General features: G+C 37.2%; 4 protein-coding genes across 6 annotated transcripts; 1 reads left to right on the forward strand and 3 right to left on the reverse strand.

The window, feature by feature from the left end:
• Positions 1-10052: 10052 nt before the first annotated feature.
• On the reverse strand, positions 10053-11144 carry LOC137732793 (uncharacterized). The gene has a single exon (XM_068472062.1). It carries the CDS (start codon positions 11142-11144, stop codon positions 10053-10055), a length of 1092 nt encoding a protein of 363 aa, XP_068328163.1.
• Positions 11145-15804: 4660 nt separating this feature from the next.
• On the forward strand, positions 15805-29022 carry LOC137730945 (cycloartenol synthase 2-like). Of its 2 annotated transcripts, XM_068469963.1 has the most exons (19): positions 15805-16002; positions 16119-16319; positions 18621-18713; positions 19293-19487; positions 23099-23183; positions 23355-23521; positions 24725-24913; positions 25125-25238; positions 25479-25601; positions 25746-25868; positions 26107-26205; positions 26547-26603; positions 26706-26752; positions 26845-26988; positions 27121-27298; positions 27599-27679; positions 27782-27865; positions 28083-28178; positions 28978-29022. In XM_068469963.1, the coding sequence occupies exons 1-19, from the start codon at positions 15805-15807 to the stop codon at positions 29020-29022; spliced, it is 2319 nt and encodes a 772-aa protein (XP_068326064.1). The 2 variants fall into 2 exon arrangements, with proteins under 2 accessions (XP_068326064.1, XP_068326065.1); XM_068469964.1 differs by lacking the exon at positions 28978-29022 and having other exon boundaries at positions 15805-16023; positions 16146-16319; positions 28083-28248.
• Positions 28368-37660, reverse strand: LOC137730944 (U3 small nucleolar RNA-associated protein 21 homolog). The gene is made up of 18 exons (XM_068469962.1): positions 37402-37660; positions 37253-37280; positions 36667-36767; positions 36177-36380; positions 35803-36046; positions 34744-34919; positions 33915-33997; positions 33472-33544; positions 33308-33373; positions 32200-32242; positions 31698-31837; positions 31252-31464; positions 30828-30912; positions 30432-30726; positions 29646-29907; positions 29294-29504; positions 28955-29169; positions 28368-28785 (listed from the first exon to the last, which is right to left on the reverse strand). Exons 1-18 carry the CDS (start codon positions 37525-37527, stop codon positions 28636-28638), a joined length of 2715 nt encoding a protein of 904 aa, XP_068326063.1. The 5' UTR covers positions 37528-37660; the 3' UTR covers positions 28368-28635.
• A 1051-nt stretch (positions 37661-38711) lies between these two features.
• Positions 38712-45468, reverse strand: LOC137731658 (26S proteasome regulatory subunit RPN13). Of its 2 annotated transcripts, none has more exons than XM_068470837.1 (14): positions 45205-45468; positions 44131-44190; positions 42961-43053; positions 42762-42821; positions 42403-42441; positions 42242-42316; positions 42097-42163; positions 41596-41677; positions 40877-40995; positions 40758-40781; positions 39726-39820; positions 39557-39634; positions 39400-39454; positions 38712-39011 (listed from the first exon to the last, which is right to left on the reverse strand). In XM_068470837.1, exons 2-14 carry the CDS (start codon positions 44167-44169, stop codon positions 38869-38871), a joined length of 969 nt encoding a protein of 322 aa, XP_068326938.1. In that variant the 5' UTR covers positions 44170-44190; positions 45205-45468; the 3' UTR covers positions 38712-38868. The 2 variants fall into 2 exon arrangements, with proteins under 2 accessions (XP_068326938.1, XP_068326937.1); XM_068470836.1 differs by having other exon boundaries at positions 41596-41680.
• Positions 45469-72089: the final 26621 nt, after the last annotated feature.

Here is a 72089-nt window from a genome sequence, read left to right on the forward strand (position 1 = left end):
ATTGAGCATTGCGTGGTACTTAATAAGAATCTTGTTTACACTAGCGAATTGGACTTAGTGGATTCCCCGAGTTTTTAACCCAGAGGTGGGTTTTTCCGGCCAAAAACTTTTTGCGTTCTTTGTCTCTTAAACTTGTCCACATATCTTTTTTACTTGCATATGTTTCATGCATCCTATGAATTGTTACTTGATATGTGTTAAAGACTAAGTTTACACTGCATATTATGAGCAATGAACTGAATTGTAGTTCACTAAGATAACTTGTAGTGAATCAAATTTGATTTGTAGATTTTCGTTTGATTAACTGATGAATCTGTACTTAGTTGACTAGTGAACTTGACTAGTCAATCCAACATACTTTAATTCATAATTGTTTTGTCATTGATGTCTACATAATGGATTTACATGTAAATGTGTTCAAAATTATTGTTGTGAAACTAATCTGGGCATATTATGATTAATTGATTGTATTGGTCAGTTAGGATTTGTTCTTGCAACTGCACTTTATATCAATGAGTAACTTGTAACTAGTTGACTATCTCATTTGACTAGTCTACTATGCAAAGTTAAATTTTTATTTGTAGGATATTCCGCCTAGTACTCAATTTCATTTAATATACCCAAAATCGGCGCATAATAATAAAAAAAAACATTAGTACATTACAAAATATCAAAAGTTCAAAGGATTTGCAAATGAAAGGAGTTACGTTTCAAGCTTGTGGAACCTTGCACGTTTGCTTACAATAAAACCCTTCAATTTTCATTAATCACCATGGGAAACAATATTTGAACTTGTGCTTGATATATTGAATTTTATTAATTTTGCACTCAAATAAAAAACACCGTTCATGAGGGTTTGGAGGGTTTTAAAAATCTAAACGACGATGTAAGTGTAACCATTGTCTACTTATGGAGGAAGGATGCAATCACGAGTGTTTATATATTCTTGCATACTATACTAGTTGATTTTAATTTTGGACAACAATGTCAAGTAAAATTTATCTTACTAATAATAATAAGAAACTCTCATAATAAAAATAAATAAATACATAAAACTTAATTTTTTTTTAACTTATATAGAATAATAATACAATAATACATATTTAATATACATTATACACATTATGGCAATTGTAATTTATAATAAGTTTTTTTAGTAGTTAAACTTTAACATTATCAAAACAATTTTTTTTCTTAACCGGTCGAAATAGGTTACTCACGTGTTATCTGCGTATATAACAGGTTCTTAACGGGGTCATCCAATAACAACGCTATTAGTTATCGGTTGACCCAAAACCTATTATTTTCTCTGGTGTTACTATGTTGTGTAAGAAATTGCCAAATCTACTTCCAATGACCCTTTCGTTGAGCAAAATTGCGTTTACCAATTTTTCTCGACCAACCATACATACCCAACCAAAATCTTCCATCGGGCAAAGTTTAAATTTACGAGAAAAGGATATTTAACCCGACGAAGCTTTATTAAAAAAAATATAAAAATCTTACCCGACGACGCCTTTCGTTGGGCAAACTGTTTTTTTAATATTTAAAAATAATAAAAATAATATTAAATTATGTATAATTTTAATTAATTAATTTCTATTATATTAATCTCACAAGATATCACAATATATAAAAAGAAAAAAATTATTTTATTATAAAATGCTTGTACAGTCATTATTATAATTGAAAAACAAATTTATTCTTGGTACGAAACTACTTTACTTGTCAAACTACTATACTCTGGAAAACGTACATCACTAAAAACTATAAATTCTGAAAATAATTGCAGAGCAGTGATGCTCGTCCAATCTATGCTCAAAACCATAGGGCGGATAGGTCAAAGCTTCATGATGAGTTTCTAAAGTCCTGTAGTGCATGTGCATATCATACATCTACTCCCTAAACCACGAAGTCCAAAACTGGGTTATGTAGTCGGACATATCCCGCATTTCTGGGCTCTAGAATTTGTTTTGAAATGTACAAAATTTTTTTGTTTTTTTTAGTTATGAAAATACACTAATTAAATAAGTAATTATCTAGAATAAATAAAATCAATAAAAATAATAAATTAAGAAAAAAAAAACACTTACCGAGAGTGTTGCCATCGTTGCCTCCTTCACTTCAGGAGATATATTCTTGCATTTAGAGGTTGCCATGAGGCACCTTATGCGGAAGATGGCTCCTGTAGCATGATTCAACCGCATACGGACTTCACGGTGCGCACGCATATGTTGTTGGTAGTATTCAACCTTCATTCTTCTGTCGTCCCTTATGTGGATTTTGGCAATCTTGGCTTCTTTGGAAAAAAAAAAATTGCAAACAATTTCTAAAAAATTCCTAAATTTCTAATATTTTGTACAAAGCTATAATATATCAACAATTTACAATATTTCCTAAATATTTCTAATGTATCGAAAAATTTAATCTCCTAAAGTTTCTAATATTTCCTCCGAATTTATAATATATCAAAAAATTCTAATAAATATTTCTTACATGTTGCAGTCCTATTAGATTAGGAATGGGATCGTGTAAATCCGATCATATTTAGGATATCCTTATGAGATTCTACCACATCTCTTATACTAGATATTATCCTATTAGAGTTGTAATCCTATTGGGGTAAGAAATTTACATTCTCTACTACTATAAATAAATGCACAATGATGGGAGATAACACACATCTCTCTCTTCTCTCACTATGCCGCTGCACCCCCTCTCTCTGGCCTCCATATTGTTTAGTAAATTATGCCTACAACACGTTATCAACACACTCTTGACTTTGCGCTAAAGAGATTTTTATCTTCAATCATGGGAGTATTACGTTTTAATCATTTTTTTTCTGATTATTTTATTATTTTATTAAATTGATCTACATGTTATTGATTCAATTTAATTTTTTTATTTGTTGAACGTGATACAACACATTGGAAATGCAATTCCGGCTTTTCGAGAAAGATCTTTTTACAAATTCAAAGACTTTTATTGTTTTCTGCCAATCAGGTACTTTTAAAATAAGATAGATATTTAAAACGACCATAAAGCATGAAAACATTCCCTATGATGCATGAAGCCCCTACATTTATATTTTCCTTCCGATATATACACACACACACGTTTCATGCATTACACAATTTTTTCTATGTGGAATTTGTGAGTCAAAGAATCGAAAGAAATTAGAAGCAACTAGGGTTTTTATTTAACCCTAGGATTTTTCAAAAAAGAAAAGAAAAGAAAAAAAAGGAAAAAAAAAAAAAAAAAAAAAAAGGAAAACTTAGTTGATCCGCGGCTTTCAGCCGCGCTGCCAAGTTAAGCCAAGCCAGCCGCCGGAGCCACACCCTTGCGCCAAGGTCAAGCCAATCCATTGAGGCAAGCTGGCTCTATCCCAGAACCCAGATGCACAGGTCGAACGACGCCGTTCGATACCTTCGCTTTGTGATTTGCCCAACGAGACCTTTGATCTTCGACTTCTCGAAGTCATTCATGGACATATTTTTTTTTTTTCACAAAAATCGACGACCCGCAGTCGTCTTTGTGGACAAAGTTTTGTCTTCAAACGAATTTGAGAGATTCCCGAAGAATCTCCGAGTTTTTTGGACCTATCCGACATCGCGATCATTTTTCCGTCGATGTTTCTGAGGATTCCAACCTCTGTCTAGGACTGATATTGTCACCGCCCATGGCGGCGCCACTTTCTTCTCCGGTAATTCCTCACCCAGCCCCGTTGGGCTTCTCTCAGGACACCGCAACCCTTTTGGGCTTGCTATCCATTCGGTCTTAATCCCAATTCACCTTTTTTTTTTATTTTTTTTTTATCCCTTTCTTTCATCTAGGCCGACGTGCCTCAGCCCACCAGCAAGCCAGCTGAGTGCTGGGCTCTTCCCATGCCTCGGTCCAATTTGCAGCAAGTCTGTAGCTTGCACTGCAGCAAACTGGGCTACTTTGCAACCACTTCACTGAGGCCCAATAGGCCTCCAACCTTGCTGCAGGCCCTTGTCCCATGTTCTACAGCCAACCACAAGTGTGTTGGGCTGCATTTTTTTTTTGACCCAATGCCATATTTTGGCATCCCCTACTTCTTAACCATACCCAAATATTTTTGGGACGTTTTTGGTTAACGCTAATAAAGCTATAATTCATTCGTCACTTGGCCCACTGCCAATTGAAGCTAATAAGACTAACATGTCATTATTTTGCTTCCACGATCGACCTCGTATGGTCCTAATTTATTGAATTAATTAAAAGTGACCAGCAGTTCATTAATATGACAAGACATCTAAAATTATTGGCTTGAAGCCCATTTTTGAACATTAACGATTCAATAATTTATTTCTCTTATTTGAACTGTTGACATCCTTTCATAATCCCGAGGCGCTCACACTTGAGTTCTCGAAGCAACTCAAATCCATTGAACTTAAATTAGTACCTTGTATTTTGTTTTCTTACATGAACCTCGCTTTTATGAACTAAACGTTCATAAACTAAATTGAGCTTGTAGTTTCGAATTTAGTGCCTTTGAAACCCAAAGTTTTCATAAAACAATATACCTATGAAAACTCGACGTTTTTCATGTAAAACCATGTCTTAGAACCCGAATGTTCTAAGTTTGATGCTTATGGATATTTTATTTTCCATAGCACGAATCACAATCTTGTTCCCTCCATTCAGTGGATTATCGAACCATAACAAGTTCGATTTCATTGATTTGGACGTTTCTTGACATAAACCACTTTATGTGGGTACAAGACGTAAATCTCCACTTGACTATCAATAAGCTAAGTAATCATTGAAGATAACAATGATATGGAAGAGCTGACTAAGCCTCCGTCATGATCTTTATTCGAAGACATATGCCTGAAGCATTACAAACAGAAAATACCTCCTGAACAAGGATTCCATGGCTCTTTGGCTCGCTCCTACGGAATGTATAATCATGAAAGATATTGCCTAAAGCACACCATGATTACGCCCATGAATGAGTACCATTCTGAAGTTTATAAATCCAATCGAATTTTGACTAGAGAATACTTTTCTCATCCTTCCATGTTTCTAACTCTCTCCTGAAGTAGCAGTGTAGAAAGCGGAAGTTTACCAAATTCTTGGATCTGATTACTACCATAAATGTGAGAAAACGGTATAGACTCAGCTTTAGCTGGAGTTTACCGAATGGTAGTGCCCTGTTTTGGCAGAAATGCACCGCATGGCATACTTTGCTTCCGCAGAGGTGTACCGAATGGTATTGCTTTGCTTTGGCAGATGCCTACTGAACAGACCCCTCTAGTTTTGGCCACTGTTCTAAAAAAAGGCCCTAGGCGCCTTGGAACCGAGGCAATTTTGTGCAAAACGGCTAGAAAAATCGGGGTGGCTCTAGGTGGCCGCCGAGGCGGTGCTAAGCGGTTGGGCGGTTTTTTTTTTTTTTTTTTTTTTTTAATTTGTTTTTTTGAAATTTGTTTAAAGTCTAAGTTCTAATTATACCTTGAAATTTTGTTAATTTTATAGAATAGGTGTGTTGTGTATCAACTTAAATTCCAGGATGCTAAAGATAAGTATCTTACATTACTAAATTTCTTATTTTCCTCCTATTTTCCATTTTATGTTGTTTTGAATTGTGAACTTGTTGTACATGTATCATCCTACAATACTCCTCATTATGGTTATACGGCATATATGCTTAATGTGTTTTTAAATTTTGGACTTGTTAGATACTTTTTTTGCATTTTATCATTCTTTTATTATTTTATCCATGGATTTCATACAAGTATAATCTTTTGTAAGTGTCAATATGCACTTATTTACAAGATATACAAGAAATTTACCTAAATTCGCCTATGCCGCCTAGGCGCTAGGAGCTAGCCCACCGCCCGACTAGCGCCTAACATTTTTTAGAACCTTGGTTTTGCCTGGAGCTTATCGAACCCCTGGGTCTGTCTTTCTCACAATCAAATTTCGAGTTTGTTTTTACAACATATGGCAAAATCAGGGTCTGCCAAGGTGTGGCATGACGCCCGAAGCGTGATCCTTGGCACCCAACTTCTAAAACTTCAATAATAAAGGATATTGTTCCCGCATCTCAACCCTGCAGCATCTACTTCTGTCTCGATGGAATAGATCATTGGTTATGCATCTATTTGTGCCCCTACCAATGTTGTTGAGGAGTACCACTCTAGTAGTCAATATGTGAGACTAATTTTGTTCCACCGAACATCGTTAGAAGAGCAGAATTTTGACATGAATGGCCTTGTTGGTCGAATCTCTTTAGTAACTTTGGTTTATTTTGTGAACATTTTTCTATGTTCTTGGATTCACATTTGGTGTTTGTTTTAGTTATGGATTATGTTATCGATACTGTCTTAAAAAATGAGTTAATTGAATCATGTGACCGAATTCAATTAAACACGTGATTACGTTCGAATATGGGAAAGTTAGTAGTCTGGATGAATGCGATACTACGCACACTAACTTTATACCTAAAATCACATCTCTAGCAACGACTTCAGGTCTATCCAACCTGATTAAGAGTGTTGGCACGCTCCTCGTTGTATGAATAATACTAAATTACCATTTAAGAGACCTTATATTCTCCCTGTTTCGGAAGAACGTCATTGAGTCTTAAGGATATTCGAGAAAACAATGATCATGACTGAAACCATTGAAGAAAATTGAGCGAAATATCTTTGCACCATCTCTAGAAATGAGCCTGAAGCTTTACTTTGGGGCCAATGGATTGTCTCCCAACTGGGAACATACCACATGTGGCTGACCTAGAGCCTGGTGATTGAGCAGTTTACTTACTTTGGCAAGACCATTTGGGACACTTAGGTAGAACAATGATGCTGCGACGCATTTCCTTACCCGAAGTAAAGATCTTATGCTTACAAGCACACTTTGCCAAGCTTGCTCGTTGGAGAAATTGATTTTCTATAACATCCTTAGCAAAGATACAAAACGACCTTCTTTTCACAATAGATTCAAAGGAATGTATGTGGACCAATCCAACCAAATTGCAGACCATATAAATACTTATGGTTTTGGTTAATGAATCGACAAATTGGTCACATGTTTGTCCACACACATTGCTGCTAAAGCTCCTGACTGATTTTAAAGGATCATCACCCTAATTATCCCATCAAGTCTGGAAGACTAGATAATGTCGGAGAGTTTATATCGAAAGTTTTCGATAAGTATTGCATTTCTTTTGGGTTTATAATTGGACATCGAATTCCCATGTTCATCCCAAAACAGCCTCGCATAGTGATCATAAAGAGCAATTTAATTGATCGCCCGAACCTTGGTGAACGCACCAAGCTTTCAGTTTACGCAGCTATGTTGGTCCTCATTGAGGCCCATTGCCACCCAAGCTATTTGACGTTACAGTTGGTTAGTGGGTAAGAACTTGACATTTCGTACTTACGCATTTTGGGTGTGCATTCCATATGCCTAGTTGCGTCGCCGCAACATACCAATATGCGTCCTTAAAGAAGGATATGAATCTTTGTTGATTACGATTCTCCTTCACATTAGCTCTCTTAGAGCCCTTGCATGCGATCTCTTTACCGCTCATTTGCGGATTGTCACTTCAATAAGATAGTCTTCCCGCCGTTAGGGAGAGATAAGAACATCAACGTTCTTGCAGAACGACGCGAATTTGTGTAGACGTTACCCATTATGTCTCATCTCAATCCATGTATCGCACAACTGTGATGTATTCTAGCTTTCAAAATGTTGCTCTAGACACATTTATCTAATTTAGCTAAAGTGACGAGATCATATACCAGCTAAACAAGCTTGCAAGGATAACCGTACTTAACAGATGTCGAGTCAACATCCCCGAAGGATATGCCGTCCCTGTTGGACGATTTTTCCACCCCTGTTGGACGGTCTAGTACATAGGTGGATAGCCAATCAATCTATCACGGCTTGAAGCACGATATATCACTCGGTTCATAGGATTCACTTCCCTAGAAAAGAAAGGTCATGGCATAAACATGAATCCATATTTGATCGTTGTCTCAAATTATTTCCATCTCATGAGATTAATCCGGATTACTTTTGAGACTTGTCTTGGTCCAGTATACTGGTTTGGATGAGATAATGGAATTGGAATGAGATTATCATCGATGATGTTTTCACTTATATGGTAGCTACCGACGTAAACGAAAAGCGACGATATCGAACTGTGATTCATTAATTAGTGACAACGTAGAACTAATTGGACAACGAAATCACAATCCATGTTAAATTCCTTACCAAAGTGTGTTTTGGACCTGTAGTTCCTACACTGCTCAAGGTAACTCTGTTGTTTTACAAGTCGGAAAGGAAGCATAATGAAATGAATGAAAGTGTGATATAATGCACGCCTTACAACGTAAGGTTTCTCTCAAATGCCTTGTGATTGACTGCAGCATTATGAAATGTGGTTAGTATTTCTCCATGGGGATATTAATGCGGAAATTGACATGTAAGTTTCCAAGGAATTACATGGATTGACTTAAATAGTTCCAAACCATGGAACACCCTCTCAACTAGTTTAAGGCGTTCACTTATGGATTAAAGCAATCCAGCAGATGTGGTATACCAGTTTAAGTGTTTATTTGATCAATTAGGGATATGAAATTATGCCCTTGCATGTTAAACTATGAAGTCTTATTCCGAATTGCTAGAGTTACAGTTTATGTCAATGACATGCATCTCACTAAGACTCTAGAAGAGTTTGAGAAAATTGTCTGGCATTTGAAGACGAAATTTGAGATGAAGGATCTTGGGAAAATTCATTTATACCTTGACCCGAAGTTCAAAGTGTTGTTTTGACACTACTTTAGTCTGCCGGTCGAACTACACCCCAACATGTTACCTTTTAGTATACATATTATCTTCCATAAGCTATATGCAAATGAGACCCCTGAAGAGGTTATAAAAATTGAAGTTCCATATCTGAGTTCAACTTTATGCTTTGTTGTACTTAGCTCATTGTATTAGACTGAACATCTCCTTAGCTGTTGATCTATTGGTAAAGATGCAGCACCGCGCCTACAAGCAACCACTGAATTGGTATTAAAGATATTTTCCGTTTCCTTGAAGGTACTACGGATTAGGCTAATCCTAACACATCCCGAACAGATATGACCCCCTTGATCCTTGGAATGATGCTTGCCTTGTTGTTATGCTAACGTTGGTTACTTATCAAACCCGCACAAGGCATGTCCCCGAATGGTTGTCTTTACATAAATGTATTAAAAGCGTGAGGCGTTGGCGAGGCATCTGAGGCAAAGCCTCATGGGATTAAATATATATATATATATATATGTTTTATATATTATACATATAATTGTATAAAAAATAATACTATGTAAAATAAACATCCATTCTCAATTTACCATTCAAATCCATAGTCATTCAAAAGATAATATCATCTAAATTCATCATTCAAAGGTAATATCATCCAAATTCATCATTCAAAAGGTAATACAAACAAAGAAAACAATGATTCATCCAAATCCTCTTTATATAAATCAAAATACAAACAAATATATCAATCATTCATCTAAATCCTCTTCATCTAAAGAAAAGGCAACATTATCCTCTTCCTTTTCTTACTTCTCTGTTGTAAAGCCAAATTGTACTTGACATAGGCTAAAACATTAAGCCTTTTGTGTTCAAGCCTATTCATTCTTTTTGTATGAATCTACAAATAAATCAATTCTATTAGACTATTATTCAAGTCTAATCATCTTAAGCAAAAATGACACTTAAGATACTAATAATATATTTACTTACCATTGAAAATGTGCTCCAATTCCTCTCACACCCCGACGCACTACAAGTAAGGCTTAGAACTCGGATAGCAAACTTCGTTAACTCGGGTGTTTTATGCCCAAAGTGCTCCCACCAAGGCGCTAAAAAAAGATAATATTAGTAAGGTAAGTAATTTAAGGGTTAATGATAAAAAGATATTAACAATTGACTAATTAAATCTTACTTGGTGTTCGCTTTTTCCTAGTTTGCATAGCCATAGAATCCACAAATGGACCAAGCCTACCATTATATAAATCCAATTAAACATCGGCCTCTTCACGTTCTTTCCCTTTCCCAAGCATCATATCCATGCAAGCAAACAACCCATTTCGCACATTCGTATTTGAGAAATTATCCTCATACTGAAATTTGGGGTTTAAGTAATAGCCCACCGCATGTAGTGGTTGATGAAGTCGATCGTCCCATCTACGATCTATCTTTCTCCAAATAAGCATATATTTTTTTTCCACTTTGTTAAGATTGCTTGCAATTTTCTCTTTTGCAGCATCCATCAACTCATATATAAAACCCATGGGGGGTCTCTCCTCTGAATGAACCTCTCTCAAAACACAAACAAGAAGAAGAACACCCTTAATGCAAAAGGAAGCTCGACCCCAAAACTTACGATCATGTAACACATGATGCTTAGCCAACTTTGCTTCATGGGATTTTGCATAGGTACTTTCCGACCATTCTTGAGAGGTAAACAAAGTAACAAGATTTTCCTTTTGCTTTTGTAAGCTTTGTAGTGTAAGGAAAGAAGTGGCAAACCTAATGACCGCTGGACAAAGAATTTCAGAATTGTTGGTGTACTTTCTCATCAAAGTTAGTACCCATTGATGCTTATATAGATACTTTGAAATTCTAGCACGTTTGAGTGTGTCATCAAACCATGCTATCTTAGAAATATCTTCTAGCATCAAATCAATGCAATGAGCCGCACATGGAGTCCACCACACCTTTTGTTTCCTCTCCATAAGTTTTGCCCCAGCATTCTTGCAGTTCGAAGCACTGTCGGATATAACTTGAACCACATTTTCCTCCCTAATTTCATGAATAACATCATCCAAATAGCCATACAAAAAATCTCCATTCTTAATAGAGGTCGATGCATCAACTGATTTCAAGAACCAAGTACTTTGTGGGCTATTGACAAGAAAGTTGATTAAACACCTAGTTTTTCCATCCGACCATCCATCCAACATAATAGTGCATCCATATCTCTTCCAAGCCTTTTGATGTTCTTTCATCATACTTTGTACATCCTTAACTTCTTCTTTGAGCATCCAAATTCTATATTCATGGCTTGTAGGAGCATCAAAGCTGGGACCAAAATTGGATACCAATTTCATTGCATTAACATAATATTCATTGTTTGCCACATTGAATGGAATGACACTAGTGTAGAACCATCGCGCAAGTGCTCGGGATGCTTGTCTTCTTTCCTCTTTTTTGAAAGGTGTATTAAATGTGGTTTGATGAGCTACCGATGTAACTTACCTATCAAGTGGTCCCCTTGACCTAGGTGGTAGAAAAGAACTGGTTTGTTGTGAATGTGTGGCACTCACACTCCCACTCCCACTACTTACATATGGTGTCCTTGTTGTGCCCATATCAACACTTTCACTTTCTTCTCCACCACCACGACACAACTTATGGCTAGCTTTCCTCTTTTCTATAGTTCCCATAGCATTAGTAAAACATTCGTCCTTCACATTGGGTGGGACTTTTTTACAACTTATCATTCCTCCCGAACTTACACCACCCAAGTGATGTTTGAATCTAGAAATTGAACCCGTGCATTTGTGGTTACAAAAAACACAATAGAAGTGCTTGGTGATAGGATCCAAATCTTTTGACCATTGCCAAGTAAAATCTTTCTTAGAAGAAGAAGCCATATTCTTCAATGCCTAAACAATAAACATTCGATGCATACAGTTAATGAACTAACAATTTATTAATTTATACACCAACAATGTCCAGGTATTTTGGAACAATTACTATGATTACCATACTCAATTTATTATCCTTCTAACCGAGAAACCATACAACAGGAAGTGGGCAAGCTTGTGCATACATAAACGGTAACTTAAAAGTTAAAATAGATACAACAATTTGACTTCATGTGTAATACCCTGTGCTGAAAGCTCAAAAGATTTTCAATATACAAGACACTTTTTATTATGCAACATTAAAAGAATGAAGTATTAAATACGTGGCATCGTTATTATAACCCTTGGATCGTTTTGGATGGTGTAATAGAAAAACATGCAGAGAATCCTCAACCAGCCCTTAATGGTCTACGTTGGAAATTAACAAGGGAAGTCAATTGAATGAGACCCTTTTTCTTCTTAATCCCTATGTTTATGTTCTGTGTGCTTACTTTCAAGCTTTAAATTAAACGGTTGGTTGGCCATTCCCTCCCTCTAACTCTTTGTGTTTAATGTTACATAATAAAATAAGAAGAAATTAGGAGTAAATTAAAGAAACTTCATACAAGACACTTGTACCTAAATTACTTTCAATATATAGTCCTTCAACTACTCTAGAAAAGCTTTATTGGATGCAGAGCTCACCTTCCTAAACCCTAATTATTTTCTTTTACTTGCCTTTTATTTCCTACCCTAGAAAAACTTCCCCAGTCCACTGATCCAGATTTATATCACACCCAACCCCTTATCCCAGAATGCTCCACAGTTCACACCAGTTTTTAAAAAAATAAAAATAAAAAAAAAATAAAAAATCAAATCCCTAACTTTTTCAAAATTTTAGAAACCTTAACCTTTGGGATTTGTGGGCTTGCTGACAGTGCTGGGGTGACCGTGACATGGCGACTGGTGCTGCTCCAAAGGACGGCTGTGTGTTCTGGTGCGCGGAAGAAGAAGGTGAAAAAGGCAAAGGAGAGGACGATCGAAGGTATGGTATACGGAATCTGAAATAAAATAAAAAACCCTTACCCAAACGACAACTTTTTGGGTTTGGATGGTTTTATTTTTTTATTTTTTTTAAAGGGAAAACAAGGTGCCTAGACTCCTTGAGGCGCGCCTCCATCACCTCGGGGTCTCCGACGAAGCCTTCCTCCCATTCCAGCAAAACCTCAGCGCCCAGCCTCAAAGGCGCGCCTCGAGGCTAGTTTTTTTAAAACATTGCTTTACCATTAGGGATATCGCAACATCTTGGAAGTCCACAATATGACCTTAGTTGCGAAATCTTCAACTCATTCCAAGACTTACCTAAATTCATTATGCCACATGTGAGACATGGTTGAGAGTTCTTGTTAAGCATATTCGAAGTACTTGCTGTTTTCATTAATCGTTGAGTCCCAACGACGATCCATGAAGATTATGCCGCATGTATCAACCCGACCAAGACATGATCCATCAACGAAGACAACGGCAAGACAGATTGTGTGTACATCTACATCAGCAAAACATCAGGAGATTGAAGTCATGCAAGCCGATCCTAGATAACCTTGTCGACCTTTACACGACATCACTGCCGAAGTCAACCTTCCAGAAGCTTTTCTGAGGAATTGATACGCCTAACTATTCATATGCAATGCTTGTAGTTCTCATTTGGAAGTTCTGTCAAACTCAGGGGGAGTATCCAAAAGTTTACTCATTTGATCTTAATATACTTTTTTTACCTACGATTAGGAGCATTTTTCCCACTGGATTTTTGCTACCTAACTAGGTTTTGACGAGGCACCTATCGTGGGTTGGTCATACCCTTGTGAGCTCTTCTCATTGCATCCAGAAGATGTATAGTTTTGACTTAATGCAACTTCTCATTTTTCTCTTTAGTCTATGGGTTTTACCATAGCGAGGTTTTGTGAGTTTTACCTTTTATGCATTCTTTCGTTGATTTGAGACTCGTATTCGCTCATTGTGCCGACAACTTCATCAACTGTACTTACTTCATCGCTGAAGACCTGATATGCTATTTGTTTGAGTATTTACACACTCAAGGGGGAGTGTTGCAGTCTTATTAGATTAGGAATGTGATTATGTAAATCCTATCATAACTGGGATATCCTTATGGGATTCTACCATATCTCTTAGACTAGATATTATCATATTAGAGTTGTAATCCTATTGGGGTAATGAATTTACCTTCCCTACTACTATAAATAAAGATACAATGGTGTGAGATAACACACATCTCACAATTACACATCTCTTTCTTCTCTCTCTATGCCGCCGCACCCCTTTCTCTGGCCTCCATAATTGTTCAGTAAATTATGTCTACAACCACTGTTCTAAAATCGACTTAAGCGCTGGGCGGTGGAGCCCTGCCCCGATTTTGGGCAAGGCGAAGAGTTAGGCAGCACCTAGGCAGTTTTTTTATTTTTTTTATTTTTATTATTTTTTTATCTTTTTTTATTAATTGTGTGCATTTTTCTTTTTTGGTTTCATGGTGGTATACTTATGGAAATGGTGTACCTAATTTGCATTTTATCATTATTTTATTATCCATACAAGCATAGTCTTTTTTTTAGGTGTAAATAAGCACTTATTTACAAGATATATTGTAAATTTACATAAATCCGCCTAGGCGCCCGCCTAGCCGCCTAGATACTAGACCCCTACCCGCCACCCGACTAGCGCCTAGCGATTTTTAAAACCTTGCCTACAACACTACAAACTTTATATATTTCCTAAAAGAACCGTGCCTATGTCATACCCCGCCTCCCACCACACCCACTCCCACACGTCTAATATTTCCTACAAAATTTAGACATATAAATCAATTGATTTCCACGTGATTCCCATAAATTTAGACATGTTGACACACATGTCAACGTTAATTAAATTTGGGTTCTCTTGGTGGAGTGGGAACCCAACTGTTTTTAGATAGTATAAGATCGATGTCAAGTGTGATTGACCATAGCTTTAAAAATAAAAAGGTACAATAATGTTGTGTTTAGCTCATGTACTTATGAGTTGGCAACAATTTTGTAATTGTAACTTTCTGAATGCTTGGCTTTCGGTTGTGGCATGGAAGCCTTGTTTCAAGAGAAGACATGGTGACTGCCCAACCAAAGTTGGAAGCAAGCAAATCTTGACTTTGTGTTTGTTTGCAGCCAATTGTGCATTTTTTATTTTTATGCATGAAATGGCAAATGGAGAAAAGTTGTACTCTATAGGCTAGGTATAGAAAAGGGTCTTGCCGTGTGAACTTAAGATTTTCTTGGTCTTGGTTGTTGGCATAATTATCGGTGCATGACTATAAGCAAAGGAAATAGTTATGCATTGAGAGAGCATCCGGAGGAGAACACAAAGGAGAGAAAATAGAGAGTGAGAATGAGAAACTCTTGGGGTAGAGTGAGGCTCTTGGAAAAATTCTGTGAGTGTACAAGGGATTGGGGTTTGAGTTATGTCGATTTAACTCAAATGTATCTTCTACTAGTTATTCTCATAGTGAAGAGCAATATCTCTCCGGGGACGTAGGTAGGATTTTGCTGAACTTCGTAATTCTCTCGGTGTCTTTATTTCTTGTATTTTAAATTGTTCAATTGTGGGTTTGTATTTTGGTGAGATAATCTGAATTTGGTTTTGCACTGACCGACCAGAGCACAACAAATACCATGTCGATGGGTACTTTGGTAATCATGTCATGTGTAAGATGTATATAAGGACGTTATTGTGACACACTAAGAAGATCACAAATTGAGCTATTTGACCAACTATACACTTTTCTCCAAACCCAAAACGTAAGTGCATTAGCTAAGGAAACCTTTCCTCTCCTCTTACACTTTCCTTTAATTCATGCTTATATATTGCACATGATCATTAGAAAGTTAATTTTCTTCATGGTACTTTTGTTTGTTGTAAAAATTTGTGCAATCTCACACGGAAAATCACATTCCCCTATTATTTACCCCCAGGTTCTACTCATCGTCATGTTTAGCTTTGATACAAATACACAAAGATGATTGTTTTGTTAATCATGGTACGTTTTCTCATGTATGCAGTGTGCTTAGTGTGTCTAATTATTAGCTAAAAGAATATAATGTGGAGGTTGAAGCTTTCAGAAGGCAGAGAGCCATGGCTTACAAGTGTGAACAATCACGTCGGAAGACAATATTGGGAGTTTGATCCAAACCTCGGAACACCGGAAGAGAGAGCTCAAGTGGACAAAGTTCGTCTTGAGTTTCACAAGAATCGTTTTCGCACAAAACATAGTTCCGATCTCCTAATGAGACTTCAGGTGAGACTCAGCTCACTGTACGTGCGTGAATGATTTCTTTCACAAGATCATTATTTGAAACTGATGATATGAAATAATATGAATTCTGGATATGTGTGCATATAATAAATACAAAGTTCGCAAAGGAAGCAAGTGAAAAGAAGCAAGTAGTATCAGATCAGGTGAAAGACAGAAGTGGTGACGAGGAGGAAGTAATAAGCGAGGAAGCAGTGGGAATCACGTTGAGGAGGGCCTTGAGATATTACTCAACTCTGCAGGCTGACGATGGTTTCTGGCCTGGTGACTATGGTGGACCTTTGTTTCTTCTACCTGGCTTGGTAAGATTTCAATATTTAACCCCTATTTAGCCCTAGCTATAAACTAGCTTTATCGCAAATGGAGCTCAAAAAACCATTCACGTTGTTCGAAAGTAAAATAAATAATAGCGTTCGTTGGATTAAACCAAAACGTCAAATAAAATAAGGGAGTTTTATTAGAAAGCCCCTTTTAGCATTTTTTTAATAAGAAAACTCTTAGCCAATTTTCTTTAATATATTGTTAAATATATGAAAAATTAATTTATTTAAAAATGTAATATATGCAACGTTGCTTCAAGATAATCTGAGAGATTTGGACAAAGTAAGATCTAGAGTTCTAGACTCTGCAACCTCACATATGTGATTTGGAACGATTTTCTCTAAACATATCTTTCTGTGTAAATAGTTGAATTAACCTAAGGATTTTCAGTGAGTTTTTCGGAATATATCACAACGCGTAAAGTGGCATATTTGACAAAACTGAACTTATGAGTGCATGTACTTGTATATGAAATTATAATCCAACTGTTATAAAGAGGAGCATAGCAAGCTTCATATATCCCTTTTCCACTCAATCTAGAAACAAGATCAGACGTTATTCCGGTTTGTCTCCATTTTTGTGAAACTATTCCTCAAGCAAGTCAACCGATAAGTCATGGAAGGTTTTGTGATATGGATAAACAATAGAGCTGATATTTCGTGGGCCTAAAGTATATATTAATGAATAAATTCATGTTCTAATATGATTTTATTGGTAACACTGAATGAAGATGTGATGATCACACTAAAGGTCCTCATATGATATGAGCCCTTGTAATAAAACTAATGAATGACTTTATATGCAGCCACATAACTTGTATAGACTTGACGAAAATGCCATTATTCATATCCAAATTATGAAGGTTTTCCATATATACAGCTTCTCAATTATCTTATCTTCTCTTTGATGGTGATGAGTGATAATTAAACACTACTGACTTCAGAAGGCGGTATAAATAGATGTATATATGCCTCGAAAATTCATGGAGTGTTCATACAAACATACTATATTGATTAATTCCTTTTCATTACATAAATGGTCCCCTTTTCTTCCACTTGTAGTTGTTCAAATAGAATTATAAAATATCACAAATAAGTGTATCATGATAATGAAACTGTCGACCCAATATATATACATATATATATATATAATTTGGTAGTAATTATTCCACTTAGTACTATAATTTAGTAGTATTTTTCAATTGTGAGAGAGATTTTTAAGTGCAAATTTCATTCATGGTGAAGTCGATACCAAATTATTTCCCTGACTACCCGGCCCCTTAGTGTAAACATTTCGTTGTATCAGAAAACTAATTATCACAAATTTTTAAGCAAAAATCTTTCTTTCATCCTTCTATAAAAAAACTTTTTATTATTGAACAAGTGATGAATTATGTTCAATCTCTCTTTATCATTAATGGTCCCCTCTTTTCCCTCTCATTCCCTCCAATTTGTTCCTAGTTTCCAACACAGAGACCAACACACACACACACACAGATATATATATATATATATATCATACAAATAATATACATTAATTCTATGTCGTAATCATATTTATTCATTTTATTATTGTAAATACATAGAATAGGATATACATCAATTATACCACCAAATAATAACGTTTGTATATACACAATAACTAGTATACAATTGTATGCAAAACAACTTTACAATAAAATCAAGCTGGCTCCTTCATTATTGATGGTCCACTATTTTCGCTTATTCGTTTCAATTTTAAATACTAAGAGACCGTTTGACCATCTGTTTATATATACACCTCTCGTCTTTTATTTGTTTTCCCCCTTTTTTTGTTGTTGTTTCTGCTGCATGTTAGTTTTCTGTATATTTAAATGTTTGTTAAAACCCTTAATTATTTATTTGTTTGTTTGGAATAGAAATAATCTTACACAAACAGGAGCTTTAAGCATGCATGCAATGATGTACTAGCTAATGAAGAACAAGAATAATCATATAAAGAACGATTAGCAACAATAAAATAATTGCAGACACAGTAACTCATGAACTCTAACTAGCTAGCTTCTTATTTTGCAATCGAGCATCTCTTATATCATGCACCAACGTTGCAAATCAATCATACAAATTAGTCAGTTTTAACTATCGTACAAGTCAACATTAGCATTACGGTTAATTGGTATTAATCTTTATTTATATGAATTTCATACCTTATTATACTGTTCACATCGTATGACTACACTAAATATGAGACTTGTCTTACTCTTATAACACACTAATTAACTTAAGCAATGAAATGTGTCGTAGGTTGTTGGCTTATATGTAACTGGGGCCCTTCATACAATCTTGCCGCATGACCAGCATCAACAGGAGATCTGCCGCTATCTGTATAACCACCAGGTATACTAATCAAGTATTTAATTTCTTTTCCTTTATGCTTTGCTACCTGTCAATTGACATGGCTGACTTGCCATCTATTAGGAATAGGAACCAATCAATTATCTTGATCTCAGAATTTAATTAACAAGATGGGGTTGACATAACTAAACCACTCAACTGATCCCTTGTCTTTGCATGGGTATATTATTAATAGATAAAATGATTCTTTGTATAATTCTGCACATCTCTATTAGATCTCTATTATTTGATGCGACTTTTAATAATTCTCGAGGCCCCAACTCCTATTTAAAATTTTCAAATTACAATTAATTGTGAAAAAATGTGTGACATTGAAACGTTAAGAAATCTTACAAAAGTTTATAAAAGTTTGGTTATTCATTCTATTTTCAATTAGTTTTGTGTTCGATCCTTAACTCTTTTTTTATGGTATAACAACAAATTAGCTCATGATGTGTGAAGATTAATCTTACTAGGATATTTATTTATATTAAATTGTGCTAGCATTTGGGTATGACTTACGAGAGAGTACGACTAACACTTTTCCTTTCCTGCAAACTAAATTGGATAAACAAAATGCAGAATATAGATGGAGGTTGGGGACTGCATATAGAAGGGCCCAGCACAATGTTTTGTACAGCTCTGTCCTATGTCACTTTGAGATTGCTTGGAGAGGAAATTGACGGTGGTGATGGAGCAATGGATAAGGCAAGAAAATGGATTCTTGATCGTGGTGGAGTTACCTTCATACCATCATGGGGAAAGATGTGGCTTTCAGTAAGCAATCCTTTTTCTTAACAAATTCTCTCAAATTGTTTTTCTTTTTCTTAACAAATTCTCTCAATTTGGTTTTAAGTGTTAATAGTTTCTCTATTTGGATAGTGTAGAAAATATTGTTTGTTAAAAAAAAATGTCAAGAGTATCTATTATGCATAAATCTTCAAAATGTAAAATCAAAGGAAAAAGTTAATATGCGCACAGATACAAAAATTAAATAAATAAATCTTCATTATTGATGTGGTCCTATATTAACCAATTAAAACAAAAATGTGGTCCTATATTGACCAAAAGAAATGTGGTCCTATTAGATAGATATTACATTTTAATGAAAAGTAAGGCTAGGACTTAAAGAAAAGAATAGTACTTGGATATTCGAGTAATACTTTGTACTCAAAATTATTCATGGTCTATTTTTAAAACTTCATGCTTATAACTTAAACCGGGTATATTATGAATCATTCTGTAAGGATGATTACTTTTGCAAAAAATCAATTAAATTAAAGTCGTTTAGTCAATCAATTGTAACAAATAAATAGACCGTTTATTTAGTCAATAGATTGTAGTATTATGAACCACATATCCATTTAATACAGTTGATGACCTTAGTCTTAATTTAGAGAGACTTTGGATGCAGTCCTTAACTATCAATGTTCTTTGACTGAAACATTTGTGATTTTCAGTTTTTTATTGAAGTCTCTGACATTAATGTAATAATGTATTTCTATGTAGTTATTATATTTTTAAATTAAAAATAAAATTTGTAGTTATTTATATTAATGAAATTTTAAATAAAACCCATAATTTATGGGATAAAAAAATATTAAAGATAAATTATACTCTCCAATATATTGTGTGCGTGTGTGTGTGTACACATATGGGTATGTTCGTCAATACTAACCAAAACATGGGTACATTTTTCAAAAAAAAAAAAAAAAAAATATATATATATATATATATATATATATATCTTAGGCTTAATAACATTATTAAATTTCTTCTATTAACTTGACATAGATACATTCTCAAATCAACGAAATAAAATGTACTCATATAAGTTAAAAAATGGATAAGAAAAAAGTTCGAATGAATTTTATACAAAACAAAAATGGTACATTTTATATTTAAAAAAGGTATTTTACATATAACAAATTGGTATATGAATGGGTACATATAAAATTAAAAATTTGAAATTGAAATTTTTTATTATAAAAAAAAAAAAAATCAAGGTTCTAAAAAACGCTAGGCGCTAGTCCGGCGGTGGGCTAGCGCCTAGGCGATCTAGGCGGATTTAGGTAAATTTCTTGTATATCTTATAAATAAGTACATATTGACACTTACTGTCACATCCCGGCCCGGGGCGGATCACTTCCCGGGCCCGCTCCACCACCGTAGCACGATATTGTCCGCTTTGGGCTTACCATTCCCTCACGGTTTTGTTTTTAGGAACTCACGAGCAACTTCCCAGTGGGTCACCCATCATGGGATTGCTCTAGCCCCCTTCTCGATTAACTTCGGAGTTCCTACGGAACCCGAAGCCAGTGAGCTCCCAAAAGGCCTCGTGCTAGGTAAGGATGAGAATATACATTTAAGGATCACTCCCCTGGGCGATGTGGGATGTCACACTTACAAAAAGAATAATATATATATATATATATAGATAAATTTCTTGTTATTTTTTAAAAAGAATAATATATAGATATATAATTTTGTAACTTAAGATTTTTAGTATATACTATGGTTTGGTGTTTAAAAAAAAAAAAATACAACATAAAAAATAAAAATAAAAAAGAATGAAAAAAAAACCCATGAGCCCTCCGCCTCTCCCACATCACTACAATCGGTGGAACCCAAGTCGAAAGATTCACTCGACCTCTCTCACATTACCCAAGGTCTCAATCCCTTGTCAAAGATTTAATAGTGCCAAAAATAAATAAATCAATCAATTATAGCATTTAATGATAAGATTAATTAGTGGTGGGCAATGGCAGTAAATACAGAAAAGTGGTGCACATCACAATACCTTTTTGACACTTTGGAATACGAAAAGCCCTTTATTTTGATTCCGTTTCCTCTTCCTCCTTTCTCACATCTTGTCTCCTATTTGGTTATTTTTCTGTTTCGTCTTCCTCCTCTTCCCTCTGTAAATTTCGTTCTTCTTCAAGTTTGGCTTCACGAGAGCTTGAGTTGCAGATGCAAGTCTGCTTAAACCAGATAGCATGATTTAGAGCAGTGCAGAAGACGATGATAAGAACTGTGCATAGAGCCGAAGAAGAGAGTTTGAAACAAAAGTTGCAGAAGCAGCGGCGGAGGACAACGAGATTCAATCCGCCTAGACATGCCGCCTAGCTAGCACCGCTTAGAGCGTCTAGACCGCCTAGGGAGCGCCTAGCTCCCTCCCGATTTCTGTAAACGATTTGCCCCAAATCGCATCGGGCCTCCGCCGCCCAATGTTTAGACCGCCTGGAATGATTTTTAGAACACTGAAAAAAATTAATGGGTATAAACTTATTCTAATTTTATTTTTTATATTTTAGAAATGTTTTGAATTGAAAATTAATTAGGAATTTAGTAAGGATGTGAGTATTAAAACTCTAAAGCAATTATTAATTTTTATTTTAAAAATTATGTAACTGAAATGTAAATCATTAATACATTAATGCTAGAGACTTTGATCAAAATCTCAAAACTGATAAGGTCTCAGTCAATGAACATTAGAAACTATGGATTGGATACTAATTTTTTCTTTAGTTTATTTTTTATAGAGATGATCTTAATTTACAAAGTAATTTTCATATGACTAGTTTCGATCATAAGCACGCATTTCTGAAAATTGACCACAAAAAAATTTAAGTAGGAATTCATATGCATCCTTAAATAGCAATGTTTTTTTTTACTAACATACAAGTATTATTCTAAAGAAAAACACAGAGTGACACCTCTCTTTTACTTTTTTTTTTTTTTTTTTTTTTTTGTTTTTTGTTTTTTGTGGTTACACTTGTTAGAATAGGAAGATAACTATTGTAATTTGATTGTATTGAGGATTTCTTACCTTAACACATTCCGTATATTATTTCCTAGATTAATTGTCATTAGGGTTATACAACTATATATATTTCCTCCCAGTGAGAAGAATACAGTTGAAACATTCACAAATTCTGTGTACTAGGGGGCAAAATTAAGATAACAAACGGAAGTAAGATTACAAACAAACAAAAATTAAACTGAAGTATTCATCAGCCTCTCAAGGCTCCAAGTCTCATCATGCAAGAGACTCACCATCGAATGAGGTGACAAAGGTAAAATTACACGACAATATTAGACCTTAACCCTATAGCTTGTCGATGGCCCGATGTATTCTTTACCGATGAAAAAGATCTCTCTCTCTCTCTCTCTCTCTCTCTCTCTCTCTCTCTCTCTCTATATATATATATATATATATATATATATATGTTTACATTAACCGTTCTCTTGGTCGCGGCATAATATGTTCATACATGAAAAGACGTACGTGAATCTAGCTATATAAAGCCTTCATCATGTTCAATCGTACTCAATTTAATATGTATTTTAATTGCATGCATAACTTAATTTGGAATGGAATTGGGAAGGTGCTTGGTGTATATGAATGGAGCGGAAACAATCCTCTGCCCCCAGAACTGTGGCTTTTACCTTACTCTCTCCCAATACACCCAGGTATATATAAATCAAACTGTTTTCTTTCTATTCTTCTCCATCTTACGTGTATAATATGTGAGATTTTTAATTAACTCTAAACCCTAAAAGAAAAAGCTAAGAAGTAAATATAATTAAAAGTCAATCATGAAATGATTTTCATGTAATCATATGCATGCAATGATGGTGCAGGTCGAATGTGGTGTCACTGTAGGATGGTTTATCTGCCCATGTCATATTTATACGGAAAGAGATTTGTAGGTCCTATCGACGGCCTTATTTTATCTCTCAGGAGAGAACTTTATACCTTTTCCTATCACCTGATTGATTGGGATCAAGCAAGAAATCTATGTGCTGAGGTACTTACTACGTGTAGTATTCATTCTACTATTTTTCTTATTAAATAAGAGAAAAAAGTTATACAAGTACTATCTATCGCTTAACTTCGTCTATTATTTTTCTTTCAAAATGTTTTTTGTGGTTTGCAATTGACCTATCTGGAGTATATTTTGATATGGCGAGAAGATGAATAGCAACCGTTCATCTCTATTTTTTCTCATAAAAAATACTTGCACAAATTGGCAAAGTAACCACATCCTTAATGGTCTAAAGACTCAAATCTTTGTAATATTATGAACCATTCATGAACATCGCAACAAATATTATTAAAACATTTATAGCTTCCACGTGAATAAGAAGTTGTGCAACAGATACAAAATAAGAGTTTAATATAATATAGAATAAGGAAGGATGACAACAAAGCAGTGTCAAATTTGGTGGAAGGAAGGATGTAAGACCCGCTCAACCAATTAAGGATCAGATATGGAGTCATTTGACAAACAAATTATAAATGGGATGGCATTCTTTCTAATTACCTAACCAAATCTGATCTCATGACATCATTTTCTGCATAATCTGGTATGTTTTAAATAGGATATAATATACACACGGATAATAATATATAGTAATTAATTAACAGTTTAATTTTGAAAATAAATAGGTGCGTGGCTTGTTCTTAAGCTTCAACTCAAATGATATAAGAAAGCATAATTAGCGCAACGAGGGTTGGTTGAGTTTGTAAGAATTATTTTCTTAGCTAGGCCAAGGTCTAAGTTCGAGTCTTACTGTCAGCAATTCCTCTTGGTCGACAATCTTCAAAAAAGACAAAGAAAAAGACTTGTGGTATGCCCTAACCCTGAGATGGGTAGCCTCACCTCCTCCTAAACCCTTTCTTTTTACAGAAAAGAAAAGAAAGTGTAATTAGCCTTAGAAAGATGAATGACCTAAAGTTTAGACATCAGAACAAAACAAAAGAAAAAGGGGAAACTGTGGTGGGCAGGTTATCTGAAATATACTTGATTTCTTGATTTATTCCAACTTCCAGCTCAAAAAGGAAAAAGAAATGTTTTATAATTATAATTAGATCATTAGGTTATTAAGTTTAGGGTCGGTCTGTTGGCTCAACTGCTAATTATACTTTTTCTATTGGTTGAGTTGGACCAATAATCGAAACCCTAAACCTAAATTTATTTCATGTTTTAATCTCCATATTAAATTTGCAGGAGGATTTGTATTACCCACATCCCCTTTTACAGGACATGTTGTGGGGATCTCTTCATAAGGTTGGGGAGCCTCTTCTGAAGGGATGGCCCTTCTCTAAACTAAGGCAAAAGGCTCTCCGCACTATAATGCAACACATACACTATGAGGATGAAAATACTCAATATATTTGCATTGGACCTGTCAATAAGGTTTGTTTAAAAATATTAAATAAAAAGGAGAATACAACTGTACACAATAAATATTTGATATTATTTATATAATACTCATGGCCCTTGAACCAAGAAGAAAGGCAAGCTGTATGATTATTGTGTGACTTAGCTCATATCCTTTATACCTTAGTATAAAATAAGGTATTACTCTATCAGAAAAATGTACCCAGTGCATTGTCTATATAAACAGGTACTAAACATGATTTGTTGTTGGGCGGAGGATCCAAATTCAAAACCATACAAGCATCATCTCTCAAGAATCAAAGATTATCTTTGGGTTGCTGAAGACGGAATGAAGATGCAGGTCCTCAAAAAGAATTTTTAACATAATTTATCTCTTATTAATAAATGATGAGATTATTATTTTTTTAAAATTGTTATTAGCACTCTAAAAATCTAATTACGCACTCTAAACTTTCTATATTTAGATCAAAAATACTCTTATGAGAAGTGCACAATTAGATTTTTGGAGTGCTAATAATAGTTCTCTATTTTTTATAAGATGTGGGACTAACTGAACGTACATTATTTTGATCATGTATAGGGATATAATGGATCTCAATGTTGGGATGTTGCTTTGGCTGTTCAAGCAATCCTTGCAACCAACCTCTTTACTGAATCTGGTTCAATGCTGAAGAAGGCGCACGATTTTATAAAAAACACACAAGTAATTAAACTCAAAATAACATGTATTAATTTAAACTAGATATCGTCTGAAATTCACTGCCAAAACATATATATATATATATATATATATATATGCCAAAACTGCTGCATGCAAAACTACTTAACTGTTTTTTAATCAATTAAGGTTCGGACAAACAGCTCCAGAAACCCTAGTAACTGGTACCGTCACATTTCCAAGGGTGGATGGCCCTTCTCCACTCCAGACAATGGCTGGCCTGTCTCAGATTGTACGGCAGAAGGTTTGAAGGTAATCTTTTTGAGTTGGCTTCTAGTGTGCAAAGTCCCTTAGCGCAACGAATATTCGCATCGCGCAAATGTTTTGCTACTTTACTTTTGGTGCAGTCAGTTTCGTCGCGCTAAATACACTTGCGCGACTAAACTTTTGTTGCACAAAGATCTGTCGCGCAAATGATTTTTTCTGAAATGATATGCGGACTAAAACTATGCGCACCATCTCAATTGACTATGTATCCGACTGCTTACAGGCAGCCCTCTTACTATCAAGTATACCGTCTGAAATAGTAGGAGAAGCCGTACAGACTGATCACCTATATGATGCTGTTAATGTGATATTATCCCTACAGGTAAAAAATGGTTTTAGTGATTAGTATCTTATACAATTCTACTGGCAGTTGATTAAGTAGACATGGAACTAAATAGCTTAAGCTTCTCTGACAATTGTAAGTTCTCTTGTCATGAGATTGTCTGACAATATAAGAACATTTATATGTTGTCAGACTATGAATGTAAATAGTTGATCAGGTCGATTCTTGCATGAGTCGACTATCTAGGTTCACACAAAATATGCCTTTGTCTGACAATTAAGTTTGGTGAGAGAATGTCAATAATACAGTAGAGTCTGGTTTCTGTACATTCAATTGTCTATTGTTATGCTTAAATTAAATTCTGTTCTTGAACACAACAGAACAGTACTGGAGGATTTGCTTCCTATGAACTCACAAGATCTTACCCCTGGTTGGAGGTGAAGAAGCAATTCTTTCTTTTTCAATCTTTTAAAGTAAAAGCTTGTTAATTGTGGTTAATTAATTTTGTTGAGAGAATCTGAGACATATTTCAATACCAGATGATCAATCCAGCTGAAACGTTCGGAGATATCATCATTGACTATCAGTAAGCTCCAAAGATAATTTGAGTTATTTCTTTACTTTTATTTTCCAAGGCAATTACATCAAATAATATATATCTTCTTAAAAAAAATGTAGGTACGTGGAATGCACATCAGCAGCAATACAAGGCCTTAAATCATTCATGAAGTTATATCCAGGACATAGGAGGAAAGAAATATTAGCATGCATTGCAAGGGCAGTCAAATTCATCGAGAGCATACAACAACCTGATGGCTCGTGGTAATTTCCTTCTCCATACGTAAAACTCATTAATTAGAAGAGTACTAATTAAATTAAGGCAAATTTTGTTATACCTCCTGAATTATTCACTTTGCCCCATGGAATTTTTTTATCAGTCGAATAATGTTTCAGGTATGGGTCTTGGGGAGTCTGCTACACCTATGGAACATGGTTTGGGATAAAGGGGCTGGTGGCTGGCGGTAAGACCTACCAAACAAGTCATAGCATTAGAAAAGCATGTGATTTCTTGCTGTCCAAACAACTTGATTCAGGCGGCTGGGGAGAGAGCTACCTTTCATGCCAAAACAAGGTAAGGGACCAATGATTATAATTCAAAGATGGGGAGGGATGTATGATTTATCCCATAAAATGGTAATGATTTCTTGGGTAGAAAGTTGAGGTTCCACCATAAAACTAATTGGTAATATAGAGAATAACCCAACACTGTCAACATCTTATCAGACAACGTAAAACTTCTATGTAGCGAGAACACTACAGTAAGAGAACATTTTCGGTTGTAACATAGAAACATTTTGATGTTAATATGTCGTCAGACTATTTGACAAGACATTTATGTTATAGCATAACACAATATTTTGTTATTAAATAGGTATACACAAACCTCGAAGGGAACAAGCCACATATAGTGAACACTGGATGGGCAATGCTGGGTCTTATTGATGCAGGGCAGGTGTGTTTCACTCTCTGTTTGTTTCTTCTACAAAAAGATATGCTAATAGAAATAGCAGATAAATTCACGTGTAATATTATTTTTACCGTTTTTATTGATTAGGCTGAGAGGGACCCTGCGCCCTTGCACCGTGCAGCAAAGCTGTTGATTAATTCACAGATGGAGAATGGAGATTTCCCACAACAGGTATATTGAGAAAGATTTTCGCACCCCGTTTTCTTCTTCTTCTGCACACAGTTGTTCAATTACATTTCTTGATAAGTTAGTGTCGTAAACAAGAGTGTGCATCAAGAAAAAATAGTGTCGGAAATCCAATTTCCCTATATTTATAAGCTAGCGTCGAAGGTTAAACATGTAATAATATTTATCTTGCAATTAATATTACTTTGTTTTATTTTCACAGGAAATCATGGGAGTGTTTAACAAGAACTGCATGATCAGTTATTCTGCGTACAGAAACATCTTCCCCATATGGGCCCTTGGAGAGTATCGCAATCGCGTATTCTGACCGTGTAAATGTACAAATCAACTTGCTAGAAAATGTGTAAAATGGTCATGTAATGATGTATTTCATTGGCGTTTTCAAAACCCTACTACGATGTTGATATTACATTGATGAATCTAATGTCTGTATATAATAATGTATTTGAAAACAATCCGGAAGAAAAATGGATATGCAATTCAAAAGTGTTCGAACAGGGGCGGAGTTGCAGAAAACTAGATTACAACAGAATTTTACAGATAGGAAATTTTCAGCATGTCGTTACACATTGCGAATATATAACTTATCGTCTTCACTCGAACTAGTACTCCATGGAAATAAGTGAAGACTCTCAGTTGAAGTTTGCAACTCAGAATCCTTGAATCATAATCAGTCCAGGCTTGTATTAGTTAATGGCAGAACAATCGCTCGACTGAAATATTATCAGAAATACAGAGACAAAATTTCGGGCCATTCAAAACCGTGAATTGCTAAGAAATGCAACAACGCAGCTAGTACTTTGAAACAACTTTTCTACTCTTTGCCATGTTTTGCATTGAATATCTAGGAGCTCCCTGGCCTTGTCCTGCAGTCTTGATTGGCACCGAATTGTTTCGCCATGGATCTGTTAAGGGAAGGAAAAAGAAGTAAATGAAAGAGGTAATTTGAAGTTGAGGGTCCTTGAGCACCAACTGGAAGTAGCAATAGTCGGTATATACTGGAATTGAAAAAGCTCCAAAAGCCTTCTGATAACACTACTAATTGGTTAAAAGCAAAAAAGGAGAAATCTATACCTTCAGAAACACCTTGATTACAGCTTGTACAAAGTCAAAATTGTTTCTGCACGAAGTCTCATGTATAAAATAATCAAGAAGCAGTTCGATTGAAAGTAATTCTGGGCGGCTTTCAAGTTCTTCCTCATCCTCATCATCAACAATCTCAAGCATTCGAAGCTCCATGTCCAGAGTCGATGGAGACAAACTCTTAATATAATCAGTAAATGCTGAAACTGCAACCAAAAACACAATTTAAGACGATTATGTCCTGCATAGATGTTACAACAATCAAGAAGGCAAAATTACAACTGAATTACAAGTGGAATATTACAGTACTAAGAGATTAAAAGTATTTACAATTTTTCATTTCTGCAGATGACTGAAGATGTTGCAAGAATTGTGATGGTGCCAGACCAGACTTTATTCTAGTGTGTTCTACGTCATCACCTTTGGCCTCCTTGTTTTCTAATCCCGTAAATAATATTTCTCCTGAAAAAGAGGGAATTGAAGGCAAAAAGAAAGGAGCCCTTTCGGGTTTTTTTGGCGGTTCAATTGGTTTATTCCGTTCCTGGGCATAGCAGAGCCACAACATAATTACTGATCAGTCACCAACAAAATGTACAGGGAAACAGATACAAATGTAATATATAATATTTCCAAATGAAGTCAAATGTTTGGAATCTGAACAATAACCACCAGTAGAAAGTACCTTTATAGTGTCTAAATTGATTAAGCTTTGCCACTGGCTTTTAGGCAATAATGAGAGAGTAACAAGATCTGGAATTTGAAAGTCAAGAGTAGTAAATGCAGGAGCATCTTTGGATTGCAGATGGTCCACAATAGGCTCGTCAGAGTCCTCCTCTAGAGAACCTTTTGTTGAAGAGATAGATGGCAACTTAACACTCCTAACTTCCTTTCCACTTGCATAAGAATCGACTTTTGCAGCTCCAGAAAACATCGATTGGTTTACCCTGTTCAAATTGTCAGGTTTAATTTCCGGTAAAAAATAAGGAATGAAAATAAGAAATACTACAATATTAAACGATCTATTGCATGCTAAACCGTTCACTTTAAAATTTTAAGATAATTGATATTTTTAACTTTCCACTGGTTCTATGCTACATCATGATGCATTTGGTGGAGGGGATAAGGCCTAAGGTTATATGAGGTTGCAGTGTCTTGGCTCTAAACTGGGTAATTTGGATGGAAAGGAATGGAAGGGTCTTCAAAGGTTATAGAGGGTAAGGTTGGAGAGAGTACAGTTTAGGTGAGCTGGATTGGAAGAAAGCCGTAGGCTGAGTTATTGAGCTGTAATCATTAACGCTATTTTCTTAATTATGTTCTGCGTCAGTTATTTAGTCTCCCATTGTTGCTGTATTCCTGATTAGATAAGGTTTTTCTTTAAAAGAAGCGTCCACTCTATATGCATAACAATCACATTTAAAAACTCAACCTCCGAATAAAAATTCAATAGTCAATAGAAATGAAGACTTACCAAAGATAGACCCCATTTTGGTCAACATGCGCAGTCGCTAGAACATCCATATTCGGTGACAGAGACAATGCTGTTATAGCCACGTCAACATCCAACGCATCTATTTGTCTTGCTAAAATAACATCCCAGACTCGAAGACTTCCATCCATACTTGATGACAAAAGCCATTTTCCATCCTCACTAAAACACATGTCTGTAATACGATCCATATGACCTTCAAATTTACGAACCATTCTTGATGCCACAACATCATACAAACGGATGATTAAGTCATCAGCCACAACAGCCAGAAGACCTGAAAGTTATTTTGATCACATTATTATCCAAGGCATTTATGGTGCCAAAAAACCAAGCCAAATAACTCTAAATGGCAAAAATATGTCAAACACAAGTTACCATTCAAACGATTGTATACAATCTTCACAACGGAGCACCCAACTTCCCATCTAGATTTTACATCACGTCCCTTGAAATTCCAAACCTGCAGGCCAAAACAAGTGAGGCATGATGAAACATCCAACTACACTTAGCCATTTTCTTTCTTCCTTTAACTTGGGAAGCTTAGAAAATTTCTTTACTTTGCTGATTTTTATAACTCAAGATGACAATATATACAAGGGCAAAAGGCATCTTCATGCAAAACTGTAATATCTTTCAACAAACAAGGTTTAGGCCAGCCCCACCACCATCACCCTCATAAATCAATGTAAATCCCGCCTTGAGCACCACAGACCTCGTATGCTATTATGTGAGCCTGCCTACCAGTAACTCTGACATAAAGGTTGAGCATCATTTTTTGAAATAAGAAATAAAGACTGACCTTTATGTCTCCGTGATATCCTGCACTTATCATTACAGTATTCGTTGAATCACAAGCAATTCCAACCACTTCCCCATCATGGGCAAAGCTTCTTCTTTCTGACGTGTCCATGTAACTGCCTCGACTGATTCCTGATTGGAGGTTGAACCGCTCAACCCAACCATCCGCTGTCCCCAGTATGGCAAAATTGCCACATGCACTGATGGCGCAAGCCTATTACCAACAACAGAAAACTGTTCATTAATATTGTAGACTGTTAAAAAAAATGATTCAGTATGGAAGTGGTTTTAACAAGTCTTTAAGATTGCACAGAGCATAGTCATTAGAACTGGTTCATTGGGAATCATATGAATCCAAAGAGAGTAATTCCAAATTTGATTATTCAACCTTGGAAAATGGATGTTACAAAAAATGAGCTATATTCAAGGCTTCAAGGAGAATCTAACCTTCACTGGTGTGGGGTTTTCCGGTCTTGGCTTCAGAATATGCTCACCAAGAACAAAGTTTTGAAGTCTCCATACATATGCCTGTGCAGTATCCATATGGCATGTAACCACATTGCACCAATCTCGCTCTCTTATTTCAGCTGAAGATATTTGTCGCATAAAGAAATCAGATGATTCAAAAATGTTACAGGTTTCTCATCTTGAATATGGATTATAGGAATTAACACCAGTCTTAATGACTTCAACTACATTAAATCTATGGTATTGATTTTTAAACAAAACCAGTAATTTTTTTTCAAGAAGAGACCAAAACAAATTTGAAATTTATTATGTTCAATCATAATATACATTGAAATATAAGATTGCAAATTGCAACCTACAGAAATTTTTAGAATTTCTGTAGTATTTCAGTAAAGTGCTATAAAAAATTTTGTTGTAAAAGAGCTAATGAAGTTTAAAATGAAAACAAATACAGAAAGTTACACAGAGAGAAAGACCTTACCACAATCAAAAGCGATGACAGGCTTCAGTTTTATCTCTTCTTCCTAAAAGGTAAAGAAAACAGAAATTACATAGTTAAACTATCAGTGAGCTCAAATAGATTTGTCAACTTATGATTCACGCGATAAAATGTTTCATCTAACCATCAAGGAAATGGGTATAAATCTCTAAGCCATGGTACATGGTCTTGACTACATGATACTTCATCAACAGAGTATCATGAGAAGCATGACACGCATCAAAGGATGCAAAACATTTGGAAACGGAGAGAGAGAGGGAGGGAGGATGAAGATGTAGTGTGATCAATTTATGGATTCATCTAAGACATTTTCTGGTTTTGAACATTTTGGAAACATTGAGAAATGATCAGACATTCTTTTCATTGCTATCCAAACTGCAACACATTAATATGTTATGAAATCATTAGAATGGTATGATATTGACATGTCTCATGATCACCCATCATGGTGACTTAAATATAAATACAAAAAGACAGTCGTGGCCTGATCTTGGGACCTAAATCATCCTTCATGGATGAACCTCACTGAAAAGCGACATAAAGCATCACATGGACCCTTCAATTCACTCAGGCATAATAATGTCAACAAAACAAGACACTGGTAACAGTACGGGTACCAGACACTCAAATGTGTGGACAGATTTTTGAAAATACATAAAAACAAACAAACAAAAAATGAGACATTTGTATGCATACCCACATCACGTAATCACATCTGAGTTCATGTAGTGTAGTGTATGCATATCAAGTTCACTTTGAAATGTTTTCATAGTAAGCAAAAAAAAAAAAAAATCTTAAGAAAAAAAGTACAAGAAAAAACAAGAAACACAACCATCCTCGATGAAATCCATAATTAAAACTATCATTCAATAACACAATAAATAGAATATTCTGTGTTACACAAAAGACAAATCTTCAACAAATTTATGTGCTTTCATAAATTTTTAGTGCATGCATCATGATTTGTCCAAGAACTAAGAGTCATGTGAAATTCAATTAAAGAAAAAATTAAAAAGCAATAATACCAACACAGTATAGTTATACTAAGTACTGTAAATAAGGACAAAGATATTGTACTTCCAAGCCATACCTTCATCTTCAGTTTCTTTGCTCGTTTGGATATGTGACGCTGAGAAAGCTCTCTACTTTGCTGATCCTGATAACAACATGTAACTAAATCAAACACTGAAGAGAATTATAAATAACAGAACTAAAAACGGTGGTCAAAAAACATGATGCTGACCGAGTCCGAACCTGTATTACAGAGAAAAGGCGAAATGCACGGTCCTGACCAGCTGATAGAATGTGTCTCCCATTCGCATAAAACCTAGAAGTCAAGCATGGTTAATAAAGAAGGTTGAAATCCAACCAATACCCTCAAAGTAAAGCAATGGCTTAAGCATCATGGAAAACCCAAAGCCTTTACATATGATTTATCGTACAATTTAAACTAAAATCGAGGAAGTCCTTAACTTGATGTGCAGAAGTGCTGCATGATAAGGCACAACAGATAGAGAGATAGAAAACTGGACTTTGCTTCATACATATAAGCACCACAAGATAACATAGATATATGGAAGTCAAAGATCATAAAATCAATGGGCAGAATATGTGAATCCTATAGCACCAAATCTATGGTAACAACAACACTGGAAGAATTTAAAATTCACTTAAAATTAATGTCACAACTAAAATACCTTATGCATTGTGGAGGAGCACTATGACCACTTCTGAAGCGTAAAAGTCGAGGATCTCCATCAGTTGTGTCAAAAATCCACATCTAGAGGGGCATAAAGAGTTGTACAAATCAATTATTCGGGTGCACAGAAAAACATGATTTTTTTTCTTTCCAAGTAAAACAAGGTCATACAATAATGATAGTGTAAAAACCTTCTAATGCCTTAATTCCTTCAAATATTAATGATTGAAATGTTCAAAATACAAAAGCAGCAACTCAGCCACAAAAAATTAAAAAAACAATGTTCTTGATTGTAACAATAAAATGAAAAAGGAAACAATTCACAGTGGAACTTGAAGGAAAAGGCAAATAATAGAGAAGAAAATAACTAAAGATTGATATAAAGTGAGCACAAATCGGATCCTTTGGAAGTGAGGACATAACATCTTGGCAAGGCCAAAGAAGAAATTTTGTTTGGTAATAATAAATACTGGGGTCCAACTATCAACCAATATGCCTATGTCGGTGACTTGGTGGACGCACTTAAGTAAGTACTATCTAGTATCTACCTATTTTATAAATCTGAAGCAGCGGAAACAGTTCAAGAGGTCATATTCTTACTCATAAAAGGGCTTCTTTGCTTGATGAAGAAGGAAATTAGATTAATCATGGTTGCATGTTTCTTCAGAGCATTAACAAATAAATTTCCATTTATATATATGATTAGGGCAATATCATACGTAATCGTGAAATTATGTTCTCCCTACAGATTTTGACAAGTAACTAGATGCAAATGAAACTTAACCAGATGCAAATTAAACTAAGAGAGAACAATAAAGTGCCCTTACTTTGATGGAATTGTCAGATGATGAACTCATTAGCACGGGTTCATTCACAAGAAAGTGAAGTGAAAGTACAGAACCATCATGTGCATCTCTTATTACTGATTGAAGCCTTCTTTTTTCGAGATTCCATATGCTTATGACACCTGAAGAACCTCCAGATGCTAGTAGAGGCTGCCCATCTAACAAGGAGGCATAAGTAAACATAAGCATAAACTAGAAACTGACTTCGTGGATAATCATCAAAATATAGCAGTCACAACCCTTTAATTTCTCTTTTTTTGTTTGTAGGACAAACATATAATTCCCAACTCAAAAGAGACAGCTGAGAATCAACTATGAAACATAACTCAAGATTGATGTCCCCTTAAAAAATAGACTATTTGGAAGACAGGAGCAGCATGAAAAATAGCACTCATTCCAAAATGCACCCGATAGAGAACAAAAAAAAAAAAAAATCTCATATCAAGGATTTCAAGCATTGCATTACAAGAATTTATGATATGGGCCTCTCCACCCATTTCCAATTGCTTTTTAGTTGGACGCTCTAACATTAACATGACATCAAGGCCTTACATGCTCCGTGTCACCCAATTTAATTTTTCAGTGTGTTTGGCTTGGTTGCCCACATGTGAAGGGTCATGGTGAGAATATAGAATCCCACAATGGAAAATCTAAGCCTGCATAACAATATATAAGATTTTGGACGTCTCAACTTATCTCCATTTGGTCCAATCCTTCAGCAAAACATGCTCAACATCAACCATTGTATGTTTCCATGTGAGCGGGTGTGATTGAAGTATAGAACCCCATATCCAGATTTCTAAGCCTTGCATGATAATTTATACTGTCCTGGGTTCAATCTATTTCCATTAAAGAGGCCCAGGATAGTATAGTACTAATACCTTCCTATTTTTCTATTTTTTAGTAACTAAGAGCATTAAAGAAATACGCCTACAGTATCAAAGCCTAACACAACTTCCACAGCACCATGGTAACATAGTAATTCATAGACAGTTATTAACATAAAGTGTAAAGTATAAACCAAAATCCTGATACTCTTACCTGTGCTGAAAGATAAGGCAGTCACAGCACCTCGTGTTGAATGAGAAAACGTGACTAGCTCTTCATCGTAACGAATGTTGTGAACATGAACGTTTCCATCAGCACAACCAACTGCAATAACATCTAGTGCAGGAGATGAAACACAACTGCAGATAGAAGAATTCCATCCCTTGAACTCATAGAGTTTTTTCTTTGCACTGATGTTCCAAAGTTGAAGTGAACCTTCCTGACTCCCAATAATAATCTGGACAGATTATAGATAGCGTTTAATCTTAATTGAGAGAAAAATGAGGTTGCATCAAATTTAATGACTGAACATTTACGGTTATTTTGCATAGAAAATTGCAAAAGAACTTCTTTGAGAATGCAGTTACCTTATTTAGGTAGGTATCTGGATGCATTATACAGCTACGACAAAAGTTGTTGTCTAACATAACATGTCCAATCGGAGTATGGTTCTCATCAATTCCTTTGAATGCCCATATAAACAGGTGACCTTCAACATCAACACTTAGGATATGCTCTCCAAACAATAGCAACGAATTGACCTTGGCACTATGGCTGCACCATGTTGCTACCTGTTACAATATCAAATAACGTGTTAAACATGAAGTTCAGTCCATCAGATACTTCTGATAACAGAAGCATATGACTCCCCTGTAGCACGCTATTTATAAGATTCTAAATAAGAGCTTTGGAATTAGGATAGTTGATCAATATCGAAGGGAAAGAAGGCAATAACTCTGAAAAGTACAAACAATGGACGGGTGTGGAGGTATCGGGAGCAATAACTCTGACTACCTAAGTAACACTTTCTCCTCAACAAAATTTATCAAAAAAAAAAAAAAAAAACTGTTAACCAACCTGATGAGCTCGCTTAAAAACGGCTATCTCATTCCCATATGCAGCAAACGTATAATCACGGTAGCAAGCAAGAGCTCGAATCTTCTTCGGCAATTGTGGACCTTTTATAGGTAATAAAAAAGTGATCATAATTATACTGCATGAACAAAACTACCTAAAAGCCCTACAAGAATGCATTAAAAAGTATTTGGGAAATAAAAAACCAAAAATAAAATTGCCAGCACAACGTCATGCTGCTCCCCAAACATTAAAAGTGTTGTTACGAAGCACCCGGAGCGATTTCTTCATTCTTTTCTTTTGTGAAAGTAAAACTGAAGTTTTTAAACAACTCCAAGCTAATTTTTAAAAAGCCAAACAAAACTTTTTTGCAGATTCGTGCATAGATTGGTCTAAAGCAGATAATTTCGAAAGAATTTAGACAAATTATATTGCCAACTTAGTCCCAATTCTTCATTGATACACCTAATATCAATTCCAAACGTTAAATTATATAGTAAATCATATAATTACATTGTTCTTAATTAAAATAAAAAAATAAAAACCCATGAAAATTCAAATTTGAAAACAAAAGAACATAGAAACACACCAACGAGGACGAGACTGAGCTTTGCGCACTGCAACAAAAGACAAATTCAAACAAAACACGAAAAAATAATTAAGCATAAATTAATGGGCATCAAAGTTGCAGCTTGGAGAATAAAAAAATTATATGAATAGAAATTGATTCAAAATTACGTTGTAAATCTGGAAAGCCTTGCCGACGGAGACAGTGACGAAGGTTTCGGTGCCGAGCCGCTGAACAGAGAAGGGGACGGAGCTGGTTGTGTAGCCAATTGCTCTGAACGGCTCGAATATTCCCATTCTCTCCCACTCTCTAGGGTTTTCTGAAGCTTGTCGAAAGACAATAAATAGAAGACAGAGAGAGAAGAAAATGGAGACGCCAAGCAACGAGGAGTGGGACTGAGACGAAGGAGGGTTAAGGGTTTAGGGTTTAGAAGGAGGAAAACGATGATAACCAACACGGTGCGTTTTGAAACCCAAAATATATATATATATATATATATATATATTTTTTATTTTTTTTTTTGGACAAAGGCTTACTTTATTGATAACACAACAGATTACATGAGAGAAGGTCCAAATACAAGAAACACACAAACAAAAAGAAGATGGACTGCCATAGTAACCCAACAGCCCAAAACATAGTTTTGAGGCCTGAACAGGAAAAACACCAAAGTAAACCCAACAGTCCAAATACATTATATATATATATATATATAGTGTAATAAATATATAATGATGAATGTTTTTAACCAATGAATAAGCTTTGTATAATTTTTTTATTTAATCGTAAAAATAAAAAAAAATGTATAAAGAGAAAGGGGGAGGCTGAAATGCTTCTGTGAATCTTCCTGACCCTCCGAAAATGATGGATAACCATGGTTTGTCACTAGTTGTTCCCCTTTAAAAATTAAAAAGAATTAAAAAAAAAAAAAAAACCACTAGTACAACCAGTTCCAATACAACTTAATAAACGGGTGTGATATCCACACCCCTTTTTTTACTTCTCACACAACCTTTTAATTTTCGATCATCTGATCTGATGAATTGAATAAGATCAAATGACATAAATTAATAAGAGGTGTGTAAGAAGTCCGCACACCCCCTTAATAGAAAGATAAATATTGCCTAAATACGAGTATCTTGGCAAAGAAAGACCAACACAACTGACAGCCTCCGCAAGAAAATTAACTGCCCAAAAAATTGTTGTAGGAAATAGTTGAGAATGATCTAGCAAGCCTTTTGATATCCTCAAATTGCCACTAAACGAGCATTTTTTACATATCTTGTTGGCCAAAAAGCTTCGCCGAAATATAAATACTCTTTTTACTTCTTCCAAAGGTAGGTCATGTGAGTTTCAAATATACATTCTTTTAACCAAAAGAAATTGATCTGTTAGCTTGTTAACTTTGATGTTCGAATACGATTACCAATCGAAGAAAATGTTTCGTCGAACTGATCTTTGTATGAAATGGTAGGAAACATAAACAAAAATCAACACTAATCCTTTTTCTTGCTCCTTTTCTTTCTTGAACCATGTATACAGAGTTTACAAGACAACCAGATTGATGTCCTACACATTAAAAGTCCTACAAATAAACGAGGATAAATTAAACAAGAACGCATAAACAAGTGCCTCCACTACTTGGACTCATCCATGGGGTCATTACGGTTACAAGATTCAGATCTTAAATCCTTCCTGTCCTGCCTCGACTCCTCAGACTCTGACATCTTTGAAACCGAATCATCAAGCGCCTCAAGAAAGGACAATACAGTGAACTTGTCTGCAAGAGCAAGAATGACAAGTAATTAAAACCGTAAGTAGCAAATCCATGAATTATCATCATACAGAGTGATGGCATATAATCTCATTTGACGAGATCCTACATCCGCAATTGGATGCAAAAGACTGAAAACTACATTAGCATCAGACCCTCTAGGTATAACCCCACGAACGACAACAACTCATTGACTTCTTATCACAAGCATAAGATGCGTCTATCAAGTAGTTGGATTTTCTCACACGCTGGAATGTTTTATTGTCAAGTTACTAGGCAAGGCTCAATTTGAATTTAACCCAATAACGGTATAAACATGTTTCCAGTAAGAAGGGAAGACAAAAAATCATTCAGCAAGCATAGGTATACTAGCAAGCTTGTAATGAGTCCTTACATTTACTTGGGTCAATACCAAACTGCGTCAAATCTATCTGTCCTGTTCGAAGTACCTATAATAAACATTTAGGGAAAGGTAAAAGAAAGAAACAGCTTCACGCTCATTAAAGAAACAGACAATCAAAATGCCACAAGATGAGTTTTCAAATTCTTACATAAGCAAAGGAATCCATTTGTTGGCGGAAAGGTGGACTCTGCAGCAACTCCAATACATCCTCAGGAGACCATTGACCCTGTAACCCCAACCGAATTAAACAATGGAGAAAAACTAATGTATAAGAGATCAAGAATACAGAAAAGGTAGTGAACCAGAAATTTGCATACCTCAGGTAAGTAAGAACCTAAACCCTGTTCCAGTGGCAATGTCTCAATCAATGGCATAATCAACTCAGGTTTCAATATATCCTCCAAACTCAAGCCTAGACCCATAAAAACAAAAGTCACTAGATTAGAGCCATATCATATTTCAAGGGAAAACATTGGAAACAGCAGCCATTTAGGTAATACTGTAGATACTATAGTACAATGGGCCAGCATGTATGTTGTTAGAACTCTTTAGTAATCATTGACAGGTACCAATAGGGAACTAAGAGAGGCTAATGTGAAAAATTAAGGGTTAAAATCACTTTAGTCCTCTATGTGATCAATTCTGTTAGGTTCTGCTAATTAAATAAATCGATTTACACCTCACTACCAAACTTGCACTTCACAAAAGATTAACTGAACAATTGAGGGTCAATGTGGAATCTGGACATAACATATCGAGTAAAGTGAATGTTTGCCACAAGCAACTTGACAATACTGTCAAGACAGTTAGGAGAAAGGCCACAAAAAGGAAGAACGAAAACAGAAAAGGTTATGGGCAATAGGGCAACTGAACTTCCTAGCAAATTATTCTTTTACATATGCGGTGCCCGCTGTGTCATCCTTTTTCAATTGTAATACTCTTAATTATTGAGCAAATTAAAGAAATAAATTATTCAGTGCTAGAAGCAAACCAGGTCAACAATATGAACCCAATTGCAATATTTCTACATAGTACACAGGTTCAAAACATTTGACATGTCATGCTGAAGTAATTTCTAATGCATTAACAATTTTCACTACAGGAAATAAGCAACATATTCAATATTCACACAACTGATAAATCTTTTCAGTAAAAATTAGGAAGAGCATTTTGCATTAAAACTATGCAACAAATTAGATGGTTGAGATAACAAAAACTCTAATAAAATTCCTATACGGAGGAAACCAGTTCATATTTAATCACAAAAATTTGGATTTAAAGCATTATTGTATTTATCCCAAAAACAACATTAAATGTAAAAAAAATATTAAAAAAAATCATATTATTACCTTCATCTGTATCCACAGCCCTATCTGCAGATGGCAGAAGTGTGAATGTAAGTATTTCAATTTAAAAGAAAGGGAAAAACTTGTATAAAAAATTGTACTCCATGGAGAAAACATAGTACCGGCTGGCTCAATATTACTTAAGATTCTTTGAAGATCTTCCAATTTCACTGGGCCAGCTGAAGAAGTTACATCGCTACTTACTTCCCCACCCAGGTTTGGTTCCAGCAAGATTCCAGCTCTGGACAACATAACATTAATCATAAAAGAGTAATGTACTGCAAATGAGAAGAACATCAAGCAGAAAATGGCAAGCCAGATACAACATAAAAACTCTTTAAAGGTATCCAACGTCCCTAATACCCGCCCATCTTAGTTTTCTTGGGGAAGAGTCTGATTGTAAAAACATAATTTTTAAAATATTATAATGATTACTACACCAGGAGGGGAAACTTTTGCTTTCTTGCAAGTCACTAGAAGAGACGAAAACAACTTCTATAAGAATTTGGAATTTAAGAAACCATTTCTAACAATTAAACAAACGGACTTGGTTCTGTCTATCTTTGATGAAAAAATGCCAATAAACTTACTAGTCAAGACAACAATTGTTTTATAAACTAACTAGTTAAATTATCTTGCAATTATAACAAATTTATTTGGTGGCAGCCTATTTGATCTTGTTATATTTGGGGGGCTACCCAATTGAAAGCACCCCAGAACTCAACTGTAAGTTCATCACTCTTGTTTCATTACTAGTTGCGGAGTTCTGCCACTTCCCCCTTCTCCCCATCTGGCTACTAAGAGAACAAAGTAGCAAGTTTCACTGCTATGAGAACTATACCTTGATGAAATATCATCATCAACCATATCTTCAGAAACTTGTAAGGGAATAGAACCATCAGGCCCTTCTTCGTCAAGGAACTCTGCTGAAGCATCAAGATAAACACAAAATCAAACTTGAGGCAGAAACGCAATAGAATACAGACTAAGCTCCCAGTCTTTGAACTTATATTAGACAGTTTAGTTAAAGTTGAAGCCTTAAGAATTTTTGTAGTACGAGAATTGAAATCTGAAAGGTGAAATCTCTTTAGTTTTATGTCACATTTTAGGTAATGTTTTACAATGTTCTATGATTTAACAATATAATATAAATATCTACGAATTAAGATAATGGCATTTAATGCCAATGACAGGCGGTATTTCTCATGTATATGGTTGAGAACTTGAGACAAAGCTTAATACATCGCAATGATGCAGTTAACACAAACTTAAAGAAGAAAAAATAGACATAGAGCAGCTAAGATTATTGGTAGCCTAAAGCAATAAAATAAATTTAATATACCTAATGGTCGATTGAGGTAGTAATTAACAGAGCTACACAACTGTGAGTCACCTTCAGCTTTAGGCTCCTGGATATCACATTAACAATGTAAGTAAGAATCTTAGAACAATTGAAAAAAGGAAAACAGATTGACAATGAACCTCACCTGCATCCAAAAGAAAAACTTCCTGTCATCGGTGGTGAACTTCAATATGTAGACCCTTCCTGACACTTGATTAACCTGATTGAACAAAAAGTTAAGATATTGAACAGTAGTTTTGAGAGGGGGCAGAGATACATCATGAAAATCCAAAATCTGATTCACACCTTTTCGAAAACTGCCTCGTCAGGAAATATAATCTGATCCTGTGGTACCTTCGTTAAGGAAACTTTAAGAAAAGTTTAAACAAATATTAAGTGGGAGAGTAAACAAACAAAAAATGGAATGTGAAACTGTGAAGTGAACAACAATTACAAAAAAATAAATATGTACAAATAGAAGTGGAAAATTAAGAAAACATGGAAGAACAAAGACTTCCAAGAAAAACAACAACGATAAAAATGGTCATAAAGAGCTTAAAAATATCACATGCTTCAGAAAATTGTGAATAAACAGTTACCGCACCACAAAAAAGACTAGAAACTGGAGAAAGTCTTTTGCAAAAATGAAAAAGAAACCAGGATACATCTTCCACAACATTTAGACTACGATCAAGCCACTGAAAATGCACCAACCCCTCATCACCCTGATACAGAAAGAAGATAGATTTACTAAGACTCTGCTAGAAATGAGTTCAAATAAATATTAGATAGAATGCATGTCAACTTTTATATGCTAGAATTGATTAATAAAACCTCTCCAAGACTACGTCAACTTATACATACCCTTGCTATGCGAACAAGTCCTTTACGAGTATCAGGAGCAACCTTTTTCCCCTCAAAAACCATCTTACCAGCGCGAAACTCCAGCATAATTTCCTGTCAATATAGATTAGTTTGACAAAGAAAGTCCAAATGCTCAAGAAAACAAAAGATGAACACAGAGCATGTGTATGCAGCTCACACACAGATGCAAGGATACATATGAATAGAATTCTGCACATACTTGCATCATTAAATGTTTGAATAACCAACATTCGATACCAACAAACAGCATAACAGCAAAGCAGATGTGGTAAAGTACGTGAAATAAAACATGTAGCGTAAACTTATAATTTAAATTCTCTTAATAACAGAATCATGCAATTAGAGCTTCTGAACCTGTGTATAATATTGTGAATTTGTATATTTGCTCCCTAAACCCACAAAACTCAATGCAAGAAACAAATTTGTATAACAACAGCAGAGATTTTCCCCCTCATTTCCTTACGTCAATGGCATACAACAAAATGGAACATAGAAAGTAACAAATAATGTATAAAGGAGAAGCCAGTGCCATAATTCTACAAAGAAATACTAAACTTCTAAGCAGAACATATAAAGAAGAGAAGCCAATTTATTAAGGGTACTAATATATTAAGTATTAACAGATGTGATGAGGCTCCAAATTCAGTAGTTAGCCACGAGGTCTGTAAACTTAACAGAAGCTTCAGTGGATATGTCCCTAACAAAAAATTCTCATCTATACCTATTTTACCTCGTCAGAACATAGAAACGCAACTCATACATCTCCAACCATATCGGCTAGTAAACCATAACTGATAATAGTTTCAATCCCGTTCCAATGAAACCTGACCTCCCCACTTACAAGTCTTTCACCCATCTTTCTATAGTCCAAACTATCAGTACCTACTAACCAGAAAAGCAAATGTTCACAGTCAAATGTCCAGTCTGTGAAATCCCCGTTCGCTGGAATAATGTTCCATGTTTATCTTATCTTGTCGATGAATTAAACTGTCACTTCTTAACCAACCAGGCAATTTCAATCTCTTTTTCTTTTCTATGAAAAAGGGTCAAAATCAATTTCCATGTTCTTCGATTCAAATGCACATATATACCACATATTGAATAAACAAAATACTACCAACACATAATATATATATATATCTACATTACCTGCATTTGTGGGACAGCCGCGGTTGAAGATGACCCCATTATTCAATCAAGGGAACAAAACTGCAAGGAAAAACGAAGAGAAAACCAATGCAATATGAACCCAAAACCCAAGAGAAATAAATACAATAGAAAAACAAACAAACCCTAAAATTAGATAAATAATAATCAGCTTGATGATTATATGTAGCTGTCTCTATATATATGAATTTTTGGCGACAAGCTTTGAGAGATTTTGTTTCAGAAAAAGAAAGGGAGTTTTATTCGGGATTATTCTGGCTTGTTTTTAGCTATTCGAGGTAGGGGTGGGCAAGGGCACGGGCCGGGCCCAAATTTGGAGCAACCGGACTCACCTCATTTTAGAATGCAACGGGACAGGCCGGGGCAGGTATATGAATTCCGAGACTTGGAACCGGACCTAACTCAAACAGGCCAGTTTAGGCCGAGTCCACAGGTCCAAATTACATTTGTTTTCAGAACAGGTTATTTGGATTGTCTATAAAAGTCTGTATAATCTCCGTTGTAAATATTTGCCGAGTGCAGACTAATGAATTAAATTTTCTCATCAACCAAACATTATCTAATTACATTACTTGGATTTACAGAAACGTTCCACTAATCAACCAAACATAATCTAATTAAAAATACCCAAATCTGAAACAGAAGATTCAAATATATACAAGTCTGAAACTATCACAGGACATACATACATATATATATATATATATATATATATATATATTCAAATTCAATTTAATTCAACAGAACATCCAATTCAATTCAACAAAAGAATTGAAATTGGAACAGAAAAGAAGTCAAGATTCAAGAACCCAACAAAATCACAGCATCAGCATGTGCGGCTTCGGTAATCCTATGAAGGCAAATTTATGGATTGGGTTTGGGGTTTTCTTGAAATCCCATATGATTACAGAATGCAGAGAGTCAGAGATTGCAAAGTCAGATAGGGCATATATCCAGGAAACCCTAAATCCCTAAATCTAAGAAATTAATCAGAGAGAATCAGAGATTGCAGAATGCAGAGACTCCAGAGAGTTAAGATTTAAGAAATTATACTACCTTAATTTGGGAGAAGATGAGATGAAGGTGGTCGACTTCGATTCGCAGAATGGCGCTGGTGTTCTAGACGGCGGTGATGGGGTAGTCGCGGTTGGGAGGAGGTGGTGGTGATGGTGGTCGCAACCCGCAAGTCGCCAGAGGGAGACAAAGACAGAGACGGAGAATTGGCGATGGCAGCTGTCGAGGGCTCGAGTAACTTGAGTTGTGAATGAATGGTAGACGAAGGCCGAGTGTCCGTCGAATGGTGGAGGGTGGAGGGTGCAGGTGTGAATATATCCTTAAATTCATCCAATATCCCAGCTGGAAACCGTTCGGGCCGGAGGCCCGTTCCCCTTAATATTTGGATCCGTCCTGTCCCGTCCCGCTTCTTTTATAAAATACTAAACCCGCCCCGAACGGAGAGGATCCATCCTAACCTGTAGGTCTAGGACCCGTTTACTCACCCCTAATTTAAGGCAGATGATGAGTTGGGGCTATCTCAACTCAGGCATCACTTTTGGAGATATTTACAAAAGTGACATTTGGTCTTAGTTTGGACGTTAGTAGTCGTTGTGTTTGGGTGAGAGTTGGCCAGATTTGGACGCGGTCCATTTATGACCCGAAAACGGACTATAAAATGTTACCGATGTTAGAGCTATGGGTGGGCACGATGCGGTTCGGTACGGTTACACCCTCAAACAAAATCAGAATCAGAAAATATCAACGATTCGATTCAGTGTGGTTCGGCTTAAATTTATTACTAAAATCATATGGTTCGGTCCACACTGATATCGATTTAGTCCATGCCGTTTTACAGTTTCGAATACTAGTGTAGACACCGAAATTTCAGTGAAATAAATGTTAACCAATGTATTAAAATTACAACATTTATTCATTTCACTTACATCACACATTCATTTCACCTACATTACACATTTACTTCACCTACTAACTCCACTCATTTCACCAAAAAAAAATGGATGGGGGTGATTCACTCTCTTGGCCTATAAATAGCCTTCTCCATCAAGAACCAAAAAAGGAAGGAATTTTGAGAAACCTACACCAAAACCTTGAAGCCTTGAAACTCTAAAGCTCTCAAGAAAATCCCGAAGGATCAAGAAAACACTCTTCGTTCTTCGTCAAATCCTCCTTCAAGGTCAAGCCCCAACGGCCCTTGAAGAACTTCCACCGACTCAAGATCAAGCCCTGACGGCCCCTTGAAGAAAGTTTTCATCATTCATCATCCGTTCATCCTAAGATCAAGCCCCAACGGCCCTTTGGATCAACAATCTCAACAAACCTATACACCCATTCTTCAAGATCAAGCCCAACGTCCCTTGAAGATCCATTCTGCAACTGTTCATCCCTAGATCAAGCCCCGACGGCCCTTTGGATCAACAGCTCATCCACAAACCTACACCCTACGAAGATAGAATCAGAGGATCCAATTACAAAGAGATTGTAACCCTAAAAATCATTAATACAAAAATATTATTTTTGTACACGTACTCTTGTTTCTTGTTTCAGGAATTTTTCGTGTTTACAAACTTGGCACGCCCGGTAGGATATCTCTACCTCTCATCTCTATCCTCAAATCATCGAAAAACGCCAATGGCATCAAGAAAAGATCAAGCTGTTCCTGCAATCAAAGCAAAGAACAAGAACATCATCGCCGCAAGTGGTGATATTTCGGGCATCACAAACCGAAGTAAGGCAAAAGCTCTTTTTGCCGCAACTTCCGCCCCTGCATTAACTCTGTCAAAGGAACAAGAGCACCTGAGGCACAAGCCTGTGATCACCCTAGCCTCGCTAAGGGCGTCAAGAGGAGAAAGCCCGAGGAAATACTCAGAGTCCCTACTCTCCGACGCTGATTCGAGCGGCAGTACAACCATGCAAGTCATGACCACTGGAGCAACTTCAATCGAGGAGCAGCTAGCTCAGATGAATGAAGCGATCGCAAAGCTCACATGGACTGTGGAAGAGAAGGACTTGCAGATTGCCGCACTTGTCAACCAACTAGATGCGCTGCCCGACATGAAAGTCGACCCAAATATTGGCCTATTAAAGAAAGAAGTCGACGAAAAAGAGGAGCCACCAGCGGAGAAAGTTGAAGAGAAGCCGAAGCTAGACCAAGTAACGGCATTCACGGGATCTCTCTCTATCTAGCAGCTATAGGAGATGATTGCAAGCACTATCTAGACACAGTACGAAGGAAGCTCGCATGACTCCGTACTGTACTCAAAGCCTTACTCTAAGAAGATTGATGCTTTGAAGATGCCAAAGGGTTATCAGCCCCCAAAATTCATGCAGTTCAACGGAAAAGGCAACCCGAAGCAACATGTCGCCCATTTCATTGAAACTTGCAATAATGCTGGGACAGAGGGGGGACTACCTCGTCAAACAATTCGTGCATTCGCTGAAAAGTAACGCTTTTGACTGGTACACCGACCTCGAACCCGAGTCTATCAATAGTTGGGACCAGCTAGAAAAGGAATTCCTCAACTGCTTCTACAGCACTCGCCGTACTGTAAGCATGCTAGAGCTGACCAGTACTAAACAGTGGAAAGATGAACCTGTCGTCGACTATATCAATAGATGGCGCTCCTTAAGTCTAGATTGCAAAGATCGGCTTTCTGAAACCTCTGCCATTGAGATGTGCGTTCAAGGCATGCATTGGGGGTTACATTACATCCTCCAAGGCATAAAACCAAGAACATTCGAAGAGCTGGCAACTCGTTCCCATGACATGGAGCTGAGTATCGCTAATCACGGGAAAAAGGAGCCGATTACTAACTTCAAGAAGGATAAAGTATTCACCCCAAATGTAGACAAGACTGGGAAGAAGCCCGCTAAGGAAGCTTTCACCGTTAACACTACCCCCATTAAGACCTCCTTAGCGCCCATCAAGATCTCCTCCAAAAAGAAAGCGAATGAGATAAAGAAAGGTGAGCCTTCTCGCACCCAAGACAGATACAAGAGCACCTTGAGAGAGTTGGAACAGAAAACGTACCCTTTTCCTGACTCTGACATGGCTACCATGTTAGATGACTTGCTGGAAAAAAAAGGTGATTGAGCTACCCGAATGCAAGCATCCTGAAGAAATGAATCGCATAGACAATCCTAGGTATTGCAAGTACCATCGTATTGTGAGCCATCCTATTTGCAAATGCTTCGTTCTTAAAGAACTCATCATGAAGCTAGCACAACAAGGGCAAATTGAGCTCGACCTTGAGGACACGGCTGCAACGCATACCACTACAATTACGTTTGGATCGTTCGATCCCGTGCCTCTCCAAGCGACACCTGACCATTCTCATGAATGCTCAAGCGACACAATACCTCCTACATAACCATCACTTGGGGAAAGCGACCAAGATGCACATACTGATGATGAAGAAGGATGGATATTGGTAACCTACAAAAAAAACAAGGAAGCCAAGACCACGAGTCATACAGCCAAAGGTGGAACAAAGAAGAAATCACCACGGCCGCAACAATGGGAAGCCTAAAAGAAACATAAATGATGATAAGACAACATATCCTGGGGAACCTAGGGAGCAGGAGCCACGCATTCCCGTTTCCCTGCATGAGTACTTCCCGAATGACTTTTTCCAACAGTGCACTACCGTCGCCTGTCACATGGTTGAAATAGAAATAGAAGAGCCCTCAAAAGGCAAAGTTATTGCCACTGAGGTAGAAAAAACCCTCACGCCTGAAGAAGGTCTACCAATACACTTTAGCATTGAGGAAGCGCTACGATTGCCAAAAAAGATGCGAAAAGCACTAGCAACAGTCTTAGCGAGTCCCGGTGACCATGAAGTACAAGAAAGTAACGACGAAGGCTTGAAGCTTCAGCCACATGAATATGCCACATGTTGTACCACCCAGGACACAATTAACTTCACTGACGAAGACCTACTGTTGGGATCAAAGCCTCACAACCGTCCTCTCTTCGTCTCGGGGTACGTAAGGGAACACAAAGTCAACCGCATGCTAGTGGATGGTGGGTCGGCCATAAATATCATGCCAAAATCAACAATGACCATAATCGGCATCAAGGTGAATGAACTATCCCTGAGCCGTCTGCTGATCCAGGGTTTTAACCAAGGAGGACAAAGGGCGATGAGCATGATCCGAGTAGAGATGACCATTGGTGAGCTCAAATCAAGCACGATATTCCACGTGATTGATGCAAGAACTTCCTACAGCTTGCTCCTAGGAAGACCTTGGATCCACGCAAATGGGGTAGTACCGTCCACCCTTCACCAATGCCTAAAATTTTACCGAGAAGGAGTGAAGGTGATCCAAGGTGACACCAAGCCATTCACTGAAGCCGAATCACATTTTGCAGACGCCAAGTTCTACATGGACGAAGACATGGTACTCGAAGCTCTTCCGGAATAGATCAAATCCACGAGCAAAACAACACTTAAAAAGCAGGAGTGGAAAGCCATGCCTAAAAAGCAAAAAGAGCAAGCCGTGCCATCTTTAAGCAAAGACGATGACGAGTTTGCTAAACCTGCAACAACCAAAGGGAGTAGGATGCCTTCAAAAGGACCGAACACGCCCATATTCCGGTATATCCCGATATCAAGAAGAAAGAATGGTCAATCTCCATTCGAAACTGGAACAAGAAAAGCCGACACACGGTGGCACAAGGATAATGTGAAGTTGCTTAAGATGAATACAGTTTTGCCTCTGACACAGCTAGGGAGTGCTAAGGTCGCAAGACTACCACAAGGCTTCATAAAAGCTCTACCAGATGAGGTGGAATCAAGCTTTCTTCCAACCAAATGGACCGAGGAAGGTTTCGACCCAAACGCCTACAAACTCATGTCGAAGGCCGAGTACGACTTCGCCTCCTCTTCTATGGCTGGAAAGAAGGTTTCAAACACTGTCAATGACAAAGAACGTAACCTCACCAAAACTCAAAAAAAGTTGAAGGAGCATGGTTACAGAGTTGACAACAACAAAGCCAGACTTGGCTTCACACCAAATGCACCTGTGATGATTTCAAACAAAACGAAAAATACTAGCGCTCAATACGTCAGCATGAGCATTGAACAAGACCAAGAAGAACCTAAACCCGCTTCTCGGACGTCGGTCTTCGATAAGATGAGCCGTTCAAGCCCTAGAATTTCAGTGCTTAATCGCATTGGTGGTCAAGACCGAACCTCTGTTTTCAAGAGGCTTAACGCGCCAACATCCCAAAACTCTGTTTTTGAAAGGTTGTTAAAGCCTAAGAAACAAAGCAACACAGTTATCTCTCCTCTGCGACGGTCAGCTTTGGAAAGATTTGAAGATAATGAAAAGCCTTCTAGAAAGAGGAAGACAACGCCAAAGGAAGAAAAACTCGATGGGTTAGCAGAAAAAGGCGACGTTCGAAGCTTGATTCCTTCAAGGATGAAGCGCCAAGCAATCTTAGAGGTTGACACAAATGAACCATTGAAAGTAAGAAGGCGTACTATCATCCACACCAAACAATCCTCATGCCAACAAGCTCGAGAAGACAGCACTGAAGAGGAGGTCCAAGATGTCTTCCACATCACGATTCAAGAAGGCAAAGAAGACGAAATCCCGAGGAAGATGTCACTGCTGCACCACCACAGCTCGAAGATGGGGAGCAAGCCACGGTTGATGATCTTAAGGAACTCAACTTAGGTACAAGTGAGGAACCAAAACCTATCTTCGTAAGTGCATTATTAAGTACGGATGAGATAAAAGAGTATTATCAGCTATTGTTAGAATACAAAGATGTCTTTGCTTAGACCTACAAGGAAATGCCCTGCCTGGACCCTATCATCGTTGTTCATCATCTTGCGGTCAAGCCTGAAACGCGATCGATAAAGCAAACTCAAAGACGTTATCGATCCGAGCTTATCCCACTAATCGAGGTCGAGATCGACAAGTTAATCGAAGCAGGCTTTATTCGAGAAGTGCAATACCCTAAGTGGATCTCCAACATCGTAATTGTCATTAAGAAATCAGGACAAATACGTGTTTGCGTAGACTTTCGGGACCTCAATGATGTTTGCCCAAAGGATGACTTCCCCTTGCCAATCATTGAAATCATGGTGGATGCAACCACTGGCCATGAGGCATTATCATTCATGGATGGCTCTTCTGGGTACAATCAAATTCGCATGGCCCTTGAAGACGAGGAACTAACAGCCTTTCGGACTCCAAAAGGTATCTACTGTTATAAGGTGATGCCCTTTGGTCTAAAGATAGCTGGAGCTATGTACCAACGCGTAATGTAGAAAATCTTCAATGACATGCTACACAAAAACGTAGAATGTTACGTAGATGATGTGGTGGTTAAGACAAAGAAAAGATCAGACCACTTGAAGGATCTACGATTAATGTTCGAAAGGCTGCGAAAATACAACCTCAAGATGAACCCGTTAAAGTGTGCGTTTGGCGTCACCTCTGGAAGATTCCTTGGCTTCATCGTCAAGCATCGTGGTATTGAAGTGGACCAATCAAAGATCAAGGCCATTCAAAGCATGCCTGAGCCAAGAAACCTGCACGAGCTAAAAAGTCTACAAGGACGGTTAGCCTTCATCAGACGCTTCATCTCCAACCTCGCAGGGCGTTGTCAACTGCTTAGTCGCCTTATGAAGAAAGATGTCTCATTCGTATGGGACGAAGCATGCCATAATGCTTTTGAAAGCATAAAGAAATATTTGTCAAGTTCACATGTCCTGGGGGCACCTGTGCCCGGGAAACCGCTCATATTGTATATTGCTGCTCAGGAAAGTTCAATCGGAGCACTCTTGGCACAAGAGAATGAATCCCAAAAAGAAGAAGCACTTTACTACCTCAGTCGAACTCTCACCGGTGCTGAGTTGAACTATTCCCCAATAGAAAAAATGTGTCTCGCTTTGGTGTTTGCCATTCAGAAGCTCAGACATTACATGCATGCTTACACCATCCACCTGGTCGCTAAAGCCGACCTTGTCAAATACGTCATGTCCAAGCCAGTCTTGACAGGGAGACTCGCTAAATGGGCTTTGCTTCTTAATCAATATGAGATCATCTACATCCCAGCTAAAGCCGTCAAGGGACAAGCACTAGTAGACTTCCTTGCAGATCATCCAATCCCGGCTGATTGGAAAATCTCAGACGACTTGCCTGACGATGAGGTGTTCTACATCGACATCTTCCCGACATGGACGATGTTCTTCGACGGATCCGCACGAGCAGACGAAGCGGGGGCAGGAGTAGTATTCATGTCGCCACAAAGGCAAATACTACCTTACTCCTTCCAACTAAGTGAGCTATGCTCCAACAATGTTGCTGAGTACCAAGCATTGATCATCGGGCTCCAAATGGCGATCAACATGGAAATCACAGCTCTTGAGGTATATGGCGATTCCAAGCTCATAATCAATCAACTTTTAACTGAATATGAGGTGAGGAAAGATGATCTTGTCCCATACTTCCGGCTGGCGACTCAACTGCTACAAAAGTTCGAAGCCGTGACACTAGAACATGTGCCAAGAAAGGAAAATCAAATGGCAGACGCTCTCGCCAATCTAGCCTCGAGTATGACACTAGGAAAAGATGAAGCTGCAGACGTGCCAGTTTGCCAAAGATGGGTGATTCCGCTTGTTAATGAAATGTCACTAGATGATACAAATGTCATCTCAGTACTTCCAGTCGATGCTGAAGAGTGGAGACAGCCGCTGATCGACTACTTAGAGCACAGAAAGCTTCCAGATGATCTTAGACACCGTTCTGAAATACGTCGACGAGCACCTCGCTTCCTTTACTACAAAGGAACACTCTATCGACGCTCTTTTAAAGGAGTGCTCCTGAGATGCCTAGGTGAGGAAGAAGTTAATCAAGCCATAGAAGAAGCACATTCAGGTGTGTGTGGGGCACATCAGTCTGGACCAAAGCTACATTTCCAGCTTAAAAGAATGGGTTACTACTGGCCGAGCATGGTGAAGGACTGCCTGGAACACACCAAAAGGTGCCAAGCCTGCCAATTCCACGTCAACTTCATACATCAACCGCCTGAACCATTACACCCTACAGTTGCTTCATGGCCGTTCGACGCATGGGGATTGGACGTTGTAGGACCAATTACGCCAAAGTCATCTGCAGGAGAAGCTTACATCCTAGCTGCAACAGATTACTTCTCCAAGTGGGCTGAAGCCATACCTTTAAGGGAAGTCAAAAAGGAAACTGTTGTTCGTTTCATCAAGGAGCATATCATCCACCGATATGGGGTGCCTCGCTACATTATCACTGACAACGGAAAGCAGTTCTCCAACCGACTCGTGGACGAGCTTTGCGACAAATACAAGTTCAAGCAGCACAAGTCTTCCATGTATCATGCTCCAGCCAACGGCCTCGCGGAAGCATTCAACAAGATGTTATGCAACCTCCTGAAAAAGGTAATCGGCCGAACAAAGAGAGACTGACATGAAAGAATAAGTGAAGCACTTTGGGCATATAGGACTACACATAGGACTCCTACCCAAGCTATACCTTATTCTCTCGTATATGGCGTAGAAGCTGTTCTACCGCTCGAAAGTCAAATCCCCTCACTAAGGATGGCTATACAAAAAGGCTTGACTGATGAAGAAGATGCAAAGTTGCGCCTTCAAGAGTTGGAAGCGCTGGATGAAAGAAGGCTCGAAGCTCAACAACACTTGGAATGTTACCAAGCACAGTTATCCAAGGCATTCAACAAGAAAGTCCACCCAAGGTCTTTCCAAGCCGGAGATCTCGTGCTGGCATTGCGTAGACCTATCATTACAACTCACAAGACAATAAGCAAGTTTACATCAAAGTGGGATGGACCATACGTAATACAAGAGGTCTACACCAATGGCGCCTACTTAATCATGGCAGAAGACGGGTTGAAGATCGGCCCCATCAACGGCAGATTTTTGAAGCGCTACTACCCCTAAAGCAAACGCACCACGCTCCTGGCCCGCAAGAGCATAAACTGTGTACGGCAAAATCATCATCAAAACCATCACTCATTTGAACTACGTCATGACTTGATCCCTCCTCAACCAAGGGTACGTAGGCAACTTGAAACTTCAAAACTTCAAGTACAATCACATCATCAAAAAAAAAAAAAAAAAAAAAACACAAACACTTTGAAGAATAAAGAGCAAATTCAAGAATGCAAACATTTTATTTCTTTAAAGGAAAAAGTCTGATTACAAAAGAAAAAGGGCATAAGACACTACTCGAAAACTATGTCCCTAAAACTACGGAGGCGGTCTTCAAGCAAGCCTTCCAAAGCCTTCAAAGTCTTTACCTCGGTGAGAGACAGGATGGGCAACTCCATAGCCATGTCTTTCTCTTGTTCTAGGCGTGAAATCTCCTCTTGGCATTGAGAAAGTGTAGCTCTCTGCTCCCCGAGAACACTTTCAAGTTTTGATGCCTCGATGCCTAGCTGTTCTTGCTCTCGCATCAACGTATCTAGACGTACCCGGACAGAAGCTAAAGAAGTCTCTGTAGATTGATAATCTCCCGAAGCAGCTTGCTGAGAAGACCGGGCTTGGGTTAGTGACAAGTCTATTGCAGCAAGTTGGTAAGCTCTAACATCTGGACTCAACTTCTTCGAGGAAATAACACGCAAGGAAGAATACTCAGTTGAGGCGGCCATAAGTTCGGCAATCTTGATCTTCAAGGATGAAGAATCAATGTTAAGATTGTCAATTGCAGAAACAAGTTTCGACAAGTCCTCCTTAAGCAACGCAAGGTCCTCCGACGGGCATTTTGAAATCCTCCCCTCAATATGGCTCTTGATATCCATTGCTGCACGAAGATTGATGCGATGAATAAGCTGCTCAGTACCACTAAGGTTTGGCCCTCTTAGAGAGATCTCAGAGCTAGCTGGCAAAGGTATAGAACGCATGACGGGATCTTGCATGCCTCCACCTATACACGGTAAACTTGGGAAACTTGACAAACTTGGGACAAGCTTTGTACCAGGTGGATCCTCAATCTACTCGCCTGTAGGTAGGTCGCCTCCAAATAGCATCTCCGTATAAGAATAAATACCTGTGGTCGCCAAGTCAAAAGGACAAGAAGGTCCAACCTAAAGAAAACAAAGAAAGCTGTTAGAAACAAAAGCTAGAACAATGAAAGCAGAAGAAGTCATAAGAGAGAAGAAGATGCATACGTCTTTCTCAAAAGACACACTGTCATCGAGTTGAGGGAGCCTAAACACTTATTTCTTCTTATGAAGAAAATTGACATCGCTATCGGCCTGAGCGCCTTCAAGACGTCGCTTGTTTAAAACTTGTTGACGCTGCCGCAAAACAAGTCCATCTTCGTGCGAATCAACTTCATCACCAGCCTCTTCAGATACATCCAGATGTTGAGAAGACAAGTGTGGGCATTGAGGGACTAAAACCACTGGTCTATCTTGCAAAGTAGCAGCACTCGCGCAATCAAAAGATATCAGTTATGTAGGAACCACAGAACACCCCCTTCAATACATTAAGGTGTGAATGAGAAGAATTGGTACCACTTGCCATCCCCAAATTCTCATAATGTACCTTTAACCACCAACTTACGTAAGCACGGGTCACTAGACTACTCTTGAACTCGTCTTTGGCCTGCAGGATGATAGAAGCATTTGTACATGCACGGGTACAAGACTCCCAATGCATATACACGGCTTGCAAGGAGTCTAATTGGTTTTTTTTCCTTCAGCTTGCCTGGCACATTTTGGACAAAACCATATTGCCTGCTGAAACGGTGGGGACTATACGGCTGAACAATGCATCGATCTTCTTGCCGCAAAGAAACATACCCCGAGCGAAGACTTATAAGGTAAGATAAGTCTGAGAAGCGAAGATGCGAATCATCCATGATGCCTCGCCGCACCGAGCCAACTCTCGCCAGATAGTCCATCTTCAAACCTTCGCAGCTTCTAAACAGTGCTTGCGCCTGGGAATCATTGAGGCTCTTCGAAGAAAGCACGCCAGAATACTTCGTCATCAAAGGCCCTGACTTGTTTAGAGTTGAAGAAAAAAAATGAGTGCCGAAGTACTCACCCAACCAACCATACAAATAGTGGTAGGGAAGAACCGCATCACGATCTTCAGTGTTTGCCGAGTTCGAAACAACACTCAAGCCGTTATAAATATTGGCCAAAATCGGGATAACAAGACTGAAAGATTCACCTGCAGCCATCTTGCTAGCAACTTTGAAAACCTCAGGACGAACAAAGTTGACGTCGCCGATTGGAAAAACAAACTTACAAAGCCAACAAGCTAAAAAAGCAGCTAGGTAAGATTCTTCCACATGTTCTGATGCTATGCCAAGGTCCTCAAACGCTCTCAACTCGGCAGGGGAACAGCGCCTAGTTGAACCAATGGCACCAGACGGATATGGGTCTCCCTTTGGCTTAGTGGTTTTGTTGCAACTTCTTCTCTTCAAGAACTTCTTGTACCTTGTGTCCTCCCAATACCAGAAGCGGATCCATGAAGAAATCTTCACACCTGATTTACCTCGAGCATCTTGGGAAAGCTTGTGATATGCCCAAAATAAACAGCGACAACTCGCAGGCAATCCTCGGTTATTGCAGAGAAAAAGTTCCTCCGCACTAGGAACGACCTCGTCATAAAACTTACCTTGGATTGGCAATCCCCCTATCTTGTGGAGATCCCAAAGTGAAATTGACATCTCTCCTTGAGTTGTATGAAGCGTGTTAGTCGCTGAACACCAATGCTCGAAGAACGCATGAAGGACAGAATGATGGAGATCATAACTGAACAAAGATGCGTACACGGCATGGTAAAGGCCCACACTAGTAAGCACATGTTTAGATCGGCCCAAGACATCTTCAAGCCACTCCCAATAAGACTCAGCAAAAACAGCTTCTCCGGTAGTCGACAAGACATCATTCCAAGCCATAGCTCCACTGCGGATGTGATCACCGAGAAGCTTAAACGAAGCCGAATGATTGTCACGAGCATGGTGCGAAGGGTTCAAGATAATAATCCTCAGTGTGCACGCCTCCTTCTCCGTATTTGATCGAACAAAGTCTGCCACCTCCCAAGATACTTCAGAAGACCACGACTTAATATGCATGGAGTTGTCTTTTGTAGGAAGAGCAAGCGCCTTAAGGCCAGTCAGTGGGGCGTAAATCTTCAGCGTTGTTCCCCTATCTTGCGAATCACTTTCCTTCGCGAGAATGGTGATGGTGTTGCTCTTAAAACATTTGAAAAATACCATGACCGCAACAAAGCAAAATCAGCCACAAAACTTGAGCAGCACACCAAAAAAAAAAAAAAAAAAAAAAAAACATATGTACACCCGCAGTCCTGCCCGCTCTACCACCAGCTACCACACCTTTGGAAACTTCATGAGGGCCTAGCATCATGCTCTGTCTTCCCAAAAAAAAAAAATAAAATAAAAATAAAAATAAAAAATAAAAAAGGAAAAGAATTGTATCATCACAACAAGGAAATCCATCAGTGGGGTACACACATTACATATTTTATATGCACAACTATAAGACAATCACCTGTATATATATGTATATATAAAAGTGCATGTCAAAATCAAATATATATATATATATATATGTGCATGTCAGAAAGTGCATGTCAAAATCAAATATATACAAATATATATATATATATATATGTACATATCAAAATCGTCTTCAGCTGGATTAAACCTTACAGAGCAAAGGCTGTGCAAAGAAACTTGCTAAGTGACTGCTTCCTCTCCTTCCCATCCACAACAACTGAACTACCACAAATAGCACAGAAAGCTGCAAAGGTTAAAGAAGTGGAGAGCAACTCGCCTTGGCAGTTTAAACCTATGCTCGCGACCACCCTTTCTGGTCTAGCACCCAGTTCAACGAGCAGCAGACTTGGAGAACGCAGTGTAGCAAGGAAGCAGTGTGTGCGGTTACCGGCAGCGCAGGGTTGCAGGACAAAGCTGTCGGGATGCAAGAAGGCAGGCTATGCAGTAGCTGTGCAATGGTTGTGCGGTGACGATTTGATCCCATATAAATACATATATATATATATATGCACATGAACCCAAAGAAGTGAATGAAGTGCAACGACTGTGCAAATAATGTTGCAGTGACTGTGCAGCCAGGGACCCAGCGGTGCCAAACTGTCATACTCATCATCAGAACAATGTACACGCACACAAAAAGAAATTGCAAGCTACTGTTAGCAAGTCAAAAAGGAAGAGGAAAAAGAGGTGGTGGTAACATAATTATTGCAAAGAAGAAAATAAGGAAAGGATAGTGCACGGTACCACTTGCAAAAGTATGATTGAAAAAAAAAAAAAAAAAAGGGCAACAAAATTATTGCAAAGAAGAAAATAAGGAAAGGATGGTGCACGACACCACTTGCAAAAGTGTGATTAAAAAAAAAAAAAATTTATTTTTTAGGGCGACAGAATTGTTGCAAATAAGAAAATAAGGGAAGGATGGTGCCCACTTGCAAAAGTGTGTTTTAAAAAAAAAAAAAAAAAAAAAAAGCGTGTCCATTGATCTTCGAGAAATTACAAATGTGTTAAAAAAAAAAAAAGATGGAGCTTTCACAAAGTTTGCTCACGTGAAGCCCCACTACTTGGCAAAACTCCAGGAGCGGGAGGCATCGAAGATAGAACATTCGAGGCCTCAATACTTGGTTGAACGCTAGATGATGAAGGAAAAAGGTGCCTCTGGAAGAAAGCCGCAAGCCTTTGACGGTCACTTTGAATTCGACCTTCAAATTCTTGCAGCTGATCAAGCTTCCTCTTCATGCTCGTCGAATAATTATTTGCAAGCACATGCAAATCTCTATTCTCGCGCTTAAGATGTTTGATCTCTTGTTTAAGATTTTCCACCTCCGCCATCAATGATTCAACTTGACGGGATCGAGCGAGTAGGCATTGGCCCATGTTGGACACAGAGCCCGCACATTGAACACTGAGAGCTAGGGACTCTTGAACGGCCAACTCATCGGACCGTCTTGAAAGCAGCCTATTATCTCTAGGAGTGAGGAGGTTCCTAGCTACTACCGTAGCCGTTGTTGCATCCTGCATCACGGAGTCTTCACCTGTAAGAGGGCCATTAGAAGATAAGAAAGACGGGCACCATATATTACCCTGACGTGGCGCACCTGTATCACTGCTGAGACTCAAATCTAAGCAAATGTTAGATAGGTTAGCCATTTTCAAAGATGTTAAAAGAAAAGGGTGGGACGAAGTAAAATCTAAAAAAAAATACACCGGAGATGATTTTCACAAGCAGGTAATCTTCAAAGTGTGCACGTTGGATGTAATCGATACCTCTATAAAAGGAGAGGCGACACAACCACCGATTCAAAAAAAAAATTGAAGAAACACCACTCTTCAAATCTTAAAAGCCAGATTTCCTGCGTAAAGTTCGTCAATGCTTTTCAGACGCAACCTCAGCTTTTCAGATAACACGTGCAACTTTGTCAAAGATCTCTAACAAAGTTGAAAACGCGTGAAGGTCGTTATCCCAACCACCACACTTTTGCCGACAAGCGTGGGTGACAAAGCCGCACCCGCACTACTGCTTGCCATTAAAATCCCTATATATGTCAACATTCATGGCAAGGCATACATCCAAAAACGCATGACTCTTCTTCTCGGCCGAGAATGTAGTTGCAACCAAACCTCTCAATATGCTCAGTTTTCTTCTTCCCTTGAGAACACCTATTCAACCAAGTCTTCGAGAGTAAACGTATCCCATATCATTAGGGTTGAAAGCAAGAGTATCTCATAGCATGCCTTTCCCCCGTCCTTTCCTTTGTTCTTGTTCTTCCCTGAAAGACAAAGAAAGAGAGAGAGATCAGTCGGCACTTGGAATCAAGCTTCCCGTTTGGAGCCGACTGCCTGGAATCCCTTCCCTGATTACTTATCCAGCCCTGCTCTCAAGTATTCATCTTCAACCATTGATGTACCCCCAAAGAAGATACCAGATGCCTGGAGTACAGATGAGGCAGGAGGAAACGGTAGATCGAAGCATGTGGAGACAAGCGCAACAAATATATGTGCTGATTCATTCGCTGCTTCTTCAAAAGCAAAAGTATCTCATATCATCAAGGGCGAAAACAAAGGTATCTCATATCATGCTTTTTCCCTGTCTTTTCCTTTGCCCTTGCTCTTGCCTCCAAGACAAGGAGAAAGAAAGCAATCAGTTGGAACTCGAAATCAAACTTCCGATCTGGAACTGATTGCCCAGAACCTTTGCCTGGTTGCTTACCTAGCGTTGCTCTCGAGTACTTATCTTCAATTGTTGGTGAGTCTCGAATTCCCTCAGCGCATACTCCAGGACAGGTGACGGAATGTCGGCTCTTTACACTGAAGCTGCCAAGCATAGATGAATTACTGAGAAATGATGCCCTGAAAGACCATTTAAAGGCAAAGGGTTGTGCACCACCTCGGGCTATGTAAAAGAAACAAGCAGAAAAGAATGCGGTACAAGGAGCTGGAACAAATTGCTGGAGCGCGACACCTTCCCCTGCAGAACCATCCAGACAGAGGAGTTTAAGTCAAATCCAAACTCGACATCATTGTTCTAATCAAAGAGCTCTAGAAGCCTCAGCAACCCTCCGCTGGCGCCGTCGCCAAAGAGCAAAGCCTCGCCCGCGCGACGCTGTTAAATCGTCAACACTTCTTCAAAAAGCAAAAGTATCTCATATCATGCTTTCTCCATGTCCTTTCATTTGTCCTTGTTCTTACTCGCAGGGCAAAGAGAAAGAGAGCAATCAGCCGGCACTTGGAATCAGTCTTCCGATCTGGAACCGACTGCCTGAAATCTATTCCCTAGTTGCTTACCTAGCGTTGCTCTCGGGTAGTCATCTTCAACGGTTGATACACTTCCAGAGAAGGGACCATATCTGCCTGGAAAACAACTAAGACGAGTGACAATGAAACATCAATCTTGTAGATCGTCAACAAACACAACAACTGCATATGCTGAGCCATCCTCTAACCCTCTTCAATATGAATTGGAAAGATTGAACAAAGAAACAGGTCATCACCTTCACCTCGTGCTTGCCTGCCATGTGTCTGAATCCTGAAACCGCTCATGGTCCTATTTTCACTCAAGATCAAGCCTCAATGGCCCTTGAAGAAATCACAAGTCCGATTCAAAATCAAGTGTTCGCCACCCTTGAATCAAATTCAAACTCCAGATAAGAAGAGTAAGTTCAGACCTTCGGAGGAGACAAAAAAAAAAAAAAAAAAAAAAAAAAACCCTCCAGCCCAGTTCAAGATTAAGCCTGTGGAAAATCAACGATTAGAGGAAACCAGAAAATCTTCCAGTCGAATTCAAGTTCAAGCCCCGACGGCCCTTGAAGAAATGTCCAGCCCAATTCAAGATCAAGCCTCGACGGCCCTTGGGTTGACATCTACATTAAGGGACTTCAAAACGCATCTTCTACACATGATAAACATGTGTATACGACGCGCCTTGAAGTGGGGGCATTTGTAGACACCGAAATTTCAGTGAAATAAATGTTAACCAATGTATTAAAATTACAACATTTATTCATTTCACTTACATCACACATTCATTTCACTTACATCACACATTCATTTCACCTACATTACACATTTACTTCACCTACCAACTCCACTCATTTCACCAAAAAAAAAAGGATGGTGGTGATTCACTCTCTTGGCCTATAAATAGCCTTCTCCATCAAGAACCAAAAAAGGAAGGAATTTTGAGAAACCTACACCAAAACCTTGAAGCCTTGAAACTCTAAAGCTCTCAAGAAAATCTCGAAGGATCAAGAAAACACTCTTCGTTCTTCGTCAAATCCTCCTTCAAGGTCAAGCCCCAACGGCCCTTGAAGAACTTCCACCGACTCAAGATCAAGCCCCGACGGCCCCTTGAAGAAAGTGTTCATCATTCATCATCCGTTCATCCTAAGATCAAGCCCCAACGACCATTTGGATCAACAATCTCAACAAACCTATACACCCATTCTTCAAGATCAAGCCCAACGCCCCTTGAAGATCCATTCATCAACTGTTCATCCCTAGATCAAGCCCCGACGACCCTTTGGATCAATAGCTCATCCACAAACCTACACCCTACGAAGATAGAATCAGATGATCCAATTACAAAGAGATTGTAACCCTAAAAATCATTAATACAAAAATATTATTTTTGTACACGTACTCTTGTTTCTTGTTTCAGGAATTTTTCGTGTTTACAACTAGGTCATTTAAATACCATATTAAAATGGTATTCAAAGTTTACACTTTTTTTTCTCTTGTTTTTTGCATGCTTGCGGTCAAATATGACTTCTAAAACGGTTATACAAAGTTACAAACAAAACATATCATTTTCAAATACTAAATCAAAATCAAATATTGTTGACAACAAGCAAACAAAAAAAGAAACACAATTCAAATGTACATATAACATTCATAATACAAATATTCATCCACACGTACAAATACATTCAATATGCAGTAAAATGTTAGCATAAATCCAATATTTAAGCCCAAAATGAACTTATCGAGAGATTAAAAAAATTAAAAAAAAAACAGGAAAAAGAAAAGGAAAAAAAAAAAACAAAATGTAACTAAACACCTTAACATCACTCTATCAAAAAAAAAAAAAGAAAAAAAAAAGAAATCGCAACCTGAATGTGAAATTTGGAGATCTAGGAGAGAAAATGACATTTTTTTCAAATATGTGCCTTATCTCAATAGGTGAACCGTGCAAGTGAAATACCTAATTGAGAAATGCTCCCAGTTGCACTAGGGGGAATCTAGTTTGATTTTCACCACTCATTTGGTGACACCTACATACAACTATTAAATTTAATTATTTATTTATATTCATGGTTTGATTCGGCTCTAAGCAATTCTACCAACATGAAAACCGGAACCGGTATGAACGGTTTGGTCCAATTCGTGAACCTACGTTGACTATTTTCGATCAACACGGGTTTTTACCGTTTATTTTGTTGCAATTCGATCCAGCTTTGCAGTTCCACAGTTTTTATGCCCCACCCCTAGTTAGAGCACCTCCAACCCAATAGTCCAGTTAATTAGACAAAGATAATTATTGTCTTAGTAAACAGTAATTGATTAAATGCATCTCCACCCTGTAAATTAATTGCTCGGGCAATTGGATATTAAAATTTTATTGTCTTAGTAAATAGTTAGACAAATATAATTATTGTCTTCGTAAATAGTAATTGATCAAATGTATCTCCAACTTGTAAATTAATTGCTCAGGCAATTGGGTATTAAAATTTTATTTTTTAAAACATTTAATAAAAATTAATAAAATAATAGCACTTTTATATTATTAATTATTATTTTTCTAGATTAAATACCTAAAACCCTTTAACTTTTTAGTATCATTCCAAATTGGTCTCAACCTTTTTAAACATTGCAAACAAGTACCTAATCTATTGAAAATTTTAGATTCGTTAAGTCCCATTTAATTGTTCTGTTAAATGTACATGTAGCAACAATGGGTTCCACTTATTTGCTTACTTGGACAATAAAATAATTATAAAAATAACTTCAGGAAGACATAAAGATGAAAAACTAAAAATAAATAAACAAATTCACAAAAAAATGAAGATCGGAAAATCTCTTACCAAAAAAAAAATGGATGTGCGTTTAAACGAAAGGGAAAGGGAACAAGCAAAAGGAAACCCAATGTTGAATCAGAAAAGTTTAATTAAGGAAAGGACATGCCCCATCCTGGCGAAATAAAAGAGCTAATCACCCTTAGCAACTTCTTTTCCCTTAAAAGAAGACGAGGGTTCGACAAGTGCGTTAGGCGGCAGATGACCATTGGAATGAGACTGATCCTCCTGTTTCGCTTCTAGATCTGAGATTTCGTTAAGGAGGTACTCTAGGATGGGCCAACAAATGTTCTCTCTTTGAGGATTTAACGAACGCTCCACCCGTTCATTTGATCACTCCGGGCATAACCTGTGATGTAACCGTAGTTATACCTCTCAGTGTATACACTCCTAACTGTCTCTCTATGATCCTTACGAAGTGAAGACATCTCCGCTTCACGCACCTCTATCAGCTTCTGAAAGTCTGCTAAGCAAGCATCCCCTCCCTATATCCACCTGAAAATCGACATTTTCTGCCTCCCAAATACTCGAGCACAGGATAAAGCATGCTCCAACTAGACCTTCAAGTTCGACAAGGCCTGCTCCACTTCATTCTTCGACAAACGCTCATAAATCAGCTCTTTCTTTACCTTCACTAAGCTCTCTTGAAACATCTTCGCATTGATTTCCTCAATTGTAGCAGCATCAATATACTTACAAATATCCACTTCGTGGGGCTCCTTCAATGCTTGATGATCTGCGTGAAGCATTTTAAACTCATTTGACTAAGCCAACATCTATTTCTCCAGCTTTATTTTGGTCTCTGGCTCCATTGAAGACACATGTCCAAGCTCACGTATTCATCCCAATTGGCAAAATAAGGGGACCTTCGTCCACATGTTGGCCTAGTAAATAAAAGGTAAGAATGCAGAATAAAAAATAAAAAAAAGTCAAGACAAAACTATAAGAAAAAAAATTAAAATATTGCTTTATAGCGGCTCGCATGGCATTGCACTAGGACGTCTTCAAAAGATGTGTGAATCTCCTTGTAATTGACAGGTGTCATTGCAATGCCAAAAAGGGCCCTAGCATAGTCCATGTTATGGAGTCCACTGGCGTCTACTAGAAAGGCAACATTGTCCATTGATGGCTTAATTATGAGCATATGATGAGTTGTCTCTTCAATCTTAGATAAAGCAATAGAAGGTGGAGGTGATATTAGGAAATGTATCAATAAGATTTGTTGTTGAAAGTCCCTAAAAGGAAGAAGAGACGATCAGAGTGAACATAACATCATGAGGTAAGAGAAAATGAGGGGCAGGCGAGAGCTGAACTTCAAGTAGTTCCCGCAATACTGGAGAGGAAGAACTTTCCGTTCCTCTAACTATGAAGAATGGAGCAGGTTCCTTAATAATTGGGAGGATAGGACAATTGCAATGCTTCTTTCTCCTTAATGCAACTTCCTCATCAAGGCCCTTAGGTGCGATGTCCACAAATCGACAATTATGGTTGTGGTGGAGCTAATAGGGTTAAGGAGGAAGAATTGCTCGATCATTTTTGCTTCTTTGACTCAAGAGTACGAGAAGTTTTAGATTTGAAAGAGGTAGGTCTTGGAAATAATGTCTTAGCTTTAGCCCACTCCGACTAAGATATAGGGAATTTAGAACAATGGTGAGCAACAATATCCTCTCGCTGCTCAGAGAAGCGTTCAGAGGAAATAACCACTTTCATTAATAGTGTGCAGTGGAGATTCGCATCACCTAATGATAAATTTTGGGCCACATACCCCGATATCCACCAAATTATTACTAAACCTAGGCTCAAGGGAAGTAATAGCTCTAACCCTAACTCCCTCAACATCCATTTCCCATTCGTCATCCACAATAAAAAATTTGGCATACCAATCTCTATCTTGCCAAGGAAGATCTAAGATGTACAGCTCACAAAGAAAACTTGGCATAACTATGAAGTAATAGTGATCATCAAAACCTTTCTTGATGTTGTATTAAACCCTGAATTCTTGAATACCCAGTTCAACCCTATACCAATGATTGAGCAGCTCGAAACATGTGATGAGCCTGAAGGCAGTCATAGACATATTATAAATCACTATGTCATAACACAACAAGATGTTCAAAATATTGAAGAGAGGAAAATGTAAGCCAAGGTCCAAGAACCAGGGATAAATTTTGGTGCAAGGACGTGAAGGGTCAGAATATGCAGGGAGAAGGGCACAAATGTTGTACCCAGGCTTTTGCCAAACTCTACAGTGACTAAGAACATCCAGACGATATTTGATGAAAGCCTAGCATTAGACTTGGTTACGGACCCTAGTTAGAGAATGGTCATAGGGGATGTTTTGGGTATCTTGGGAGATTTACTTAATGATGCCGTTAGCAGGGATATGAATATAAACATGCATGTTTTGAAGGAAACAAATCTAGTGGATGAGATGAAAATGAAATATTCGCGAAAATCTCATCTTGCTTGCGTATAGGACAAAACGAAAAGTTTCATCATTACTTTCTTTATGACACAAAACTCGTAGTTACATGTCTGAAGGTCGAAACGTCTCCACTACTCTCCCAGTGGTCGAACTACTGTAAAGTAATGGAAGACCAAACGATACATATTCCAGCTTACTCAGAAAGACATAGTCTTTGGATAACTATCCATCCTCAAGGGGAATAAGTTGCTTTTCAGATGCATAGTTAAGGGCATTGTGGGACTTTGATTTTCTAAGGTCGGAGTAAGGATGATCGAAAGAGCGTTACATTAGAAGTTCGGTCATGGACTTCGCTAATCCATTTTGTTGAGGTGTTTGACTTCCAAACCTTCACCATTTCCCACAACTGTATTCTCATTGCCTTTATATGAAGAAGCTTTAGTAAGAACAATTATATCATGACTCATATGATGTGAAGACCATGTGTTTACAATCCAAGAATCACATCCTTCAAACTCATGTGAATTTTTAGCTGACATTGCTTGGAAAACTGTTTGATTAGAGGACAAATTACCCTGTGAAATATTGATCTGAGGTGGATATTGAACTACATTAGTATAAGGTGAATAAAAAGAACACTGAGTATTATTACCTTGAGAAGTGTATTAAGATGAGGATGGGAATAGTGGAATATGAGATAGATTATTAGGATAAAAGCCTTTATTTTTATAGTTGGCAAACATAGAATTAGGAGATGGAGTTCCTTGATAAGTATTGCTGCCTCTATGCTTGTAATTGAGTATAATGTGACATCTTTTAGCACAAATTTGACATTCTTGTACAAACTGCCCATTCTCATTCCTATACAGACATGTGATAATAGTGTTTCCCTTTCTAGAACAAATTTGACACTCAATAATAGGTTGAAATCAATTTGAAGTATTTCCTGAGTGTCAAATTTGTTCTAGAAAGGGACACACTGCTGTCACAAGTCTTTATAGGAATGATAATGGCCAATCTGTACAAGGATGTCAAATTTGTGGTAAAAAGAAAAGATGGCATATTGCACTTAATTGCAGGTATAAAGGCAACTACCAACCATAGTTGCCAAGGATTCACATTTTTAGATCCATTAAACCTAGGCTTATAGCCACCATTTCCAGTAGGGATATATGAATTGGAATTATTACCATATGATCTCTGTCCTAGATTACCACCAACATTATTATTTGAATGAAAACCATTACCACTGTTATTGCCATTACCATTAGAATGATACCCTTCTCGAGAAGAAGATTAAGGCAAAGATTGAGAACTAGATCCAGTAAAACCATATCCAAAATTTTGTGGAAATTGAGAATGACCATTCAAATATGATGAAAATGACGATGAGTCAGAGGTTCTAGAAGGATTCATCCCAATACCAATTGGAGAATTTCCATTCACTTAAATTGCAGCCATACTATGAATCAAAGATAAAACTCTAGCCTCAATATTTTTTTCAGCACCAAGCAACTGTGCTCTAAATTCCTTAAGTGTAATAGAAGTTTCACTTTCGGTTTTTACAACCGACCTTATCACTTAATACAAGAGAGGGAAAACTATTTATAGTCTACACTTTAAACATCCAATGGCTTATGTCTTAAGCTACAATTAATGTGGCATATTTGCTGACGTATTAGTTGATGTGGTATACTTACTGACATGGCATATACATCCAATATTGTTGATGTCGGTTATGAAGAATTTGATCCACAAGATTGCCTTATCTCGAAGGAGTGAATTCACTATAAAGTTCATGCAGATGCAACTTACTAATCTCTTGAAATTGAATATGAGAAGCAAACATATTAAGAAATGAGCTTTATGTTTTCATGATATATTTGGACGGAAGTGAAGAGGACTTCAAACTTCGGATATGAAATGCTCTTTTTGTACTAATGCAAATGTTAACAATTATGTTCTCATTCAATTGTTGCATGTAAATCCTTGCTGCAGAATTTTGTACAGAAAATGTCAAATTTAGTTGGGACTTGTGTGCGCTATTCCAAATTTATTGTTGTGATATGTTGGAAATTATATATTATAATATAAAATATTGTAATCTATAATTTTAATAATTGAATGAAAAATAGTGTTAACCATATTTCGTAGAAATGTTATGTTATTTAGGTGCATTCCCTTATCAAATGATGTATACTTATAGATGAAAAGTTACATCTCTTTAACAAGAAGTACTTTGGTGCTATATAAACTCATGAAACCATCATCATTAAGATAGAAAATTAGAGTTAATTTTTACTCTCGTGAAATAGAGTTTTTCCACTTTGTTTCTCTCATTTTTTGTGTGTCAAATTCCGAGTTGTGTCTTAAGAGTACGAAATATATAAAGTTTGCCATAGTTTGAAGATTGAAGTGTTTTGACTTAGGATTATAAATTGTTGAATTTTGGAAGATAGACATCCATCGAACTATAAGCACAAAAGTAGGGGCAAAATTTTACCTTTAGGACATTGCATTTATGCAAGCCTCAATCTCCAAGTTTGTCAGTTTTTCTAACTTTATCTCTAGTTGTTTATATTTATCTTGTATACTATTGATGTTGTGAGTTTCTTTATGATTATTATCATTGTAATTTTTGTGTTATTTTCATATTTTCTAATATTGTTCCAACATGATATTGTCCGAACTGAAACACAGTTGTGTATAGCATTAGTAAGAGGCATAATACAATGTCTTATTGATAAGTTTGCTCTTGTACTATTTAACAAGTATATATTGAGGTTCTTGCATTATATTCAAATTGAAAGTTAAAATCTTTTACTTCCATATCACGTGTACATCATTACTATGGCGTCTCATACTAATTCCATAGTTCCATGTGCAACTTTCCCTCCACATGACATTGCATCATCATTGACATAAGGTCTACCATCAAACTTTGGTTAACTCCTCATATGACATGATTTCCAATGGATCAAATTGGGATGAAGGGGTTTTTAATACTAATTCGACAATTTTTGGAATTTCAATGTTCATTCCAATTTTGAAAAACTTGGACTATTTGAACTATGTATTTTAAAATTCCTTAAAAAGTAACTTGGAATAATCTAACAACTTATCTTTCATAGGCAATAAAAAATGCTTTATAAGAGTGCAGAATATTGCTTTTGAGTGATGTTGGACTAGTGCTCACATACAATCAAAAGTGCTTTTAAAATGACTGAAAGTGTTTTTGGTGAAAGTTTTTTAGGTTTCCAAAAGTACTTGAAGTGCATTTTGGAAGAAGTACTAGTTATGTACTTCTTGCATGAAGTACTTTTCCAAGATTAATTCACTTGCATTTTTACTAACACTAAAACAGAACTGGTCTTTTACGACACAAAGGGCGCCATAAATGGTTATTAACAGTGTGTACCCTTAAGCAATAAAAGCCCCTATCGTAAAAGATGTTTTGTAAAATATGACGTACTCTAGTAGTTGTGAGTAATTCAAGCAAAACACATCGTAAATGTTCTTCAAGATGTGCCTTGCATGCCTTAATTGGTATTAGATGCAACCTTAATGGAATGTCGTAATACTGCAAAAACAATTATGACATACTTTGTGCCATAATTTATATTTGATACGACGTTTGCTGAGTGTCATAATAATGTAAAGGCAATTACGGCATACGTTGTACATCATAAAAGAAGACTACCATCAACGATTACTGCTGATTTTGCATGTTGTAGTTTAATGTTTTTTTTTTTAACTATTCATTTTAGACTGACTTCACTTCATAACATCTAAATTAATATTGTAAGGAACACAATAGAAAGATAACAATAGTCATCATAAACACATTAAACTCCATATTCTTAGATTAATTAGTAAAAGCTGTCAATTACAGTACAATTGGAAGTTTACAAAAAATCAGAATTGTTTTTTCCTCTTACAACTGATGCACATCCTAAAGTTAACGGAGGAAACTAATGATGACTACAAGGCAACATCTCAAGCACACCCTATATGTCCATGGAGCAACCAATTTGATCATAAAGGAGCACCATATCAAGAAAAAGCAAAGCAGTTCCTTAAAAAGCTAAGCCAATTCTCAAATCTGTAAGACCAAAATATACATAGCTAGTAAGCGATAGAAAAAACAAGAAATAACTAAAGTAGAAATTGATATAAATTTAGTGAACCATCATGAAAAAAATTAGTACCTTTTAGTCAAGAGTTAGTCAAAGGAGGTGGATCCAACTGGCCATGCACTTGTACTAAAAAGTTATTGTCGAGAAGAAAAAACTCACGTGTTGGTCGAGGTAAGTTTATCCCAAATACAAGTATTAGCAAATTCTTTCCATGTATCTTCAGTAATGGAAACCAATTATCTTGCCGTGACATCAATGAGATAAGCATACTTAGCTTCATTTTTCCCAAATGGTTAACCTCAATGATTGAAGTCAACTAGGAGTTTTTCCTATTCGCTAAGATACTGTAATTTAGCCCAACCCCTAGGTTTCCTTTTTTCTTCATTATTCTTAAGACTCACCAACCTTGCTTTTGCCTTTGTCTTTTACCGTGGATGCTTCTTCAATGGAAGGTGAATTATTATCATCACCTCCATCATTTTTAAGCTTCCTCTTGTATTCTTGAATTACCACTCTATCTTGACTGTAAGACAGCAGCAACAATAGCAGCTATATGTTTCTTTGATCACCTGACACCTTGTTTTGACGACTATATAAGAATGTAAATAAAGCAAAAAGAAAAAAAAAAAAAAAGGTGAGAACACTTTATACGATTGCATGAAGTAAAAAAAAAAAAAAATTGGTAGAGTATGTCAGTTTACTTCACCCGACATATTCACTTGTATGCAAACTTCTAAAAAATATATTTTACCCTGTGAACCACAAACATTAATGTAATCATCATAAGTACCATCTCCTAATTTGCATCCTCAAAATCATGAAAAAGGATAACTATTGTCATCCAAGTGCACGTCAAATCTTGTTACATCTAAGGGTATGAGCAATGTACAAGCACTCTCATCATAATTATCAAAATCATAAAATCATAAAATCACAAAATCCCCTTACTTGTGCATCCAATGCAACATACCAATTTGATTCATCACATACTCTCCAATACAACACTTTCTTAGCTTGAGGTAAAATAAATAGATCATTTTTAATTGATGTGGGCCCTAATGAAGATTAACCAATGTGAATCCCCCTTCAGCTTTGACATCGTTGGTGATGTTTGCCCAATCGTGGTCAAATATAGGCACTTTAAACATGTGATAGTCTCAAATATAGGTACTTTAAACATGTGATAGTCAATCAAGATTAAGTCATTTATAACCCCATAATAAGCAACTTATTCCAATGGCTTGAGATGTGTCTTTTGCACTAGATCGACATAGTGTGTCTGCTTCTAAGGATACACCACTACCTTGTGTACTTCGGTCAACATCTCTTGTGTGAAAGCGATTTCCATTGAAAATATAACCAGAGTAGGACGTTACATCTCTCGAAGTCCTACATGCAAGCCACTTGACTAGAGTTGACATACCACTAGTATTGCCAAACTTGACTTTTCTTTCTAACCAGTCACTAAAAGTCTATATATGTCGTCTTTCTGAAAGGCTTTCATTATTCAAAAGGTGTCCATATGAATCTTAAGCTTTTCTCAGTGCATTCTAGTACAAAAAACAGGAGCATGCAAGTAGATTTGATTAACTTCATGCCATATAAAGTTATATGTTGTGTGTATACATATATTACATAAATTCTTAAGTTATTCTTACGCTCTGTATGGTTGAACTTTTGCTATATTTAATAATACACAACGATAAGCTATCTCCAACATTTCACAATCCATGCCCTTCAACCTTCTTGCTAAAATGGGTA

Source organism: Pyrus communis, chromosome 4 (assembly GCF_963583255.1).
Source record: "Pyrus communis chromosome 4, drPyrComm1.1, whole genome shotgun sequence".
NCBI lineage: Eukaryota > Viridiplantae > Streptophyta > Magnoliopsida > Rosales > Rosaceae > Pyrus > Pyrus communis.

Bases quoted from the DNA above. Each gene is read 5' to 3' on its own strand.
- LOC137732793 (XM_068472062.1), bottom strand. From the start codon at position 11,144: ATGAAATTGGTATCCAATTTTGGTCCCAGCTTTGATGCTCCTACAAGC.
- LOC137730945 (XM_068469963.1), top strand. From the start codon at position 15,805: ATGTGGAGGTTGAAGCTTTCAGAAGGCAGAGAGCCATGGCTTACAAGT. The intron at 25,239-25,478 runs GTCCTCAAAAAG...GATCATGTATAG, and splicing joins AAGACGGAATGAAGATGCAG to GGATATAATGGATCTCAATG. The intron at 25,869-26,106 runs GTAATCTTTTTG...GACTGCTTACAG, and splicing joins GTACGGCAGAAGGTTTGAAG to GCAGCCCTCTTACTATCAAG.
- LOC137730944 (XM_068469962.1), bottom strand. From the start codon at position 37,527: ATGGGAATATTCGAGCCGTTCAGAGCAATTGGCTACACAACCAGCTCC. The intron at 32,243-33,307 runs GTATGGCTTGGA...TTTACCTTTTAG, and splicing joins CAAAGAAACTGAAGATGAAG to GAAGAAGAGATAAAACTGAA. The intron at 31,465-31,697 runs GTTAGATTCTCC...TGTTGGTAATAG, and splicing joins AAAACCCCACACCAGTGAAG to GCTTGCGCCATCAGTGCATG.
- LOC137731658 (XM_068470836.1), bottom strand. From the start codon at position 44,169: ATGGGGTCATCTTCAACCGCGGCTGTCCCACAAATGCAG. The intron at 42,164-42,241 runs GTGAGGTTCATT...TGTGATATCCAG, and splicing joins AGTTTTTCTTTTGGATGCAG to GAGCCTAAAGCTGAAGGTGA. The intron at 40,996-41,595 runs GTATAGTTCTCA...TATGTTGTCCAG, and splicing joins GATGATGATATTTCATCAAG to AGCTGGAATCTTGCTGGAAC.